Consider the following 72089-nt stretch of genomic DNA (forward strand, 5'->3'; position numbering starts at 1 on the left):
GAGGTTCAGGATTCGGTGGAAGAGGAGGATTTGTGAACGGTGGTGGCAGGAATTTTAACACTCCCCTAGGAATGAATCAGTGTGCTTTGTGCAAGGAAGAGGGACATTGGAAAAGAGACTGCACTAGAAAGGGAAATGCTCAGCAAGAAATGGCTAAAATCATGATGCTAGATGACTGAAGGGGACCGGAGGGGAACCCAGCTGAGCCTCTGGTTGTAATTAAGCTGGGAGAAAAAGAAGTTATATTTTTAGTGGATACTGGAGCAACGTTTTCAGTATTAAACACCTGTAAAGGAAAAATTGGAACAAAACCAGCAAATATTATAGGGGCCACAGGGAAAGAGGAAAGCAGACCATTCCTGAAACCCCTGGATTTAAAATTTGGGAAAAAGATAATTACCCATGAATTTTTGTATGTACCTGAATGTCCAGTACCCTTATTAGGAAGAGATTTATTGTCTAAATTAAATGCTCAGATTAGTTTTGAAGAAGGAGAAATTTTCTTAAAAATACCGGAATCAAAAACAGGTGAAATTCTGATGATTCAGGAAACAACCGAAGTACAAGAAATTCCTTCGGATGTAGATTTTGCTGTGATTCCCACAGTATGGGAAACAGATATCCCTGGCAAATCAAAACTGGCAGAGCCTGTTAAAGTAGAATTAAAAGAAGGGGCAAAACCAGTTAAATTGAAACAATATCCAATTAAACCAGAAATCAGACAAGAATTGAAGAAATTAATTGACAAGTTCTTGAAGTATAAGATTTTAGAGGAATGTGAATCTGAATACAATACTCCTATCTTACCAGTCAGAAAACCGTCCGGAGAATACCGGCTGGTACAGGATTTAAGAGCAGTGAATCAAATAGTCAAAGATATTTACCCAGTAGTAGCAAACCCGTATACATTACTGACCTCGTTAAGAGAGACCTATCAGTGGTTTACAGTGCTTGATTTAAAAGATGCTTTCTTTTGTATACCCTTGGAGAAAGAAAATAGAAAACTGTTTGCTTTTGAGTGGGAGAATCCACAGACTGGACGAAAGATGCAGTTAACATGGACAAGGCTGCCCCAAGGATTTAAAAACAGTCCAACGATCTTCGGGAATCAGTTGGCCAGAGAACTCGAGATATGGAAACAAGAAAAACCAAGGCCTGGACATCTACTGCTACAATATGTGGATGATATACTGATTGCTACAGAGGAGAAGTCAACTTGTATCCAGGTAACAATAGATCTTTTGAATTTTCTGGGACTAAATGGGTACAAAATATCTAAGAAAAAGGCCCAAATAGCTTGCCAGACTGTAATATATCTGGGCTTTGAAATTTCTAAAGGGCAGCGACAGTTGGGAAAAAGTTGAAAAGAAGCTATTTGCAATATACCTGACCCAGAAAATATTCATGAACTCAGAGCATTCTTGGGAATGGCCGGGTGGTGTCGCCTTTGGATCATGAATTACGGGCTGATTGCTAAACCTTTGTATGAAGCCCAGAAGATTTCTCCTTTTGTGTGGGGACCAGATCAACAAAAAGCTTTTATCGAATTAAAACGTGCTTTGATGTCAGCACCTGCTTTAGGACTTCCAGACTTGACTAAGGACTTTCAGTTGTTTGTCCATGAAAGGCAACACCTTGCACTGGGAGTGCTGACCCAGAAGATGGGCAGTTGGAAACGACCTGTTGGATACTTCTCCAAACAATTGAACACAGTGAGTAAAGGATGGCCAAGTTGCCTGCGAGCGGTGGCAGCAACAGTGCTGCTGATACAGGAAGCTCGCAAACTGACTTTGAGAAGGACAATAACGGTCTATGTCCCACACATGGTGATAACTGTTTTAGAACAAAAGGGGGGTCATTGGTTATCCCCAAGCCGGATGATAAAATACCAAGTGGTACTAACCGAACAGGATGATGTGATTCTAAGAACAACTAACCTGGTAAATCCTGCAGTGTTTTTAAGTTCTACACAGGAAGAAGGACAACTGGAACATGATTGTTTGGCTACTATCGAGTATGTTTATTCCAGTCGTGAAGATTTGAAAGATGTACCACTGGAGCGACCAGACTGGGAATTGTATACAGATGGCAGCAGCTTTATGGAACAAGGAGTCCGATACGCTGGATATGCGGTAACAACAGACACCACAGTTATAGAAGCCAGAGCATTGACCAGCACCACATCCGCCCAAAAAGCAGAACTTATTGCTTTGATTCGAGCCCTAGAATTAAGTGAAAGGAAAAAGTGAACATTTGGACCGACTCCAAGTATGCCTTTGGAGTAGTGCATGTCCATGGAGTTCTGTGGAAAGAAAGAGGATTATTGTCCTCTCAAGGATCAAACATTAAGCATCAGAATGAAATTTTACAATTACTGCAAGCAGTTCAGAAACCAGAACAAGTAGCAATCATGCACTGTAAAGCACACCAAATTGGAAACACAAAAGAAATTGTTGGAAATAATTTAGCTGACAGAACAGCAAAGAAAGTAGCAAAGAACCAAGTGTTCCAAATGGCATTAATTCCCTCCAAAACAGTAGCCCTTCCTAGGGAAAATCCAAAATATTCAGAGGAAGATGATAAGTTAGGCCAATTATTAAATGCTAAGAAAAACTTAGCTGGATGGTGGGTAACCCCTAGTCAACAAGTAGTAATTCCACCTATTTTGATGAGAGACATAATTCAAACAAAGCATCAAGAATGTCACTGGGGAGTAGAAGCTTTGGTAACTTCTTTACAGAAACAGGTAGTATCAGTTAAAATGTTAGGATTAGCTAAATTGATAACTGCAAAATGTGAAATATGTTTGAAAAATAATCCAGTAATCAAGAAAAGAGCCCAAATGGGTAAGTTAAAATCTGGTACAGAACCTGGAGATTATTGGCAAGTAGATTTCTCAGAATTACCTAGACAGAATGGGTACCGGTACATCCTGGTGGGGGTTGATACTTTTACAGGATGGCCTGAAGCCCTTCCCTGTCGCACCACACAAGCGAAAGAAGTAGTAAAATGGTTACTACAAGAAATAATTCCAAGATTTGGAGTTCCAATTGCAATTTCATCTGACAGAGGTCCACACTTTGTTGCTGAAGTAGTCCAAAGCGTTAACAAAGTACTGGGCATTGCCTGGGACTTACATGCATCCTGGAGGCCACAATCCAGTGGAAAGGTAGAAAGAATGAATCAGACTATAAAGAGACAAATAAGTAAAATTTGTCAAGAAACAAATTTAAAACGGCCTCAAGTATTACCTTTGGCATTACTTCGAATCAGAGTACAGCCAAAGAGTGGAACCTCTATCAGTCCTTATGAATTGTTGTATGGAAAACCTTATGAGTCCCTGGAACCAAATCCAGATATGCATGTAAAAGGAAAACAAGATGTATATAACTATTTGCTTTCTCTAGGGAAAACCTTGGCTGCAATTCGGAGTGCTGTGATTTGGAATCGACCTTTATCTTTAGACACTCCAGTGCATGATTTCCAACCAGGAGATTATGTCTACGTAAAGACGTGGACTTCTGAACCTCTGCAAGAGCGCTGGAAAGGACCTTTCCAGATACTGTTGACAACCTTCACAGCAGTCAAGACTGCAGAATCTACAGCCTGGATACATTACAACTGAGTGAAGAAAGCACCAGCACCCTGGAAAATTGTGAATCATGACCCAGAGACTTTGAAACTGACTTTGAAACATGTCTGATTTCTCATATCCGTTTTTGATTGTTCTTTGGATCTTATGCTGGAAGGTAGTACTGGTGAAACCGTGGGCTGACTTGGTGAGTAGGAACAAAAGACAATTAGAAACAGAACAAGTGATTGAAATTCCCAAACACACACCTGAGGAAAATTTGATATTAGGATTAATTAAAGGATTTGCTAGGAAAAATTGAAAAAGAAACAATCAATCCGAGAAGACATGTCGGAAGACTGGATAGGAAAAATTTTCAAAGGGCTGGGCTGGAATCTAAGCTCTGGGATCCAATCTTTGATTAAAACTCTGTTTCTGTTGCTAATTGTCTTCCTGATGATCATGCTGTTATATACTTGTTTGAAGAAACAGTTTGCTAATAGAATTGCAATCAGTCGCAGAATCATGAGAGAGTTACCTACTATTCCACCAGACTAAATTTCACCACCAAATTATGCTGAAACGAATCTTAGCTTTGAAAATGATAATGAATAAGTGCTAAGCAGTAAAGATAAAAGTGGTGAAAGTATTGAAATAGTTTTCAACACTTTCAAAGGGGGGAAATGTTACTGATACTTAGAATTTTAGTAATCAGAATTTAATCAATAGTTTGTAATTAATATAGTTTGCAATTCATTTTAATAATATAAAGCTATAAGAAATATTTCAATGAAAAGTATGCTCGTACCGAACCAGATGCTGCTATGAAAGTCTTTGTATAATCCTGTACCAAGACCAAAGGGATAAGTTAGAATCATGTAGAAATTAGATAACAAGTACAAGTTGACCTACCAATTGATTTATGATACTTACATAGAACTAGAAGAATGCATGTAGCTATCAAGGTTTGGGTTAATGAGAATGAAGAAGGCCAGCCTTAACGAGTTATGGGTACTTGCCAAGAAACCATGAGGTAATTACCAGAAACCGTGAACTTAAGCAAAATGTAATTCCGGCAGGGGGAGATCGCGACCACCGACTCATAGACCTTGAAGACAAATGTTAGTTCTTGTTAGTCCTTATCTCTCCTCTTTGTCTATTTTTCTCCCTATGGGTCACGAGTTACAACCTTGCCATCATTTATTTTGTCTCTCTTACCGGCCTTCTTTTCGGGTAGTTAGTGTTTCAAAGCAGGGATTAGTATTTGATAACTTCTAACAATTCACAGAGCTATTTCACAGAGCTATGTATTTCCCAGAGTCTTATGCCTATTCTTATGCCTATCCATAGAAATAATAGCTAATATAGTCTTATGCCTACTCCTATACCTATCCCCGTATCACCTGACCTAAATGCTTAATATCAAATGGAGGGAGCAGGTCAGTATTCAGCACTCTAATAATCTGCATGACTTCAGGAGACCCTAGCCCATATTGTGCCACTTTGGATTGCAAATCTTGGGCCACTTTCCAAGCGATAACTTCATGTGTGTCAGACTGACCTGAGTTAGGAAGAGCTTTCTGTACAGGAAAGGCTTGGATGATACCCTCTGTGGGTTCACTACCACCTTGATCTACCTGCACAGCACTTTGAGGCACTATAATAACCCGCTCAGGTCCCTTTTCATCTTTAGGCATCCCGACTTTCTCTATTAAATCCCAGTCCCCAACCTCCAGAGCCCGCCTCTTGACTGATTCCCAAAACTGCTTTGAATTTTTTGGACGCACAGTCACACTACATTCGGGAATCGTCCAAGGACGGTTGTAGGCCAGCTGTGTTACTGGTTGCCGATGTCTGACCACCGCCACAGTTTCCCGCAGTGTAGTAAGCGAGTCCGCAGTAACACTGCTTGCCTCGTCGGGCCTCACGGATGAGGAAGGCTGGCAGGGCACAGGCGCCGGGCCAGCGGGCGGTGTAGCGGCGGAGGCTGTGGACGGTTGCGGAGCCACGCACGGCAATGCAGCCTGGGGCGCTGCGGCTTGCGGCGGCATCACTGTCCGTGCAGGCGCCGCCGCCGGGGCTGCCAGCGCCGCACTCGGTGCCGCCGGCGCCGCACTCGGTGCCACTTCCGGGGCCGCCGTCGCGGGGGCTGCCGGCGCCGCACTCGGCGCCTGTCTCACCGCCTCCGTCAGCACCACTAGTTGCTGTAGTATTTCCCGCAAAAGCGCCGTACGCTGGTGTGCCGAGAAATCCGCCACCGGCGTCTGCGCCGTTTGCTCCGGGAAATGCGCGGATGCTGGCGCGGGACACAAAGGCGCCGGAGCCGAGGCCGCCGTGATACCTCCTGCCCCTCCCGGTTGCGGTAGAACCCCGGCTGCCGTGCCTGACTGCGGCAATGGCGGAGCCGTAGGAAGGACAGATCCCGCTGCAGGCACTGAAGCAGCCGGCTGTACGGGCGGCCGTAGCGCGGAGGAGGAGGGGGGGGCCGCTGGGGCGGAGGGTGGGGGACGCTCCAACGCTTTGCTTTGACCGGTTAGTTTTGCTAACTGTTCCACTGGTGAGGGGTACTCAGGTGGAACATAATCCCGCGGGGAGGGGTAGGACCTCCGCGCAGTCCCCGCGAGTCTCTCAGTGCCCGAGGGCAGCGGAGACGCGGCGGGTACGCTGCCTGTGCTGTCCGGGGTCAGTGATCCCTCAAATAACTCATCGTCCCCTTCAGAGCCTTCGCCCGCAGATTCGTCAGAGCCCGGTAATTCTTTTCTTTCTCTTCCTGCTGTCCACTTCCGCATTATACCGTATAGGGACCACCACGTACATAGCAGGTCAAGTACGCTCTTATCTCCAAGCATGATCTCATGAAATAACTTATCCCCTAACAGTTCCCAAGCTTCTGGGTTAAGGGCAGTGTCCGGATCAGCTACAAACTCATGTTCTGCTGCCCAATTTAGCAATTCACAGAGAGCTTCATCACTTATGTCAGCTCCCGCGATCGTTATCACATTTTTGAAGGCAGAAAATATCGTGCTTTCTTTCACGGAGCTTTGCCCCATCTTCTCAGTCTAGAGTTTTGTCCCCGGAGCCTCGGGGGGGAGCGCGTACCTTCTAAATTCAGTTGCGGTTGTATCACGTCGGGGTCACCAAATGTCGCTGTCGTGCCGGGGACGGAGAGAAGAACGACACAGAATTCAGATGCAGGAGAAAATGCCAACGCCAACAGCAGCAGCAGCCTTGGCAGCAGTATCAGCCGTTTATTAATTACAAATCCGTATATATATATAACATGGTTCACAAGGATGGCCAAGGCAATTGGTCGCTTGACCATCCACCTCCCAGAGTGATTGGCTAAATGCTACAACACCCATTTCAAAACAACTTTCCCAGTGTGCCATAAACAAGACTGCATAACAAGCTACAGGTGCAAGATAAAGTCTTAGTTTACAAAAACCTCAAACTGTTTCTCAGCTAGCCTGCATGGGAAAAAGAACTTTCACAGGATGCTGCAGTAGCTGGAAAATTTCTGCTTCTAGCCTTTTAGTATCCACAGGATAAATTACCCTGTGCTTCTCTCAGCTGCTGGGTAATCATAGGGATTTGCAAGATGACTTCCAAGCACTTTAATTCTTTAGGTTTTAAATGTATATTATTTCCTCCAAAGTCCAATATTCACAATAGTCAGCGTGCTAGCCTTTCTCCTGGCTTTTGCTGATATGTTTTTGTTAAACCTTGCAATTTAGGCTGTATAAAATCGTGCACTGAGATAGTGTGCTGGAGCATCCCCTGGGGGGCCCTTTTGCTTTGTGAATCACTAATGGCCAGAGGGAAACGCTGTTGCCACACATCCTCCAACCCCTCTGTCCACTTGTCCTCACCAGAGGAACAAGGATGCTCATCCCACCATTCATCCTTCTGGCAAATAACTCATACCAAAGCGGTGCCCTTCCTGGGTTGCACTGTGGATGCCTGCACTGCCATTTGCTGCCCAGGGGCTGCTGTGCAAAGCTGCACACACAGCTCTTAGTTTTTTGCGTCAGCTCTGGACACCTGCAGCAGGTTAACGCATGGACTCCGTAGATGTGATCCCAGAGACGTTTATTACAATTTGCAAGCAGCTTTTATAGATCATTTTTCCAGCCACGATGCTGTTACTGATACTTAGAATTTTTGGTAATTAATGTTTGATCAATAGTTTTAATTATAAACTAGTTAGTAGTTGATTTTAATAATATAGAAGTATAAGAAATCTTTTAATGAAAAGTATACTCGTATAGTAAACGCATGCTGCTATGAAACTGCTGCTACGGAACTCCTGTAAAGTCCTGTACCAGGACCAAAGGGATCGGTCAGAATCATCTAGTAAGAACATGTAGTAACATGTAGTACAAAGCACAAGTTGATTTGTAAATTGATTTATGATACCTATATAGAACTAGAGGAATGCATGTAGCTATCAAGGTCTAGATTAATGAAGATGGGGAAAGCCAACCATAACGGTTTCGTAATGGTCTGTGGGTACCTGCCAGAAACCGTGAACTTAAGCAAAAGGTAATTCCGGCAGGGGGAGATCGCGACCACCGAATCACAGACCACCTACCTATATTGCACCCCAGACTCATTTCTAGATGATTCTAACTTTGATTGCGTAGAATCGGAAATGGGAGGAGAATATGCTAATGATTTTTGGAAATTTATGCATGAATACCTAATGAATATGCATATGTCAGCTCTATATAAGAAGTTTGATTTCAGTGCAAGGTGCGCACGCTAGGAGGAGATATCCCCCGTGCACCCGGCGCCGCAATAAAGAAGTGTCTGCTTATCTACATCCCATTGGTGTTGATAAGTTTTTTATTCCAGATTTTCGGTAACACTTTTATGATAAGCAACAGACCCTCTAGCTAAGACATTTGCTTTTCTCCTATTTTGGCTTTGCCTATGCTACCAAATGTGACCACATTACAGTATTTAAAAATTTGATGTCTGTTGAACTTTTTATCTGACCACATATATGTTCTTAGTAACTTGTGAAATAAAAGGTAAAATCTTTTTCAGTATTTTTGTGTATTTTAACATACATTTTAAAGAGATATAATATTTATCTTATTTAGGCACTTGCTGCACATATACTTTATGCAGTATATCAGTTTAGGTATGTCAGCTCAAAGGTATTTCTCATCAATTTTTGTACTCAAGAGGAAATCCTCAATCTGTAAGTAAAAGGATCCAGACAATAACATGTGTTTTCATGAAATGTATTTATTGAATAATTTTTTTAAAATTTTTTAAATTACAAGTGGATCTTTAAATACACTTTCTATTTAATAGCACTGTATTTTCTAGTTTGTAGAAACTATACGAGGGCAACTACACTAATAGGTGATACCAGGAGGTAAATTATCTAAGCATATGTTTAGGAAGCCAGCAGTCCTGGGGCTGCTATGTTTTTCTTTACAATAAATGCCAGATTTGTGGTTTAATAGTAACCTTTCTGGCCCCTCATTTCCCCAAGCCTATTAATAGAGTCTGTGGAAATGTAGTACTACCTACTGTGAAGAAAGATACAGTTAGGGAGTATTTAACCCTACAGATGTATACAGCTCCATGGGACCAGACAGGATGCAGCTGAGGGTGCTGAAGGGAGCTGGTTGATGTCATTCCAGGGCCACTCTCTGTCATATTGGAAAGGTCACAGAAATCAGGGAGATGTTCCTGATGACTAGAAAAAGGCAAATGTCACACCCATCTTCAAGGAGGACAAGGAAGAGGATCCAGGGCACTACAGACTGGGCAGCCTGATCTCAGCCCCTGCGAAGGCTAGAGCAAATCCTCCTTGAAGCACTATCCAGGCACATGAAGGAGAAGGTGGTGATTGAGAAGAACAGCCAGTATGGGTTTACCAAGGGCAAGTCATGCCTGACCAATCTGATTACCTTCTACAAAGAGATTACTGACTGTGTGGATAAGAGGAAAGCAGAGGAGAAGCTACCAAACTGGGGCAGGGAGAGGGGAAAAGATAAAATAGTCAATATACTAGAGAGCAGGGACATCAGTAGGTTGGAGAAATAGTCTGATAGAAACCTCATTAAGTTCAGCAAAGGCAAATGCAAAGTTCTTCATCTGGGCACAGATAACTCCATGCAACGATGTAGGCTAGGGGCCAACTAGTTAGAAGGCAAATTTACAGAATAAAACCTGTGTGCCCTGGTGGACAACAAGTTGAACATGAGTCAGCAGCATGCTCTTGCAATGAAGATGACCAATCACATACCAGGCTCTATTAGAGAGTATCAGGCAGGTCCAGGAAAGTGATCCTTCTTCTGTATTCAGCATTTGAGAGACTGCATGTGGAGTACTGTGTCCCATTTTGGGCTCTCTACTACAAAAATGCCACTGACATAGTGGAGCAAGTCCAGCGGATGACTGCCAAGGTGGTCATGGGGCTGGGGCATATACCACTCTGTGGAGAAGATGTAAGAACCGTGTTTGTTCAGCCATAAGAGAAGGCTAAGAAGCAGAAACAGGTCAGATTCTGACAGGAACACGTTGCAATTTGCCCTGTTAGAAAACATGATGTGAACAGGGAAAAATTCCTCAAGGATTGTCGTGGGTTAGGCCGATCCGGCAACTAAACCCCACGCAGCTCTCCCACTCCAGTAAAATGGAGAGGAGAAAAATATAATAAAAGAGCTGAGGGTCGAGACGGGAACAGAGGAGCACCCACCAACCACGGTCCCGGGGAAAAGAGGCTGTTTTCTTAAAGCAAAACAGTTTATTAACAGCTACCTACAAAGAGAAAAGCAAACAAAAACGGTTACTTGAGAGGATAACAAGAAAACAAGGCCAGAACTTAAAATCAACACCACCACCACCCCCCCCCCCTTGCCTCTTCTTGCCGGCTCTACCTCCTCCCCCCAGCAGTGCAGGGGGCAGGGAATGGGGAAGTGCAGGTCAGTTCATTCCATGCTGTTACTGCCGCTTCTCTTAAAGGAAAAGGAGTCCTTACACCATTGTCCCTTGCTCCAGTGGATCCCCTACTCACGGGAAAGCGTGAGGTCCTACCCGCTGGGAGGCAATCCTTCCCCAACAGATTGCCCCAAGTGCGGGCTTTACCAGTCTTGGACTTTTAAGGAGTCGTAGCCACTCGCTCTGGCGTGGGTCATCATACTGACTTTAAATGCGCTCCGGCGTTGGGTCGTCATATCGACCTTAAATGCGTCTCCGTACAGACTTAGATGCGTAAATGCATAAATGCGCAAATGCACCTCGACCTGTGCCCATGATTCACAATAGTCTCAGGCTCAGGCATCTCCTTTAACAAAACACCTCCCCATCGGCGGGGGTTGTCCCACAGACTCTAGATGCGTACCGTGCTCAGGCTCTGGCATCTCTTCTCGACGTGGATCCTCCACGGGCTGCGAGTGGGTCTCTGCTTGCTCCACCGAGGACTGGCTGCAAAGGGGCCGCTTGCAAGGGGGACTCAACCGCGGCACACGTTGTTCCGTTCCATCTTCACTGACCTTAGTATCGGTGTGGCCGTTTCTCTCAGATCTCAGTCTTTTCTGGGTGAACTCGGCCCGGTGGGCACCCCAGGAGCGGGGCTCTCCCCGAGTTCCCCAAGCGGCTCCGTCGGGGCCATCCTTAACCGGGGGGGGGGCACCGGCCATGCCCCCCTCCCTTCTCCTTGCTCCCGGGCAAAGGCACACCTTTCCGGTTCCTTTGTCCCGACGTAAATAGGACAATTCGCAGAGGCGCCGATTGGCTCAAGCCCCAAGGGGGATGGGAGTCCGGTCTGTTGGGCAGCTTCTGCCACCCGGACCTCCCCCCCCACATCAAACTATGACAGGATAAAAGATTAAAAAGTGACACACTGGTACATACACGTCTGCTACACATACATTTATATGAGAAGCAGAGTTGTAGGAAACTTCTACCTCTTATGTTGGATTAAAAAAGAGTTGCGATGTCAGGCTGCCCTTAATCTTCAGTTTGCTGTCATTATTCCTAGCACTCTATTCCTTCTAGGATGATAAGGAATAGAATTAGATTAGAAATGAGAAGTAGTATTTACTTTTTAAAGTCCTTTTTGCCCTTTCCTCCCAGGTAAATATATTTAAGTTTGCTTGATACCAGATAATTCAAAAACACTGTACTGTAAATCACTCTACCTACAAAGAAAAGCTTAAAGTTATTAAGATTTTATTCTAAACAGAATTGCTTGAGATTATTTAGCAAGTGAAGGGGAAATTCAAATTGTAACTGCTCAGCAGTGGTAATTTGTGACCAAGGAATGATCTGCCATGGAGGGCAAGAAGGCCAAACTGCAGAAGGAGTTGAGCTGGCTGGAATCAGGAATGCCAGAGACAGAACAACTCCCTCTAAGGGAGTGAAGTTTCCCCTGGTGATAAGAAACAGCCACAGCATTGTCTTGTAGCCATCCTGGAATGCAAGTGCTCAGGGGCCACCTTTGGGCAGCAGAGCTGGGCTAGGGGATGGACCCAAGGCCAGGGCTGAGGCACACCATGCAACTGCTCATAGGATTGGTGCTGGTGCAAGTGTATATAAGGAATCAGCTTGTGATGCATCCTTGCAGACCCCTTATAGAACCACTTATGGTGGTAGGACTCTACCCAATTGTCATGGGTTAGGTTGAACCGCCCCCCCACACACAGCCGGTCACTCCCCCTCCCCCACCCCCAGGAATGAGGGAGAGAATTAAAGGATAAACGTGAAACCCGTGGGTTGAGAGAAGAATGATTTAATACAGATGATTTAATACACAGTGTAGGTGCTCACCACCCCCTCGTATGCGAAGCCCGTCTCGTCCCGAAGCTGCAATCCCGGACGAACGCGAGGCCCCGAAATAGAGAGGGGCAGAGAGGGAGAGAGTACTCCGAGAGTGGGAGTACTGGGAGAGAGAGAAAAAAAAAAGAAAGAAAAAAAACCAACAGAGCAACAGCGCAGCAAGTGCAAAAGAGCCAAAGCGCAAAAGAGCCAAAGCGCAAAAGCCCTTCTTCTCGGCTGACCCTCACTTTTATACTGGGCATGACGCTGCATGATATGGAATACTAATTGGCCAGTTTGGCCCTCAATCTTAAGTTCCACCACAAATCACAAGGGGAATCGTGTCCCCCTTGTCCCAGCTATGCTCCCCCCTTATCCCACCGTGCTTCTGCACTCCAGCACACTGAAAAGTCCTTGGAGTCTCACGTCCAACCACAAACATCAGCTTGCTATCAACATTCTTCTCAGAGCGAGCCTCTGAGTAAAACCAAAACACGGAGCTCTTCTAGCTGTTAAAAACTCTGTCCCAGCTAAAACTAGGACACCAATGCAGTGTTCATTAATTTTGTTCTTTATATTTAAGCACAGACGTGTTTTTAATTCACCTCAAGTGGTACAATCAAAAATTTCCACACAAAAGATATTAAGAAATAGGGGGCTATATTTCATTCCAAATGTTATATTTAATGTTCTATCTAATAGTACTCCATACTCCTGTGAAAAGTCTCCTTCTGATATGACCTGAAATATTATATTTTGTTTTTAGTGTGAAATCACAGTAATGGTCCTAGACCGGACCAATATAGCACATCCTTTAGGAAGTCCTTTATCCTTTAATATTCCTAACTGGTACTTTAAGATGATATTATTACAACTAGCTGTTGGTTCCTTAGGACGCTACCTTCATTCAACAAGAAAGAAGTTGCTGGGTTATAAACATATGTATCACTGTGGCCAAATCAGTATCTGGAAGGATTAGGCTAATCCTCAAATTGGTTTGGCCAGCCTAGTTTATTTGGAATCCTATCACATCTTTGGTCTAGCCACTGCCTTATTCTACAATTTGAGAGCTAATACATTTAATAATAAGTCTTTAATAATACTCATAGACCTTGGGCAGCCTGGTCCTCTGAGTTGGAGGACCGCGACTGCGGGAACAGTGACTTTCCATTTATTGGACACTGAAATTGTAAGGGACCAGCTGAATGTTCATAAGTCCATGGGGCCTGATGGGATTCATCCCAGAGTACTGAAGGAGCTAGCGGATGTGACAGCAGGACCTCTCTTGATCAGCAAGACCCCCACCAAAGATCTTGGGAGTCTGGGGAGGTCCTCGCTGACTGTAAGCTAGCCAATGTTACTCCAATTTACAAGAAGGGCATGAGGGAAGACCCAGGAAACTACAGACCTGTTAGTCTCACCTCAGTACCTGGAAAAATTATGGAGAAGATCATACTGAGTACTATTAAAAGACATTTAAAGGACAATGCGATCATCAGGCACAGTCAACATGAGTTCACAAAGGGAGAGTCCTGTTTAACTAATTTGATATCCTTCTATGATGTCATCCATCTAGTGGATGAAGGGAGGGCAGTGGATGTAGTTGTTCTGGATTTTAGGAAGGCTTTTGATACTGTCCCTCACAGCATCCTTCTGGGCAAGTTGCCCAACTGTGAGATGAGCAGGTACACACTGCGCTGGGTGTACCTGGCCAAATGACAGGGCTCAAAGGGTTGTAGTGAATGCGACTACATCTGGCTGGTGACCAGTCACCAGCAGTGTTCCTCAGGGCTCAATTCTAGGGCCAGCTCCGTTCAATATTTTTATCAACGATCTGGATGCAGGAGTTGAATGCACCATTAGCAAGTTTGTTGAGGATACTAAACCAGGAGGTGCTGGTGACTCTCTTGAGGGACAAGAGGCCTTGCAGAGGGATCTAGATAGATTGGAGCATTGGGCAATCATCAATGGCATGGCATTTAACAAGAACAAATGCCAGATTCTGCACCTGGGATGGAGCAATGCCAGGAACAAGTATAAATTAGGAAAGGAGTGGCTGGAGAGCAGCCCTGCAGAAAGGGATCTGGGGGTGCTCGCTGACAGCAGACTCAATGGGAGTCAGCAGTGTGCCCTGGCAGCCAAGAGGGCAAACCACATCCTGGGGTGCATCAAACACGGTATAACCAGCTGGTCAAAAGAGGTGATGATCCCTCTGTATTTAGTGGTGGTGCAGCCTCACCTTGAGTACTGTGTGCAGTTCTGGGCCCCACAATTTAAGAAGGATGTTAAGGTACTTGAATGCCTCCAGAGGAGGGCAACGAGGCTGGTGAAAGGGCTGGAAGGCATGTCCTATGAGGAGCAGCTAAGGACTCTGGGTTTATCTAGTTTGGAGAAAAGGAGGCTGAGGGGTGACCTCATTGCTCTCTACGGTTTCCTGAGGAAGGGAAGTGGAGAGGGAGGTGCTGATCTCTTCTCTCTGGTATCCAGTGAGAGGACACATGGGAATGGTTCAAAGCTGCACCAGAGGAGGTTCAGACTTGACATTAGGAAACTCTTCTTTACCAAGAGGGTGGTCAAACACTGGAACAGGCTTCCTAGAGAGGTGGTCGATGCCCCAAGTCTGTCAGTGTTTAAGAGGCATTTGGATAATGCCCTTAATAACATGCTTTAACTTTTGGTCAGCCCTGAAGTGGTCAGGCAGTTGGACTAGATGATTGTTGTAGGTTCCTTCCAACTGAACTCTTCTATTTTATAGCTAATAACTGAAGAACATTAAACCTTGCTGACTGTTCAGTCAAATGGAAGGAAGTCTAAGGAAATCAAACCTCTCACCAGATAAGAGCTTTTTCTGTTACAGTTCTAAATCATGCACAATCTCCAGCAGCCTCTGTGGTGGCTTGACCTTGGCTGGCAGCCAGGTGTCCTTCCTCTTCTGGACAGGGGAAGAAAATAAGACAAAAAACTTGTGGGCCAAGATAAAGGCAGTTTAATAAAGAAAAGCAAAGGCTGCACGCAGAAGTAAAAGAAACAAAAAGATTTATTCTCTACTTCCCATCAGCAGGTGATGTCCAGCCACTTCCTGGGAAGTAGGACCTCAGTATGCATAGCCGTTCCTTCAGAAGACAAATACCTTAATAACCAATGCCCCTCCTCCTCCTCCTTTCTTTTAGCTTTTATTGATGATCACAACATCATATGGTATGGAATATCCCTTTGGTCAGTTTGGGTCAGCTGTCCTGGCTATGTCCCCTCCCAATCTCTTGTCCATCCCCAGCCTTTGGAGGCAGGGGTGTTAGAAAGACAGCCTTCACCTGTGTGAGCACTGCTCAGCAGTAGCAAAAACATTGGTATGTTAACACCATTCTAGCTACAAAGCACAACACTATGAGGAAAGTTAACTCTGTCCCAGCCAGACTCAGTACAGCCTCTCAGAAAATAAGTACCCAAAGATGACTTGCAAGGTCATGGTTTGCTCAGGTTTTCTTTTGAGAGAGAAAAGGGAGGAGAGGAAGGGAAGGGACCCAGGAATTCATACATTTATTACCTGTATGAAATAAAGCCTAAAAAGGCTCATGCTTTACAAAGCTTTCCTCTCTTCTACCTCCCTCCATTTTTACCTTGCTTAAAAAATTATCTCTAGTTTTCTTTAGGTCTCTTGGAGTCTCAAATGATACCTCTTATGGGGGGGGAGGCAATAACAACAGTCTCTTAGAGCAGTTTCCCATGCTCTAACAGCTATTATTTAGAGGAAGAAAAGGCTACCAAAGAAGATACTGACAGTCCAATCAAAAAAACCCTCCTCTTACAACTACCAATTTTACATTCTTTGCCAAAAAAAAAAAAAAAAGCAAGCAAACCATTTCTGATACTCTATACACACAGTAAGGTGTATATTATCCTTTGAAAGTGACTAAAGAGTTTCCACCAAAAAGTTTTCATTTATATTTTGTTAGGCTTGTTTCTTTTAAAATACATTCTAAAAGCAGAAATAAAAAAATTTCAAAATTAAGGCCAATGTAAGTATACATATACAACATATTCAGAACACAAGTATCTGACTACATTGTGAAAAGGTTAGACTAGTAAACATTAAGAGCTAATGAATAAGGTTGGCTGTGGGTTCAAAACAATTAGTGATGATTAACATGCCAAAAAGTAGATTCCCTGTATGTTACAATCTTTTTTTTTTTTGTTAGTAAGTGATGTTAGAAACATTTGGAGGGGTTGATTTTGGTTTTTTAAATAAGTACATAGCTTTTAATCCCATTTATGTATACACTTTTTTTCCTCACCTGAATATTTAGAAGATAATCTTTCATTTCTCTACACTTACACACTGAATATATATTTGAGTTTTAAAGTTGGCGTTATTGGAAGTGACTGCATCTAAACAATGATTCTTTGTTTAAATATACTCAACTGCTTTACTTCGAGATGAGGCTGGTAGTGTCCTATAGCTATCTTAAAAAACAGGTAAATAATCATCCTTGAAAAAAGTGTAAGAATGAGCTGATTTGTTCTTTATTATCCATTCTCTGACAGTCTGCTACCCCAGATCACCAGTCAAGAAGATAGAGGGTTTTTCAGAAGGAAAGCAATACATGAATATTTTAAATCAAGCCAAAAAAGTTTAAAAGTTTATTTCAATATTATCACCATAAGAAACAAACTGGTAAATTCCTACCTGCTAAGACATCTCCTCCTCTCACTTTTCCACTATTGTTCCTGAGAGAAAAAAGGCGTACCACTTAACTTAAAAATTTAATTTTCAACAGTCCTTCAGGGGAAATCTTGACTTAAACATTTCCTAATATATAATCTACAAGTTTGCACACATTATTTATTCAAACAATTCTTCAATTGTTCTAGATGCCTTGCATCTGCATCCTGTAGAATTAATACAGTGGCTTTAGACTGAAAAAAGGATTAAACTCTATAGTCATCAAACAGAGATCTATTAGTCATCTTTAATGTTGACTTTGGATGTGAAATGGGATCTTTTTCAATATATTCATTTCAGACACTGAAAAATCCAATGAAATTTGTTAGAATATCTCAAAGTAGATTTTGCTGATGATAAGCTGAACCATCAGAAATTTTTATCTTTATACCCTGGACCCATTGCTGCTTGTGAGGTTTCCATTAAGAGTTACAATAAGACATCTTTCAGAATTGGCTTTTTTGCAAGGAGAACAGAAATATAGGTGAAAGGTGGAGAAACTAAATCAAGATAACATGCCTCTACTGCTCTACAAGGAAAGGATTGTATATCATTATCTGGCTGATTTGCTTTTGGATCAGTTTTTGAAAAACATACTGGTTCATTGTTAGCAGCCTGCTATCAGAAGTGCACTGGAATTTATGTCCACTCTCAACTAGGTCTATATCATTCCATCTTTCTTTGGTAGTATTTTCCAAAGAGAAATCTGCAGAACTTTAAGTCTGTATGCTGTGAAAAGTTACTTGTACTATTTTCACCTCCAGTAGATACTGTTCTTTCAGAAGTCTTTTGCTTGCTGGTAGCTTTTACAGGCTTCTTTCATTTATATAATCTTTTTCATAAGTGCCATTTAAAGATTAAACACATGAACTTCTAGACGTATGTAGAAGCCTCTCAGTAATTAAATCTATGTTTCTCTTCATGACCACTGACAACACTTCTAGCTCTCTTTAGATCTCTTCTTCCAGAAGAAAGTCATCTTTCAAAGGAAAGTAATTTAAAAAGCCATCAACATTCCACAGGAGGTGAAATTTGTTCATCTGAATGAGGCAAAGGATTTCCAAATTCTTGTTACAAAACATTTTCATCATTTGCAGTGAGTGAACCTGAGGCTGTACTAAAATTGCCACTTCTACTGCCGTATCTGCTTTCTGAAGGTGTTATATTATTTAAAGCAAATTCATTATTTTCATCAAGACTAGCTAAAAGATCTTCATTTGAAGGGCCTAGAGTTTGTCCTAATTAATCTACAGGCCTTGGAACAAATTGTTCATGATCAGTTTGTCCAACAGGATTAAAGTTCTCAGCTTCCCCAATTAATCTAGCAAGGACTTTTTCCTGAGTATACTCTGCTATAAGAACCTTCACTTCATCCAATCGACCAAGAATTTCACATTTTCTGGTTTAAGAAGGACTCCAAGACAACATGCAATATTCCCCTGTACAGTGTTTTTTTGTTCCAGGAGGAAGATTACTACGGAGAACAGGGACTGGTTGATATTCCATGCCCTGGATTTGATCTATCCCATGTTAGTTGCAGCATCAGCATTTGAGTACACTTTGCTTCCCAGGATTCTTGGAATGCTCAAGTGTTGTATTTTTTCCTCTGAGCTTCTGCAACTGTGAACATGCTGGTTGGCTAACATCAACCAGTGAATCAATCTGTATGGAGTAGAAGCCAGACAATTCTCTTTTGGGAGCATTTAAAATGCAATCAGGCAAAATGGGATATTCCAAATCTCTTAGATCTGGTAAGAAGCCATTGCTCAAATATTTGTCTGTTAATCTTAGCTTGACTTAAGTTACTACTACTATTTTTTTCCACAGATACAATTAATACAGGCTTACAGCCATATCAAAGGAACTTCAATATGCCATGTAGATGAAAGCCAAGTTTCTACTCTTGTTGCAATGTTAGATGCAGACATTTTCTTTTAAGTTAAAAGAAAAAAAATGAATTCTTTAGAAAACCCAGAAAGATGTTTTTATTCTTCTAACAATAGCTAAAGTTATAATGTCTCTCACTCGCATTGTATAGAAATTTGCTCTCAATTAAAAGTTCAGCTATTCTAAGTGTGACAATGTAGAAGCAATTACAATTAAAAACACTTTCACTGATGCTAAAAATAAATATAATTAAACAAGTAAGCTTCGACCAGCATAAACAGCCCATACAGTTCACTCGTCACAAAGTATCAGGAAAGTACTGAGACTTCTACAAGCAACCCTTCTTGGTGGCTTCATCTTTTCCTGTTGATTTAATTGGAAGTATACACCTGAAATCCCTTCGCTGTGGATGAAAATAGAACATATCATAACTAGAAGAAGAAAGGCTCTCCTCCAACTGCTTTTTGTTTGTTTTATTCCTATCAGTGCTGCTGTTCACACACAATCTACTTTAAAAATTGACCCGAGAAGTTATTCTGCCATCTCATTAGCACTGTTAAGAACACAAGTGAGAAGCCTCATTTACAATACAAACAACTTGGGATTTGTAAGTATTTGTACCACGGGGGTGATTTTTACACTTTAACACAATGAAAGCTTTGGAACTGACAACAGAAGGCTAGCCTGAAATATAAACGTTATCTAGAGACCCAGTCCAGGGTTTAGCTGCAACAGTACCAAGTTTTGGCGGTCATTGTCTTGGGAACATCAGTGGTTAATAAGCTCTAGCTTCTTGCTAGTTTTGGAAGTAGCTATGCACATTTAAGTTGTATAACTGCATTTGGAACCTGTTTATCCCCTTAAGGAGGATGACCAAGGAGCTCAACCTCCCTATAGAATTACACCAAAGAAAAATTACTGCAAGAATAGTTAAGAAACACAAGGCTTGTCTTCTGACATTATAACTTGCAGCTAAGAAAAAAAAAAAACCGTCTTAAATTTCTCCCCAAAATTCCACCATTTAGAAGAAATTGTACAGTTACTTAAGGGAAATAACCCATTTGTTTATTTGTTTATTGTTGATGACCAGGTCTAATCCCGTGGGCTCCTTGGCAAGGTAAGGACCAGCACGTCACATTTTCGATAAGTTTCTCATCTCGGCTGTGCAGTCCTTAGGCAGCCTGTCACCCGCTTGGCGCTACTACCCAGTGCCAAGATCCCCAGGGGCGGTGAGGCCAGCTGCCAGCCCGCATACCTGCGGGCACCGACGAGCTGCAGCGGACAGCGATGGACACTGAGGTGAGATGGCCCGCCCCACCACAGAGTCATATCGGGGATAGGACACATACCTCCCTACTCCTCAAACAGGCTGACTGAGCCTGAGTCCAAGCCCCTTCTCCCGCACCCTACCCTCAGCCGAGCCACCCCACACTTATGCGGGACAGGGGCGGTACCGAACGAGCGGGCAGAACTAGCAAGGCAGCCTACCTCTCATCACCCGAGTTGCGAGTGGGAAGGAAGAAGAGAGTACACCTGCCCTCTGTGCACAGCCCCCCCAAAAACCCCGCGCAACCCAACAGCCAATAGGAGGCCTACAGCCACGCGCGCCTCTAAGCATCGCAAGAACCTTGCCCCGCCCCCTCCGGTGCTAGGGGACGAGCACAAGGCGGAGTTTTCGCAGACGCCATTTTAAAAAAAAAAAAACAACAAAACAAAACAACTGAGGTTGCTCTCCTTTACCGCTTTCCGTTGTCTCCACTGGTGTTGCCGCTCTTCTCGCGGCTCCTGTCAGGCAGGTAAAACAAACAACCTAGGCACACCGCGGTGGTGCAGGGTGGATTGCGCTCCTCTCCTCTTGACACCCAGGCCTGTCTCGCTGTGGTCCACACGGAGGGCGGGGCGAACTAGAGGCCATCCCTGCCCTGACGGGCAGCTGCCTTACCCAACAGGGTCGCAGTGGGTCCCCATGGGGGGAGGAGAGGAGGTGGCTGGGCCAGTCGCCTGGCGGTGTTGGTGAGAGCTGCTTATCTTTCTCTCTCGTACGTGGTGTGTGCAGGTAAGCGTAGCCTGCGTGTGTAGCTGATGAAGGTGAGGAGTGGGTGTTGCGCGCGCGCGCTGGAGGGAATGGGCGAAGGGAAGTGGAGCTATTGATGCACCCCTCTCGACGCTGCTCTGTGATACAGTAACGTGGGAGGCCTGAGTCGCCACCAGACCCTAGGATTTTGGAGGGCTCCTGCAGGGACAGCACTCTTCCCTGCTGGCGGGGCGGTGGATTTGGGTAGGTCCGGGGACTACCCATGAGGGTAGGGTAGTAGGGGGACCGAGAGCGACTCCTCCTTGGCTAATGTGGAGTGGCTTGGCGCAACCTGCGGGCCCAAGGGGGCCCATCTGTCCTGAAGGAAGGGCGAAAAGGGTGATCTGTGTCTCTGCCGGCAGCTGTCGCGCCTTGGCGACCTTAGTGCGGGCACGGCGGCCCAAACCGGTGCGGCTCCCGGAGTAGCAATGTGGTGGAGGCCGGCTGCATTAGCGGATGTGCGCTAAGGCCGGGGGAGCGGCCACCGCCTTCCTGCGCCTACCTTGCGTAACTGCATGGGGCGAGTTTTTGGGAGTTATGGCGGGCAGAGAGGAAGAAGAGGGAGGGCGCTCTCGGCTGCGGCCCATACGGAAGCGGCTGTGCCAAACTGATTGAGGAGCGCTCTGCAGCAGGGCCTGCTTTCTTTAGGGGCGATGGCGGAGTTGTGGCGGGGCCGATGCGCTCTGTCGGCCTCGCTTGAGCTCAGGTGAGGGCCGCCGAGTACCTCCTTTGTGTCTCCCTGGGCAGAATGGGGGAAATCTTGTGACCGCGTGGTGGTGGTTTTTCGGCTCCGCCTAGCAGTGGGTAGGCGCCATTACAGCGGCCGCCATTTCTGCTGGTCCCCGCCACCGCTGAGGTGGGTCTCGGGCTGCGGGGGTTATATAACGCCGCCTCCTTTCCCCCCCCCCACCTTGGCCGCCCAGGTGAGTGGGCTGCCTGTGCCCGAGCAGACCGTGGCGCGGCTTGCGGATGGGCTGTGGAAGGGGAGGCGTCCGGGCGGGAAGGGCCGTTCGTCCCGGAGGGAGCTGGATAGGGATGCGCCGGCATCTCCCAGTTCTCTACTCATGTCCGTGGCCGCTTTATTCTTTCGATGTTTTTAAAAACATTGCGTTAGTTAATTTAATCCCGCAAACTCGATTTACACAACAGAGCACAGTAACTAATTGAGAGCACCTTGTCCTGAACGCTACGTGGCACTTCGTCCCTCTGCAGCTCTAAAATTTTTGGGAGGGTCGTAAATAGAATAGGGTCTGGAATAGAATAGAAGAGAGTCTCTGGAAGGGCTAGCCATTTGAACCTGGTGAAATTTCTCTTCCCGTCCCGTTCCCCCCCCCCCCCCCCCGCTTCGGCAACGTCTGTTTGAGACTTGGCTACTCTTTAAGCGGCGCTTTTCCATTAGCTCAAGTTAGGGGCCTGGAAATACTAGCATGTGCTGGGAAGGCGGTTTCTCAGCGGCGGCTGTAAAAGGATGCATGCCTACCGGCAGTTCTTGTTGTTAGCCTGCACAAACAGGGTAGTTGTTACAAATTAACAAATGATTGAAAGGATGTTTTAGAAAGTTAAACGTACCTCACTTTTTCTTCGTGGATATGTGTCAACCACTTGTTCAGGCTATGGAAGTTGAGCAATAAAATCTAAGGGGGGGGAAATAGTATTCTTTGGCTGTTATCTGTACAAATGAATTTTTTTAAGAGAATAAGGTACAAAATTGTTCTGCCTGGACTTCTAATGCGTTTTACAAGTATTCTCACGTGGACTTAACAAAAATAGATCTTGAAAGAGATACCTGTTTCACAAAGTCAAAAAAGTTCAGCTGCTTTTGAGATTCTTCATGCATGTATGCAGAGGTTATACATAACTACAGTGTGGTATTTTTAACAGAATTTTTCTAGTGTGGCTTGTGTGTAATTTCTTTTGTTCGTCTGTTATATTGAATGGAAGGCATGATAGAATGCCTGATAGTAAGTTGATAGAGAACTTATTATAACCACCAGCATTAATTTTATAACTTTTTAGTCTAAATTGTTTAGAAATAAACAATAAGCAGATTGATACATAGTGTCTCTTAAAAAGGAAATTCAAGGTATGTATTATATAACATGCTAAAAATAGGAACCAGATAATCGTTCACTTTAAATATCTGAAAAACATTATCAGTAAATATGATAGCTTAAAACTAGCAAACGCTTGAAAACTGAACAAGTCCAGAATCATTCAGACTGTAATTGTTTATCTATGAGTTTACGGACTTCATTATTATTTCTCCTCTTAGTGATGTGTTTGGCCTTGTTATGTTTTCTCATTTATAAAGAAAAGCTTTGCAGCAAAAACTCAGGTCAAACCCCTGGTTTTAGTTGTAGCGAGAATCAGACCTGTAAGTGAACAGAGCCTGATCTATGCTGTTTTCATAGGCTTCTGAAGCAGTAGACCATTGGGTTTTGATCCTGCCCAGAACACTTGAGTTTTGCTCTGCAAGTGTATATAAAACCGGTAAGTTATAAAAGCGAGCATCTCTTTGTTTTTCCCTTTAGTACAATGTACAGTTTGCTCCTCCCCTCTCCCATCAAAAAAAAAAAAAGTACTAGCTTTTTTTATTTTGCAACAGGTTTTATCTGCATACCTAAGAATAAAAAGTAATGGAGACTGAACAACAGGAGGAGACCTTTACCAACACAGAGACAAATGGTAAATTTTTTAAAGGGCTATTTTATTTTATTTGTGGGAGAAAGAAACACTGAGACTTAAAAAGGGTCTAACTATTTTGGAATGCTTTAACTGTATCAAATGTTTGTATTGGCAGCATTTTTGCATTTAATATTTTAATTTTTTAAGTGTCCTGTATGGTTTTTGTATCATGAATGTGTAATTTTTCTTTGGGAGTATTTTGGACATGACATAAGTAACTAAAAGTTATAACTAAGGATTTGAAAATATTTGATAGCTAAATACTCAATACTTATCTGGACAATGTGATCATATAAAAATACTGTCAGGCATATCACTATTTTATTTATTGCAGTTGTTACTTTGAAGGAATGTATGTATATATGAAATATCTCTAAATATTAGCTAAAAGAAATACTTTTTGGATGTAATTAGTGAAGAAGAGTTAAGGTATCAGCATTGAGTTGGTTCATGCCAGTTTTTCAAAGCTATTTGAAATACTGCTTTCCTATTGTTCCACCAGTGTTTCAATATTGGACAAACTATTTTTGATCTTTTGGGCTTTAAGGTTTTCCCAATTGTAAAAGAAATACTACGTAGGTGATGCAGCACTGCTTTAAACAACATGTTGTAAATTTTTCACTAAGTTTGCAAAATTCTCATTTCAGCTCATAGATTTGGAATGAGTCTTCAATAATTAATTGATATGTAGGCTGATGAAGTAAAAACCTTTTTCTGTGCTATAGGTACTCAGGGTAGGTGTCAGAAAGTTAGTGTTGGGCTAATAGGAAGGAATGCTTCATTAGGAATATAGTGCATAAGCTTGATGTACAATTTTATTGTGACTTAGAAAGTTAAATATATGTTTGTGTTTTCTTCCCTATGGACCTGTCTACAGGCAAACGTCCTGCAGAAGATATGGAAGAGGAACAGGCCTTCAAAAGATCTCGGAATACAGATGAGATGGTTGAATTGCGCATCTTGCTTCAAAGCAAAGTATGCTTTTTCAGTATTGCTATGTTCCTGCTTATACCATTGCTTAAGACAGTGGTGACAAAGTGTATGTTGTGGTGTATGTTTAGAAAGAACTTGTGCTTTATTTAATATAAAATAACTTATTAGGAATACTTGTAAGTATGCATGAATGATAGAAGAAGTGTATTGCAATGATATTATCTTCAATAATTTTTTTCAAGGATGAGTCCCTAATGATCTATGGGACTTTTCTGATTTAAAAAAAATCTACTGTCGTGGTTTAGGTTGATCCGGCAACTAAACTCCACACAGCCGCTCTCTCACTCCTTCCCCAGTGAAGTGGAGAGGAGAAAAATATAATAAAAGGACTGAGGGTCGAGACAAGAACAGAGAAGGAGCACCCACCAACCATGGTCCTGGGCAAAACAGACGGCTTTCTTAAAGCAAAACAATTTATTAAAAGTTACTTAGAAAGATAGAGACAAAGAAAACCAGTTACTTGAGAGGATAAAAAAGAAACAAAGCCAGATCTTAAAAACAACACCTTCCCCCCCTTTCCTTTTCTTCCCGGCTCTACCTTTTCCCCCAGCGGTGCAGGGGAACAGGGAATGGGGGAGTGCAGGTCAGTTCATCCCATGTTGTTACTGCAACACCTTTCTTAAAGGAGGAGTCGTCCTTACACCCTTTTTCCCTTGCTCCAGTGGATCCCCTACCCACAAGGAAAAATTCACGGACTTCTCCAGAGTGAGTCCTACCCGCAGGATGCAATCCTTGCCCATTGGATTGCTCCAGTGCGGGCTTTTACCACAGTCTTGGATTCCTAGGGAGTTGTTGCCGCTTGCTCCGGTGTGGGTCGTCCCACGGACTCTGGATGCGTCTCTATCTTTGTCGTGCGTCCCATGCTCCACAACCGTCCTCAGGGTCAGGCATCTCTTCTCTGATGTGGGCTTCTCCACGGGCTGCGAGTGTGTCTCTGCTCCACTGAGTCCATCCTGGCTGCAGGGGGGGGGGGGGGGGCCACCTGCTGTCTCGCCACCGGTTGCAGGGGAAACTCAGCTCCAGCACACCTCCTCCCATTCCACCTTCACTGACCTGGTGTCGGTGTGGCCGTTTCTCTCAGATCTCAGTCCTCTCTGGGTGAACTCAGCCCAGCGGGCACCCCAGGAGCGAGGTGCTCCCCGAGTTCCCCAGGTGGCTCCATCACTGCCATCCTCAGTGGGTGGTGCCGGCCCGGTGCGGGCAGCCCCCCAGCTGGGGAGGGGGGGTAGCACCCTCCTCCCTTTTCTCCTCACCCCCAGGCAAAGCACCTTTTCCAGTTCCTTTGTCCCAACTTAAATACGGCAATTTGCAGAGGCTCTGATTGGCTCAACCCTGAGGGGGATGGGGGTCCGATCTGGTGGCCAAAATCGGGTCTGACCCGGTTCCAAAACCAGGGAAGTCACAGGGAGCAAATCCCCTCTCCTGCCACCAGAACCCCTTTACATCAACCCATCACATATACTAATTGAAAAAACAATAGAAATTATAAGCCACTTTTCTTATGTTTGAGTGGAACATAATTGTTTCCAGGGGAACTACTCTGCATTAGTCTTTACAAAATAAGCAGTTTAGAGAATGATCATCTTATGATTGTAAACTAAATATGAGAGGCAAGATGAGGATTTCTTCAGGATTTTAGCAATTTTCACAGATTTAGTAAATCTGTATGTATCAACAGGAGGAAATATGGGAGTAATGTTTCAGGGATTGCAATCGCTTCATTGACTAGTATAAATTGTCACAGTAAAATTGCTATTTATGAATCTCCTTTAATGTTTCTAGTCATTACAGATGTTTGTGCTGTCTGAAGTAACTCGGTCTTTTGTGTTGGGGCAGGGAAATGTTACCTTTAACTCTGCATGGTGTTTCCGATGAATAATTGAGTTACATGGAGTGCTGCAAAATGTTTGTGGTGCTGTTAGCATCATGTATGAACTGCATAATAAAAGCAATAATTTTGCATGTAGTTCTTGAAAAAGCCTAGTAAAAATGTAGTTTTACAATTGCCCCTCTTGAATATCTGAGTTCATTCCTGTTGATTTTTAGCAACTGGAGATCAGCAATTGTTTTTATTTGTTTTATATTCTTCAGACTACCTACCTCAGTGGTCAGTTGAGTTACATAGGTGTTGTGGTTTTACCTCTGCCAGCAACTAAGCACCACACAGCTGCTTGCTCACTCCTTCCCCCTGCAGTGGGATGGGAGGAGAATTGAAGAAAAAAAAAAAAAAGTAAAGCTTGTGGGTTGAAATACAGTTTAATAGGACAGCAAAATAAGAGAAAATAACGCACAGTGTAATTGCTCACCACCTGCTGACCAATACCCAGCCTGTCCCTGAGCAGCAATCCTACTACCCCAGCCAACTTCCCCCAGTTTATATACTGAGCATAATGTCATATGATATAGAATATTGCTTTGGCCAGTTTGGGTCAGCTGTCCTGGCTATGTTCCCTCCCAGCTTCTTGTGCACCTCCTTGATGGCAGAGCATGGGAAGCTGAAAAGTCCTTAACTTACTATAAGCACTACTTAGCAACAACTAAAACATCAGTGTGTTATCAACATTATTCTCATGCTAAATCCAAAACACAGCACTATACTGGCTACTAGGAAGAAAATTCACTCTATCCCAACTGAAACCAGGACAATAGGTTTAAACCAAAAGTAGCATTTGAAATTATCAAATGTTCGGAGTGTGGAAGTGAAATTTGCAAGCATATTAAAAAAAAAATCAAGTAAATTAGGAAAATCCTTGACCTACATAACATGCATGATCCCGTAAGGTATTTTTTCAGTCATACTCTTAACTATGAGATGTTTTTAACACAGGCAGAATTGCCTAGAAACTTAAATTTGGAATTGAAATACTATTGAGTATTTTTATCTCTTTCCAAAGTTCAGTGGTAAGAGCTGGCTTGACCTTTTTTTTCCCCATGGTAAAACCATGTCAGTTTATGTTTTGATATAATTTGAACCTTTCAAAACCAGAACAAGCCTCACCCCATCCCTGAATGCATCCCACGAAGTAATGTAGCAATAGATATGTTAGTCTTCAGTTTAAAAATGTAGTCTGTGCTGTATTAGCATAACTTCTGAAAACTATTTTCCAGAATGCTGGAGCAGTGATTGGAAAAGGTGGCAAAAATATTAAGGCACTTCGTACAGATGTGAGTATATATGAGTTTGAATTAATTTAACACCAATTCTTTCAGAGCACTACATTGAAAACTTGATTGCATACATTTCTAGAAATTGAAAAATTCAAATCTAGATAACAATAATCTAATTATAAGCCATTTATAATGATTGTTAGAGGAGATAACTTTAGTTTTTCAGTTTGTGTTGTAATTAAAACCCAGCTTGAGTTACATGGGAGGAGAGGTTTATATTAAACCTCTGCTTCAAACAGAGTTCCTCCAAATTATGCACTTCAAATGAGTTAACATCTTTAGTTAGAAATATTGGCAAAGCTTAAAACCCTTAACTGTACCATTTCCCATACGTATGAATCAATTATAGTACTGTTGCAGGTGGCTGACTTAACTCAGTGATAGAGGAATTCTTTAACTTTCTTTAAAAAAAAAAAACCATAATGGTCCATCTGTTCTTTAACAGCTTGGACATAAAGCACAAAAACATTCATGTTAAGGCTGCATGATTTAAATATGGGTATAGTACAGTAAAGAAACATTCTGTTACTTGGAAGCATTTTTAAATGGTCATGACTTATTTACCTATTCATATTTTATAGTGGGTTGACTCTTATGATTAGACAAGTTCAGCGTAAATGTTATGTATTTATAAATAAAACTTGACAATGCTTCTTAAATTCCGTTTGTTTACACTCCTGTACTTAGCATCAGCTACAATTTCAGCAATTTTTTCAAGCAAGACCGTTCAACACAATATTTGCTAATATATCATTACAGAATCAGTTCCATCTAAGTTCACAAACTATAGCAATTAGAATCGAGGAGTAAGCTGAAATGGTCAGGAATCATACATACGCTTGCTAACTTTGGCAGCTAGTGTTTTTGTTTGTTTTAAGTAAATAACTATCTGGACTTATGTGATATATTTTAATTGGTCTGGAATACTAACTTTCCCAACTTGCCCAAGGTTTCAGTAATATGGATCTCAGCAGTTTTTGTGTCTACATTCTTGAGCCAGCCTGCTACTGAAACATCATTATGTTAAAAGTAAAAAGTAGTTTAGTCAGATAAAGTAACTCTATAAGATCCATGCTGTTAAGCCACAGTCGATGTAGCAATCCATTATTGTGTTAGTCTTCAGAACAACTTAAGCTTGTTTCATTAACTGAGAGTAATGAGTATAGCTTGTATTAAATTAAAATTTATTGCTTTTCCCCCTTTTCCCTCTCCTTGTTTTTTTGGCCATATATCTCCGTTACCCATGTACCGGATCGACTTGCCCCTGCGTTGCCCACCATGACGTTGGCCCATCCGCCCCTGAACGCCCATGTGAAAACCCTGGTTGGCTATGCCCAAAAATGTGCTCGTTGCCAAACGGGTACCATACTTGACAACTTCCGATTGAATACCCATGCCCAATGCCAACATCCACGAACGCCAATGACCAATGCAGTACAATGCAAGTGTTTCAGTCCCAGACAGCAGTGGCCCCGAGCGGTATGTCCCAACAGTTTATGCCTCACTGCCTGATTAGAGAGAGAGAAATGTATTTTATTACCTGCCTTTTATATAATTAAATAGTATCCCCTTATAGACCGTGTATTGTTTTTTAAAGTTTTATGTCTTATTTTCCCCATTAAGTCTTTTTGGCACTGAACTTTTACGTGAGTTGGCCACGCAAACAATCCACTAATTTTATTTCAATGGAAGGAGCACAACTTCAAGTGTTGCGTATTCACTGCATTATAAATCAGATTGTTTCAAGAGTCTCTTGCTCTCTTTGTGGCCCACCTTGCTCTCCTCAACATTGTCTGTTCATAATTATTTCTGATGAAATACTAACTCTAGTTCACTTTCCTTCACTTCTCATTTGTTTTAAGTTTTTGTTTGTTTGTGGATTTTTTGTTTGTTTGGGGTTTTTCCTTGTATTTATATTCCTTTTTTGCAGAGGCTATTAGTAATCTACTTTCTAACTGGTCTCTCAACCTTACTCCAGATATAATGTTGACCACTTGCATATCCTCACTTTTTCTACAAGAAGGTGTGCCAGTTTTACCAATGTAATGGTGAGGGTATACTAAATTAGTGGTGGCGGGGAACATGAACATTCACTTCTACTTTCAGTTCTTAGTTGATTTCTTGCCTGCTTAATCTGAGCCCTTCCAAAAAGCTCTCACTTGCTCTCTCTCTCTGCAAGACCTGCCTAGTCTTAAATTCATCATGCATATATATTAGACATAAACAAAGATGCATGTTTCATAAATCCAGTTAACAGGTTACTTTAAATGGGGAATATTAATTGTAAATTCTTCTGTGTAGTCAATCTTGTTAGAATTTTGTGTATGATTCTGAATACTAAACTTGTACTGCTTTTCCACCTTCTCTGTATTTTCTGACACTATGGCCTCTAACAGCATCTTGAGTATAAGTGCAGATACAGAGACAATTGGAGAAATCTTGAAGAAGATTATCCCTACTTTAGAAGAGGTATGTCTCTTAGCTTTGTTTCTTCTTCAGAGGTATAAATTTAGATTTTAAAACAAGATAATTCTAGATGATTGTGTGCTATTTTTAATATGTTAAATTAGAAAATAAAACCCAGCCTTTTTTTAAAGGAGGCTTAGAGCTCTCAAACTATGTGTTGGCATTTTTTTTTGGTAGAGGACAGAGATAATCTCTTCCTAGAAAATTAATATTTGGAACAGCCTCCTCCCTTTCAAAACGCCTGTCTCCTGACTTGTTTAGTCCCCAATTCGAAGTAGCTGTACTGTAATTTCCATCCTGCTTTGGCTTTGTAAGCAAGTGTGTTGCACTGTTTGATATCTTAAAATTTTTTACAACAATAATAAAAGAAATAAGGAAAACTAATTTGACATCATCATGTTGAGGCAAAGTACTTAAATAGGTGTGATTCTATCGTAGCAAATACAGCATTACAGTTCAGCAGCAAATTAAGTCATACCATGGTATTTGGAGAAAAAAAACCCCAAACCCCTCAAAATTAGTGTTCTGATTTTTCAATTATTTTTTCCCCTGACTAATATTTTATTCTTTCCTTGTATGCATCTTACTTACAGTATCAACACTACAAAGGTAGCGACTTTGACTGTGAATTAAGACTTCTAATTCACCAAAGTCTAGCAGGAGGAATTATTGGTGTCAAGGGTGCTAAAATCAAAGAACTCAGAGAGGTACTGTTTCCTATTCTTTTCAGATTCTACTTTTATTCTATAAACAATTTAGTTTTTCATGTTTATAAACAGTGAGTGTAAGCATCATGTGCAATAATTCATTCAGAACATATTTCATACATGATTTCTGTGTTCTGAGATCAATCTGAGTTACTTATTACAACTTTCTTGCAAAAAGTCAGAAATAAAGTGGCTGTTGGTGATAGAGCCTAGGACTTATAAAGCTTTTAAGCATATTAGCAGTAGAGTAATCTTTATAAATAAAGGATATTTTTTAAAATTAAAATGCCATTCATCACTCCTTCTGGAATGAACTGCTGAATAGACTGTATTCGTGGTGTTGGACATGGAAAACGGTTTGGTGTGGACACATCTCCATAAACTCTAACGGTGATAACTTAATAGATGTTCGAATATTGCTATGAAAAGGTGGTATGGGGTGGGTTTTGTTTTTTGTTGGAGGGGGTGGTGGTTGGGGGGTTTTATTTGTTTTTTTTTTTTAAGTTCTGCTTCCTTGAAGACCACTGTTTCCTTTGTGAAAGATCATTCCTTGTGAAGAAATGAGGTTTTGTTCTAAAAAACTAGTGGTCTCTGAATTGTCAAAGGCAATTCCAGGTCAGTTTAGTCATAAACTACTATTCGTGTGGACTGAGGAAGGCAAGATGACTAGACATAATCCTGGCAACATTGCTGTCTTGCATCCAAAGCATGTTTTTATGATGTATGAAGGTTTATATAACCTGTAAGCTTATAATGGATATGTGATCCTTTGCTAATGTTTGATTAAATGACCGTGTAGTTGAGCCATAATTGGAAGATTTTAAAAATTGAACTTCTTCCCTCTTCACTAGGATTTCATACAAACTGATGTCATTGTAGATCTTAAAAATATAATATCCTAAGATTAAATTTGTTGTAAGAACTCAGAAGCAAGCATTCACTTAAAATGACTGAAAGTTTAATGATCTGGTTTGATTTGTTTCTTTAAAAATATTTAATTGTGTGTCTTACCCATTTGTTTTCAATAAGTTTATAAAATTGTTTAAAATACTTCTATTTAAAGATTTTGGATTTTTTCTTCTCTTCAACAGAACACTCAGACCACCATTAAGCTCTTCCAAGAGTGTTGTCCTCATTCCACTGATAGAGTGGTGCTTATTGGTGGAAAACCTGATAGAGTTGTGGAATGTATCAAGATTATCTTGGATCTTATCTCTGAGGTAATGTGTCTTAAACTTGTTATTCTTTCATTGGTATTCATGAAAGTTGGGATGATTTGGATGGAAAATTATATCTTTCCATTTCTATCTTGAATTCAGTGCCTCTTACTTCTCCAGTAGCAAAATAAGTGTTGGACTGTTAGCACCCTTTGAAATTATTCCTGTTTTCTAGAATTGAGGTATACCTTATGGGAGATGAAATCAATTTTTGGTACCAATCATAAAATGGTTTGGGTTGGAAGGGACCTCAAAGATCATCTAGTTCCAACTCCCCTGCCATAGACAGGGACACCTTCCACTAGATAAGGTTGCTCAAAGCCTTGTCCAACCTGGCCTTGAACACTTCCAGGGATGGAGCATCCACAACTTCTCTGGGCAACCTGTTCCAGTGCCTCACCACCCTTATGGTGAAGAATTTACTCCTAATCTAAATCTACCCTCTTTCAGTTTAAAGTCAGTGCCCCATGTCCTATCACTACATGCCCTTGTAAAAAGTCCCTCTCCAGCTTTCTTGTAGCCCGTTCAGGTACTGGAAGACTGCTAGAAGGTCTCCTTGGAACCTTTTCTTCTCCAGGCTGAACAACCCTAACTCTCTCAGCCAGTCTTCATAGGAGAGGCATTCCAGCCCTCAAATCATCTTTGTGGCCCTCCTCTGGACCCTCTCCAACAAACAGGTCCATGTTCTTCTTATGTGAGGTCCCCAGAGCTGAGCACAGTACTCCAGATGGAGTCTCATGAGAGCAGAGTAGAGGGGCAGAATCCCTTCCCTTGACCTGCTCGCCACGCTTTTTTGCATGCAGCTCAGGATATGGTTGGCTTTCTGGGCTGCAAGTGCTCATTGCCAGCTCATGTTGAGCTTCTTCTCAACCAATACTCCCAAGTCCTTCTCCTTAGGGCTACTCTCAATCCATTCTGCTCCCAGTCTGTACTTGTGCTTGGGATTACCTGACCGACCCACGTGCAGGACCTTGTTGAACTTGATGAGATTCTCACAGGCCCACCTCTCCAGCCTGTCAAGGTCCCTCTGAATGGCATCCCTTCCCTCCAGAATGTCGACCACACCACACAGCTTGATGTTGTCAGCAAACTTGCTGAGGATGCACTCAGTCCCACTGTCCACGGACTGTTAGTCATGCTTTATATATTAGTAAAATTTTAAATTGGAGCAGAAGTGAGACAAATGTACATGCCACCCATCAGTAACAGCAGTTTCTCTATCATAGTTAAGTTATCAGGAAGCATATCACCATCCTTGCCTTTCTTATCAGCATTGTGAAATCAAGAACGTATTCAGAATGTATAAATTCATGTTTATACATTTAATATAGTAATGTAATGAAATATAATTGTAACAATCAGTGCTAACCAGGATGAGGGATGGTGGTCTTCTTGTTTTTTTGTGTGTGTCTTAGTCTCCAATTAAAGGACGGGCCCAGCCTTATGATCCCAATTTCTATGATGAAACATATGACTATGGTGGCTTCACAATGATGTTTGATGATAGAAGGGGACGTCCAGTAGGCTTTCCAATGCGTGGAAGAGGAGGCTTTGATCGAATGCCTCCTGGTCGTGGTGGACGACCTATGCCTCCATCAAGAAGAGATTATGATGATATGAGCCCTCGCAGAGGACCTCCACCACCTCCGCCAGGTCGTGGTGGCAGAGGTGGCAGCAGAGCTCGTAATCTTCCTCTTCCTCCTCCACCACCTCCTCGTGGCGGGTAAGCTGTCGCATGGTGTACAAAACTCAAGTTGAGTAAGATTTACTGAATTGTGCTCATGTTTTCAGGACTTGTTTCACACTCCATGTTGGTAGTGATTATTCAGGGTTGAGTGTGCATCGCACCAGAGAATTTAAAAAAGTATTTGAATTTAATTATTTCTGCAATGTAGTGATCTATCAGCACTATAGTCAGTAGTTCTGTAACTTTATTTTACGTCATTCAGAACTTGGCTAAAGCATTCAGAAATTCATAGTTGTGTGCAAATCATGAAAATTTGAATTAGAATATATAAACTAGTTTATAACACGATTCATATGCTGCTGCTTTTTCTCATTTTAGAGATCTTATGTCTTATGACCGAAGGGGTAGACCTGGAGATCGTTATGATGGAATGGTAGGAGTTAAAATTAATATTGTTTTGTTTAGTAAATACATTTAGCACTTTGAATATATGAGGAAACCATTTTTGAATACATGCATTTAAGTGTGGGGCATGTGTGCTCCTGATAAACTTTGATATCACCAAAATGTTTTGGCCATACAAATGGTCCCCCTAAGACAACGACGACTGTTTAGGGTGTAAAGGGTATTTGGGATGTGATCTGCTGTGTGGTTTTGGTTTGTGGGAGTTGATTGGTTGATTTTCCCTACCTGCCATCATCAATGGAATAGAAAGTTGGTAGAGCACAGTCCCTGCAGGTTTTATTACATGGACCTTCTTTTAGACTTTTTCTTTTTAACCAGGATGACAGAAATAGGAATTGGGAGGCTTTTCAGATCAAGAAAGCATGTCAGAACAATGTTTTCCAACAAATGTTAGCAGAATTTAAGAGAACATGAATAATATCTGTAAAGAGCTGGTCTGGCAGATGATTGCTTTTTCAAATCAATTCTTGTCATTATGCCAATTTCTATGTCTGAAAAAAAAATCTACTATAATTCCAAATGTTTTGGAGCCAGAGCCACTGATAAGTTTAATTTTAAATGAAATGAGATACATTCAACCGTGTTGAGGGGTGGAGAGAATTAAAAAAGGCTTAAAGATACTCTTCCATATTGTACTCTGAAATGTGACTTCCTGGTAGTCATTTACTGTTGTATCCTCTTTCCTGGGAAGAGAAATCATAGGCATCTTGGCAGATAAATCTCTGTGATAACAATCTTTTTTTCTCCTCTGGTTCTGTTTAGCACATTCCTTAAGATGACAGATTAGATGAGTTTTTGGGTTTTTTTCTTTTCTTTTGAATGGATGGAAGAGAAAGAAGTGGAGAGGAGCTATGAAATGGGCTACCTAAATGAGATTTATACATGACCTCCTGGGAGGAAGAGGCAATTCCTTCCAGTATTACATACTGGAAGTACATATTACAAGAATGTAAAAATTGGGACACCAGAAGCCTAGCAGAAATATTGAAAGGAAAGACTTGCACTCAAAATTACCAAAAACAAACAAAAAAACCCACCCCCAAAAAAACCCAACACCAAAACCACCAAGTTGTCTATGCTACTTTGGATCTTAAGAAACTAGAAGAATCATGAACTGTACCTCTAATATCCCTTATTTGTGTTCTTATGTTTTCAAAGCTCAGTTTCTGTGTTTTCATATTTGCAGCTGGTAAAACCAGTGTCAGGGCATATAAACAGAGCAGCCTGCCCTTCCTTGGGTATCTGGTTGAGCACAATCTTCAGCTTGGGCAATAGCGTATTCTAGTTCTGTTCCATTTTGTTTAGAATAGAAAATTTATTTGAACTCTATTTAGTCTGACTTTGATCAGGTTGACCTTTGCTTTCTTGACATGAGTTTCTACAAATAAGTGGGAGTCATCTCTGCTCATTTTCCATGTTCTGAAAAACAATTTTATTTCCTCTTCACAGTGGAGCTTCTCATGGCTTTGGCTGCTTTATGCCTGAGTTTCATAGCCTGCCTACAATGAGGGCTACTTTCTGACACAGATTGTATTTAATTTCTAGTTTTAGCTAGCCATAATCCCAGTGTCCTTAATTGTATAAGTAGATGAGAAGTCTTTCCATGGATTGGGAGACTGAAGTTGGAAGTGTCATGCCAGAAATATAAGGTCTTCTTGAGCTACTATGTATTTCATATAGAAACTATATTCTAGCAAAACATTTAAACTAGAGTAAACCAACATCGTTGTGGTTTGTGAAGTAATGCATGGGAAAGGCTACTTTCAGAGAGCAGGAATGCCATTTTACATAAATACATTAAAAGGCAAGAATAGATTCTCTTTTCAGACCAACATCTTGGAGATGTTGAATCTACAGAAACCCTCATTTTCTGCCAGTTCTCTTCTCCACTAAAGTCAGAAAAATTCAATAGTTCAAAACTTGTAAGATGGTGAACCAAGACTGGATGGTGAAACTTGAATTTTCTGAGATGCAACAATACCTACTTTACTACTCAAAAAGGAAATTCTGGAGGCACAGGAGCGAGCTGTCCCTGTGTGCCGGAAATCAAGCCGCCGGGGTAGAAAACCAGCTTGGATGACAAAGGAGATTTGGGAACACCTCAAAAGAAAAAGGGATGTCTATAAGTCTTGGAAGAATGGGCAGGCATCCAGGAATCAATACAGGGAGGAAGTTAGGGCATGTAGGGAGATAATCAGGGGGGCAAAAGCCCAATTGGAACTTAGACTAGCCTGCTCCGTAAGGGACAACAAAAAGTCTTTCTATAAATATATTAAGATATATATATTAATAACAAAAGGAGGGCTAAAGATCACCTCCAGCCCCTACTGGACACAGGGGGTACGTTAGTCACTAGGGATGAGGACAAGGCTGAGGTCCTTAATGCCTTCTTTGCCTCAGTCTTTAATAATAAGGTTAGTAGTTCCCAGGTGAGCTGGCCTTTGGTGTCTGAGAGCAGGGAGGGAGAGCAAATCGAAGCTCCTGTGATCCAAGAGGAATGGGTCAAGGATCTGCTACTTCGGCTGGATGCCCACAAGTCTATGGGGCCTGACGGTATCCACCCGAGAGTCCTGAGAGAGCTGGCGGATGTCATTGCCAAACCCCTGTCCATTATCTTTGGGCAGTCTTGGCTCACTGGGGAAGTTCCGCTGGACTGGAGGCTGGCGGATGTTACCCCCATTTACAAAAAAGGGCGGAAGGAGGATCCGGGGAACTACAGGCCTGTCAGTTTGACCTCGGTGACGGGCAAAGTCATGGAACAGGTTATCTTGAGTGCTATTAATGAGCACATACAGGTTAACCAGGTGATCAGGCCCAGTCAACATGGGTTTATGAAAGGCAGGTCTTGCCAATCAAACCTGATCACCTTCTATGACAGGGTGACCTGCCTGGTTGACGAGGGAAGGGCTGTGGATGTAGTTTTCCTTGACCTCAGTAAAGCCTTTGATACAGTTTCTCATAGTGTTCTGGTTGAGAAACTGATAACTGCTGGCCTGGATAGGCACACCCTCCTTTGGGTTAAAAACTGGCTGGATGGCCGGGCCCAAAGAGTGGTGGTAAATGGGGCTAAATCCGGCTGGAGGCCGGTCACCAGTGGGGTTCCCCAGGGCTCAGTGCTGGGTCTGGTTCTGTTTAACATCTTTATCAATGACCTGGATGAGGGGATTGAATGTACCCTCAGTAAATTTGTGGACGACACCAAGCTGGGAGGCTGTGTCGATCTGCTCGAGGGTAGGGAGGTCCTTCAGAGGGATTTGAACAGACTGGATCGTTGGGCTGAGGCCAATGGCATGAGCTTTAATAAGGCCAAGTGCAGAGTCCTTCACTTGGGGTATAAAAACCCCAAGCATCGCTATAGGCTCGGGGAAGAGTGGCTGGAGAGCTGCCTGGCGGAGAAGGACCTGGGGGTGTTGGTTGACTACCGGCTTGATATGAGCCAGCAGTGTGCCCAGGTGGCCAAAAAGGCCAATGGGATACTGGCGTGTATCAAGAATAGTGTAACCAGCAGGAATAGGGAAGTGATCCTGCCCCTGTACTCGGCACTGGTGAGGCCGCACCTGGAATATTGTGTCCAGTTTTGGGCCCCTCGCTTTAAGAGAGATATTGAGCTCCTGGAGCGAGTCCAAAGAAGGGCGACTAAACTGGTCAAGGGGCTGGAAAATAAAACTTATGAGGAGCGGCTGAGGGAGTTGGGGCTGTTTAGCCTGGAGAAGAGGAGGCTGAGGGGAGACCTGATTACAGCCTACAAATACTTGAGAAAAGATGGTGGGGAGGTAGGGGAAGGGCTCTTTACATTAGTGATGGGTGATAGAACAAGAGGAAATGGGTATAAGCTTAGTCAGGGGAGATTCAGGTTGGATGTTAGGAAGTATTTCTTCTCTGAAAGGGTTGTCAGCCACTGGAATAGGCTGCCCAGGGAGGTGGTTGAGTCCCCATCCCTGGATGTGTTTAAGAATAGGGTGGATGAACTACTTAGGGATATGGTTTAATGGGGATTAGGGATGGTTGGACTCGATGATCTCTAAGGTCTTTTCCAACCTAGAAATCTATGAATCTATGAATACTGACAGCCTTGTAAATTCTAAGATGTGAGGAAAAAAATAATTTGGATTTTTTTATATACATATATATGTATGTTCTCTATTCTGAGGCATTTTACTGAAAGACATACACACATTGTTTCTCTTATTACAGAGATATATGTTTTAGGCTGTAACTACTTCAAATCAAATGCCTATGGACCATAACAGCTATTTTGATAGCTGAGAAAATGTGAATGCATTTCCGCTATTTCTTTTTTAACATCCCCATCCCTATGGGTGCTTTAGATATACAAATGCACTAAAACATACCGAGGGAAAAAAATAAGGTGGAGAAGTGCATATAAAGCCATTTAATTCCCCCCCCCTTTTTTTTTTGTAATGGTCAATTCCTAATGCTTTCAAAGTATTTTTAAATTGGAGTTGAGAACTAAATCAGAATGTCTGTTTAAAAGTAGAGTGTATGTTCAGATGTCTAATCTGATTTTGCTCATTCAAATGATTCCTAATTCTTGATGTTTCTTAACATTATATATCTATATGTATGTGTGTGTATACATGTCTGTATAAGCACTTCAGTAAAGATACATACACGGAAAAATATTAAAAGTACTTCATGCTTAAGAAATTTGACATTAAGGAGCATGTAAAAAAAATCAGTGAAGGAAGGATGTTTGACACATTTTATTTATCTATATAAAAACTAAAAGAAATTTAACTAAAATATTCATGTTGTGTTGCACATTTTAACCTAGCAAAGGCCTTTGCCTTAATAGTAATTTAAAGTGGATTCTGCAAATTATATTTTTATAATTTTTTGTTTATTTCCCCACCACCATGTTTGTTGTAGAATTCTGAATGAAAGAAATGCTATATATCACATTAAAAAAAAAAAAGTAATTGGATTTCCAATATAATTAGGCATTAGTAGATTGTTAGTTTAGCTATTGGCTGTATGAGGTATATAGGAATGAATTAATAAATTATGAGAAACCGTATCCTTCCTGCTTGACCTGCTGTTGACTCATGGCTCATTGATATATCAATGACATTTACTTGTTTTATTAAATGCCTTTTCTGAATTTCTTTATGCATGAGAAAAATAGAAGGTTTTGGTATCTGAGAGTAACATATTTTAGTATATAGTACAGTTTTAGTCCTCAAAGGTGTTTAAAAAAAAACCAACCAAACTGTTTGAGCTTTGCTCTCCCCTTAGCTGTCTGATGCTCTTTGTAAGAGGAAAATCTGTTTACATCACAGAAACAAGGAAGAAAGAAGTGTGACCAGTTACAGTTCCCTTCCAGTGGAAGTAAAAGGGAGTGAATCTTGTAACTGGTCTATATCATGTACTTTTGAGTCTTTGTAGTAGGTTTAGTGCAGAAAAATATTTCTCTATATTTGTATGTATGCATTTGTTTGCCAAGTTACCTATAAGCCTCCATGACATGGACTTAATTTGGATTAATTTCCTCTTTTCCTCCTATTATGTTGTACCTGAAAGATGATGCAGTGTCATGTGGATGCCTGTGATGACATGCAGCCACCAGAGTTGGTGAGTGTGCTCATGCTTTTATTTGACTGGTTTAATAGTTGATTTTTGAGAAAATTGTTTGAGTTGGTTAAGTGATATCTGGAATTTCTTGAGACTTGAATGTTGTCAGTGACAGCTTGCGCCTATTGAAAAATCTCTAAAGCCATCCTTCTAACTCAGATTATTGGCAGTTTATGTCCTGAACAGTGAATCCTATACAGGCAGTTAATATTCCACAATGGAAGTATGCAGCGCAACCAAAAGAGAGAAGCTTTTCTGTTGTATTGCCTCTTTTGTACCCTATTTTAGTGTTCCAAGTTGTAACTTTCACTGTAACTCTTGCTTTTCAACACCCTGTAGGTGCATCTATTTAGGAATATTTTATATTAATTTCATGTTGTGTTTTCTCCTGTTTCAAACAAGGAATGTTAAAAATAATTCTCTATTTATAGTTGTGGATAAACTATTAAGTGTTACCTATCCATATATTTGAAAGCATTCCATTTGATTTGTGTTTATCAAACTTTGTACTCTTAGGGGGATTAGGAAGGAAAGTTCAAAGGGTGTCAGTAAGTGTTTATGCTGTCTAGAAGATGGCAAAGTGCCGCCAAATATTAAATGTTAGTTCCTAGCATACACAGTTAAAGTTACTCATCTGCTGTCAAATTCATTTTCTGTCTTATAGTCTGGGGAGGAGAAGCAGCAGAAAGGGTCAAGAAAAGGATTGTTCATTAAAACAAGCGTTGTGGTTTAGCTGGGCTGACAACTAAACATCACACAGCCGCTCCCTCACCCTCCCCCACCCCCAGGGGATGGGGAAGAGAATTAAAGGGGAAAAGGGAAAGAGACCCGTGGGTTGAGATAAGAACAATTTAATACTACTACTAATAATATATGAATATATGCATATGTATAATGATAATAATATATACAAACAAGTTATGCACAGTGTAATTGCTCATCACCTCGTGACTAAGATCCGTCCCATCCCGGACTAACAATCCCGAAACAGATAAGTCCTGACATCGCAATCCCGGATGAGCGAGGCACGAAAAAAAGAGAGAGAGAGAGCACTCTGAGAGTGAGAGCTCCTGGAAGAGCAAAGGCCCTTCTTTCCTGTTAACCCTCATCTATATACTGGGCATGACGCTGCATGATATGGAATACTAATTGGCCAATTTGGCCCTAAGTCTAAGTTCAAATCATAAGGGCAGTTGTGGACCCTTTGTCCCAGCTGTGCTCCCCCCCTATCCTGTTGTGCTCCTGCACACTGGCAAAACATGGGAAGCTGAAAAGTCCTTGAGACCTCAGTGCCAACTATAAACCTCAGTGCGCTATCAACATTCTTCTCATAACAAATCTCAGACTAAAACCAAAACACGGAGCTCTTCTAGCTGCTAAAAAGAACTAACTCTGTCCCAGCCAAAACCAGGACAACAAGTTAGCCTGAAAAAGGGATTCCCTGTGCAAAATATCAGCAGAAATACGTGGAAGAATACGTGTGTGGAATATGCAGCTCTGATCAGCCTCTGAATTCAGTTCTAAGCAGTGTCATTCATTCTTTTGTATTTTGCAATCCACTACAGGCTCTATTATGTTGTATTATGATCTGTATTGCTAAGCAACATGATTACACAACACAAGTTGCTTAGAAACAGATGATCAGCTGAACAATTTTTTTTCTGAATGGCTTCCATTTTTATGTGACTCCAAAAAGCTAGCAGGTAAATAGTTTTTTGGAAAAAGTTGTTGCATTACAACTTTTACAAACAAGTAATTCACACAGTTGAATTCTAGAGAAGTGTGCACATCTGTTCTCTGCTTCTACAGGAAGATGTTAAAATGGGTGTTTGTGCATTTAGAAGGCATTAGATCATATTAAGTACTTGATATCAAGTACCAGTCTACAAATCCTGAAAATAAAAGCAGTCAGGAGTGCTGCATTGCAGTGATTTGGATTTGGTATATGGTAGTTTTAGCAGAACAGCAGTAATTAGTGTCATGATTGTCCCTTCTAAGATACAAAGGATTATAGCATAGTCTGAATGGCGAGACCAATTATAAAGTTATTAGAGTTGATTTGGTTTTTCTTCAAGATATAGAGTAGGAAAGTTGACAGTTACCAGGTAAATGTCTTGTCCCAAACTGAGACTTTAATTTCTCCTGAGATGTATAGATAGTAGTAATAAGGCTGAACTCTGATCTTTTGATATGAATATTAGTTTAGGCCAGGGGTCTGTAGTAGATCAGCATCAAGAGCTGTTTATCAGCTGAATTGATAAGGTTGCTTGGTAAACTGGTATGACTGGATCTTGATGACTTATTCTTAAAAGTTTTAACAGAGCAAGCTAAGAGGTTCTCATGAGATATTCACCCCCTCTTTGTTCCTGGTCTACCCTCTTCCTCAATTTGCCTTTAATGACACTTAGATTAAGGTTATGGGTTAGGATTTTTGCATAAAATAGACTCAAAGTTAACAGTATGATACTTGAGATGAAAACATGTTAATGAATCATGTCTATTTGCTATTTAAGGATTTTCTTTCTCTTTTTCTTGTAGTTTGAGGGTGGCTCTGGATATGGTAAGTTTTTATAGAGAACTTTAACATGCACTTCATTTAGTCAGTAAGAGGCTTGATGCATACGTTTAAATCAGACTATTCTTACACAGGGGGCCGTGGTTCATATGGAGATCTTGGTGGACCCATCATCACAACACAAGTAACGATTCCCAAAGATGTAAGTGAAGCTGACTTGCTTTCTGCTTGTGTTCAAATAAATAAATAAATAGTCACAGCCTTTTCTCAGACTATGTAAGTAAATCAAGATTATTTGGGATGCTTGACAAGTACTTTTAATATAAAGCAAGTGTTTCTAAATCACAAAAGGTTTATTCTTAAGGATATTTGGTTTGTCTTCACTTTAGAGATACACTGAGCTATTTTTTTTGATTGTTAATATTCAATAATAGAGATGGTCTACATAACTTGTTTTTACAAACAAGTATCTGGTTCTTCCAACTTTATCCCACCTGTGTTTCTATTATAAATGTTACAGAGGATGTTTTGAGACTGTAAAAGAGTAAGCTTCCATTGCAACTCTTAAAACTAAATTGATGGAAGCTACTTGAACAGTACTGTGTTTTTGCAGAGAAAGTTATATGAAGAAATGAATGCTTTATTTTCTCCCCTAGTTGGCAGGATCTATTATTGGAAAGGGAGGCCAGAGAATCAAACAAATACGTCATGAGTCAGGAGCTTCAATCAAAATTGATGAACCACTAGAAGGCTCAGAAGATCGAATAATAACTATTACGGGAACACAGGACCAGATACAAAATGCTCAATATTTACTGCAGAACAGGCAAGTTAATGCTGTCCTTACTGTCAATTTTTATCTGACTTTCCTACTACTACATTCTAAAGCTCTTCTTCTCTGCAGTATAGTTTTTAGAAAGCAGGATTTAAGTAACTATTGAACCTAACTTCTCCAGTGGTAGTTCTGCTTTGATTCTCTCTTTTCTCTGTTCTGATTAAAATGAAGATTCCCTCAAAACTAATCTTGATGGAAGACACCTTAACCAAGCAGTCCTCTCATTTCTCTGGTGAAAATTGCTGCAAAAAACCTACTTGTAATAAATTACATAGAACCTGTAGAAAATATAGAAGATTTCAGTGGATGTTGGTCTAGTTCTGTGTGGAAGACTAGTGATTTTGTTGTTTTTGGATAACTTAACTGACAACAAATCACAGTCTGCCATATGGCACAGACCATGCCTCTACAGGACAAGTTGAAATCAATTGGTGCTGTTATGCAGCATTTCACACCTTGCTGGCATTACTTTCTCTTCTGCCAAACATTAACAGTTTCGGACTTAGTTTGCTTAGTTTTGCTTTAATAACATGTTGGCTATCATAGCATTTATTAATGTTTAACTTGAATGTTTGACTTTAGATTACTAATATTTAAATGTGCTTAATTATATGCCTATAATTATTAGCCATTAATATTTTAAAATTATTTACTTTTAAATGTATTGGGAATTTGTAGTTTAATCTTTAAGAATGCCATTGTGAATATTAATGCAAGATGTATGGTCAATCATTCTAATACATGCTTTTTTCTTTTTCTTTTATAGTGTGAAGCAGTATGCAGATGTTGAAGGATTCTAATGCAAGATTATTTTTTCTTTTTTATAGTGTGAAGCAGTATTCTGGAAAGTTTTTCTAAGACTAGTGAAGAACTGAAGGAGTCCTGCACCTTTTTTTTTTTTTTTTTTTTAATATCTGCTTCTGTTTAAAAAGCCAACATTCCTCTGCTTCATAGGTGTTCTGCATTTGAGGTGTAGTGGAATCTGCTGTTCACCAGATGTAATGTTTTAGATCGTTACAAATATTTTGGGGAGGGAAAGGCTGCACAAGACTAACAGTGAAATTTTCAAACAACAGCAGAGAGTGGTTTTTATTTTTGTTCATTGTTGGTGGTAAATCGTAATGTTTTTTCTGTAACTATTGTGAACACCCTGCTTTTATTTACACTGTGGGTTTTTTTTTTGTTTGTTTTTTTTTTTAAGAGGGGAGAAGACTGATCGTCCACGTGTCCCTGGCATATTTTGAGAGCAGTGTGCAGAATGTAATGCTCTTTTTTAAAATATATTTTATGATTTTTAAATAAATTTAGTGAACCTATTATTGGTGGTCTTTTTTTTATATATATATACACATAAGGTAATATCTAAAATGGATACACCCTTTTCCTCCCCTCCAAGAAAATGCGTAAATAAAAGTTGCGGTTAAGCTTGCTCTTCTGCTTCTTTGGTATAGATGGAGTTATGTGGTTTTGGCAAATTAAAGAAACAGCATGAAAACAATGGCTCATCTTTGCTATTTGGGAAAAAAAAGTACAAAAATATTCATGCAAACATTGTGTGAAATTTGACCTCTTTTTGCAGGTTTTTGGCCCTCTTTGCAGTGCATATATATATATTGGTGACAATATATTAATAAAATATTTTAAAAGTTTGTGATACCACTGAGTTAACAGTGGATTAAATATACCTGGTTCTAGACAGCTTGCTTATTGCAAATAACAATGTTAAAAATAGCAGTTGGTGTATCATTAATGAATGAATTGTAGTTTTCAGAGCTTTCATTTGTGTCAGAAACTTTTATGAATTGACAAATTGACAGTATCTAACTTGATTTTCATTGTATGCAGAACTTGTTTGATTTCCCCGTTTGTTGAATTTCATAGGAAATATTTGCGAGAAAATAAAAAAGATAAAGTACCTCTGGATATTTCATGTAATACCTTAGCATTTGTATTTATAGCTTACAAGTTTTAATTTCATTTCCTAAATAAAAACAATTTTAAAAATGCAAGAGAACTTTGTAAATCTGAATGTGATTGATCCAAATTAAGTGGATCTTTCACTTTGGGGAAGGAGTGTCTAGAACATTTTACTTTTCTCATCTTTTTGAACCATATGGGGTAATTCCTGTCATGATAAGAAGCTACACTTACAATGTAATGGGAAAGGGCAAGGAGGTAAGAGGTGACCTCCTTAGCAGAGCTATAATCAATCCTTAGAAAACACTCAAAACCTGCTTTTGTCTAGGGCAATGAGTATGGCAATTTTCCTGTGAATAAACATACATGTAGAATTGGCACTTCCTTGGGAAAGGCTGAACATAAGTTATATGGAGAATTCCGCAACCTAGAAAAAGGTGTCAGACAAAATGCAAATGAGTTAAGAGAAGAGAAAAACATGGATGCAGGATTTTTTTTTCTATACGTTTCTACATTGTGTATATGCAGGTGGTTTGCAGAGTTGTGTTTTTAAAATATTTTAGGGAGGAGGAAAGTGCACAAGTGTCAATATACTATAAGAATGGTTTTATTTTTTCTTTTTAATGATCTACATCTTTTAAGAAGCTAACCTAGTCTTACAAAAAAGTTGAGCACTGCTCTAGCTTTAGTAGGATTTTCTTTAAGGTTTCCTTAAAACCAACCGTGTATGATTTGAGATAAACCTAAGGGATTCCTGCTGTAAAAGGAGCTGTGGGTTTGGGTCTTATGTCTTTGCCTTTGTCCCCACCCCTCTTTCCCCTACTGACCTAGTGCTGAAAACCTGCCTGTCTCCTGAGGAGTACTGTGCTGGGGTTTTCTGCTAGGGGAGGGATGTAGGGGAATACTGATAGCACAATAGTCCTTACACTTGTACTTCAAAAATAGTTTAGTAATACAGATTGTACAAACTGAAACCATTTATTTTTTATGGAGACCTTGTTTTAAAGGCTATGTACAAAAATTGCTGGATTTGAAATGTAACCCTTAAGGCATGGGTTCTGTAGCAGCATTCACTGTTTGGTGCATGTTTTTGTGCGCTATATCTGAAATTAAGTTAAAATGTCTAGAAATAATTTTTTTTTTTATCACATGGTGCATGAGTTACCAACCATTGCACAGCCAGAAAAGGCAAATGCATGTGTTTTAAGTAGGTTTGTACAACCCCATTAAGTCAAAACCAATGTTACATTATATTGTATAAGCAATCTACAGTTTATTTTAAGGGAATGATATTACTATAAAGCTGTGAGATGGTTCATGGAGCTCGCAAGCAGGCACTACTAGCACGACAGCCTACCCCAGCTGCTCCCTGCGCTCCTGCCCAGTGAGTGGCAGGCGATGCGGTTTCCCCTGCACCATGCTAGAAGGGTGGGGTGGTATGGTGTTGAGGGGCTAGTGGTTTTGGGTTGTGTGAGGGGTTGTCACATCCTTGGTAGCTGCTTTCCTATGCTGGTAAGGGAGGAGTAGTTTCGGTCGTGCTGCTTCTTGCTGCCTCTGAAGGCCCAGCTGCGGAAGCGAAGGCTGTGCTGGGGCCGGCCTGGCGTGAGGTGGTCAGGGGGCCAGGCAGCAGGGGAGGCATGCTGCAAGGCTGCTTCTCATCAGTGACCTCGCGGGATGAGGAAGAGACACGAAGAAAAAGGCAGCCTTGAAAATGGCTTCTAATGAAATCGCCTTCTTGAAAATGTTTTCTACCCTCAGATACAAGGCCGAGCATGGTGCGGTTTGCATTCCACACTGTCCTGGTTTCAGCTGGGACAGAGTTAGTTCTTTTTAGCAGCCAGAAGAGCTCTGTGTTTTGATTTTAGTCTGGGACTCGTTATGACAAGAACACTGACAGCGCACTGATGTTTATAGTTGGCACTGAGGCCTCAAGGACCTTTCAGCTGCCGTGTTCTTGCCAGTGTGCAGGAGCACAACAGGATAGAGGGGAGCATGGCCAGGACAAAGGGTCCACAACTGCCCTTATGATTTGAACTTAGACTTAGTATTGAGGGCCAAATTGGCCAATTAGTATTCCATATCATGCAGCGTCATGTCCAGCATATAGATGAGGGTTAACTGGAAAGAAGGACCTTTGCTCTTCCAGGAGCTCTCACTTTCAGACTCTCGGAGTGCTCTCTCTCTCTCTCTTTTCAGGCCTCTCGCTTGTCTGAGATTGTAATGTAGGGACTTATATAAGAAAAAATTTTTCACTCTGGGGGTGGTGAGGCACTGGAACAGGTTGCCCAGAGAAGTTGTGGATGCCCCATCCCTGGAAGTGTTAAAGGCCAGGTTGGATGAGGCTTTGGGCAACCTGGTGTAGTGGAGAGTTTCCCTGCCCATGGCAGGGGTGTTGGAACTAGATGGTCTTTGAGGTCCCTTCTAACCCTAACCATTCTATGATTCTATGATCTGTTTCGGGATCGTTAGCCCAGGATGGGACTGGTCTTGGTCACCAGGTGGTGAGCAATTACACTGTGCATCACTTGTTTGTATATGTTATTATCATTATACATATGTATATATTCATATATTAGTAGTAGTTGTATTAAATTGTTCTTATCTCAACCCATGGGTCTCTTTCCCTTTTCTCCTTTAATTCTCTTCCCCATCTCCCTGGGAATGGGGGAGGGTGAGCGAGCAGCTGTGTGGCATTTAGACACAGAGTCTGCCAAGTTCATAGCAGACAGCAGCTAGATGTCTTATTTGTGACTCTGATTATTTCTTTCTATTAATAAGACTTTCAGAAATGTCTGTAGTCACCTGTTCATGACTCCTATTATTTCACATATATTCTTTAAATAAATTTCATATTTTCATGGTAAATGAGAAAACCATGCTTAAACCAAGAATCCTCTGGGTTGATCTAGTAGTACTAAAGCAGTTCCACTAAATCTGAAAAAACATGCTTCTGAAAACAGTATTCTAGTACTCACTATTGTCATTTCATAAGAAAAAAATCTGTTTGTAGGTTTAGATGGAAGTTTTTATTAAATTACTCTATATTTGTGTGTAAACTAACAGAAAGTTTGTATGAAGATACTTTTTGTAAATGCACGATGATTAGGAGCTAAGGTAAAGCATAGGTCTATACTAATGACTATATTTGCCTGATACGCTATGTAAACACCATGCTGAAATATGAGGACTAAGCAGATGAGAAAAAATTACATGCGATCATGGTACCTTTCTTCCTTTTTATATGTTGGAAATTATCTATAGAAGGGAACACTGTACAAATACAAATTTAGTTTTAAGCAACAATTTGAGCGTGATCATCATTTAATACTTGTTTTTTCTTAAGAGTTAACAGACTTTTAGATCTTAGTCGTAGTATCACAGAATTATCATAGAATGGTTAGGGCTGGAAGGGACCTTCAAAGGTCATCTAGTCCAACCCCCCTGCAAGGAACAGGGATATCTCCAACTAGATCAGGTTGCTCAGGGCCTCGTCCAACCTGGCCTTGAACGTCTCCAGGGATGGAGCATCCACCACCTCTCTGGGCAACCTGTTCCAGTGTTCTACCACTCTCATGGTAAAAAATTTTTTCCTAATATCCAACCTGAATCTACCTCCCTCTATTTTAAAACCATTACCCCTTGTCCTATCACAACAGGCCCTCCTGAACAGCCTCTCCCCATCTTTCTTGTAGGCCCCCTTGAGGTACTGGAAGACCCCTATAAGGTCACCCCGGAGCCTCCTCTTCTCCAGGCTGAACAGCCCCAACTCTTTCAGCCTGTCCTCATAGGAAAGGTGCTCCAGCCCTCTTATCATCTTCGTGGCCCTCCTCTGGACCCTCTCCAACTGGTCCATGTCCTTCTTATGTTGGGGGCTCCAGAACTGGACGCAGTACTCCAAGTGAGGTCTCACGAGGGCAGAGTAGAGGGGAAGAATCACCTCTCTCGACCTGCTGGCCACGCTCCTCTTGATACAGCTCAGGATGCGGTTGGCCTTCTGGGCCGCAAGAGCACATTGCCGGCTCATATTGAGCTTCTCGTCCACCAGTACTCCCAAGTCCTTCTCCTCGGGGCTGCTCTCGATCCATTCACCACCCAGTCTGTATTTGTGCCTGGGATTGCCATGACCCAGATGTAGGACCTTGCATTTGGCCTGGTTGAACTTCATGAGGTTGGTATGGGCCCACCTCTCCAGCCTGTCGAGGTCCCTCTGGATGGCATGCCTCCCTTCCAGCGTGTCGACAGCACCACGCAGCTTGGTGTCATCGGCGAACTTGCTGAGGGTGCACTCCATGCCACTGTCCACGTCACCTACAAAGATGTTGAAGAGGGCCGGGCCCAACACGGACCCCTGAGGGACGCCACTCGTGACCGGTCTCCACTTGGACATCGAGCCGTTGACCACTACTCTCTGAGTGCGGCCATTGAGCTAATTCCTTATCCACCGAGTGGTCCATCCATCAAACCCATGCCTCTCTAGTTTAGAGAGAAGAATGTCGTGCGGGACAGTGTCAAAAGCTTTGCACAAGTCCAGGTAGATGACATCCGTTGGTCGACCCTTGTCCACCGATGCTGTCACCCCATCGTAAAAGGCCACCAAGTTGGTCAGGCACGATCTGCCTTTGGTGAAGCCATGTTGGCTGTCACCCACCACCTCCTTGCCCTCCATGTGCCTTAGCATGGTTCCCAGGAGAATCTGCTCCATGACCTTGCCAGGCACAGAGGTGAGGCTGACCGGCCTGTAGTTGCCCGGGTCCTCCTTGTTCCCCTTTTTAAAGATGGGGGTTATGTTCCCTCTCTTCCAGTCATCGGGGACCTCGCCAGACTGCCACGACTTCTCAAATACAATGGCCAGTGGCTTGGCAACTTCATCCGCCAGTTCCTTCAGGACCCGCGGATGGATCTCATCAGGTCCCATGGACTTGTGCACCTTCAAGTTCCTCAGATGTTCTCGAACCTGCTCTTCAAGTACAGTGGGCGGTGGTTCATCCTCACAGTCCCTGCTAGTTCTTTCCACAGCTTGGGTGGTAAGACAAGAGGCTTTATCAGTGAAAACTGAGGCAAAAAAGTCATTGAGTAACTCAGCCTTCTCTATGTCCCGGGTAACCAGAGCACCAGTATCCTTCTGGAGGGGGCCTACGTTCTCCTTGGACTTCCTTTTGTCCCCTACATATCTATAGAAGCTTTTCTTACTGCTTTTTATATTCCTTGCCAAATTCAATTCGTGAATGCTCTCATCTGTAGTAGATCACTCCATTAGATCTTTAGATATGTTATGATAGCCGAGACATCTTAATTTTACTTTTTTGAAGGAGTACCTATTACCAGAGCATTGTATTATGTCACCATGACACTTGACCAAGTTAGACATGTATTTTGCTCTGACACAGAAGTCCTTATGCCTTTGATCGAAGAGAGCAATTGCGTGCTGAATTAAAATGGAATAGTTCTGTTGGAGAGGTTTGGAGGCTCTTTCCTAGAAACTACTATACTTAGTAGTGGAAAATTTTCCTTCTTACAGAGACGAAGCAATATTTGAGGTAAGTTAGTTCTAACATTCATTTTTTTATGATAAGAACTTATTCCTTATTGATTGTGGCTTTAAAGGATAGCTGTTGTCTATGAAAAATCTTTTGAAAGGATAGTTAGTTCAGAATTGATCTAAAATTTGTGAATTGTTGGGGTTTTTTAATCCAAAAAACGGTAGGTGAACAGCAATGTTTATGTGGATGTTAATGTATACAAAAATCATAGAATCATAGAACGCTTAGGGTTGGAAGGGACCTCAAAGACCATCTAGTTCCAACGCCCCTGCTACGGGCAGGGACACCTTCCACTAGATCAGGTTGCTCAAATCTTTGTCCAACCTGGCCTTGAACACTTCCAGGAATGGAGCATCCACAACTTCTCTGGGCAACCTGTTCCAGTGCTTCACCACCCTCACAGTGAAGAATTTTTCCTTAGAACTAATGTAAATCTCCCCTCTTTCAGTTTAAAGCCATTGCCCCGTGTCTTATCACTACATGCCCTTGTAAAAGGTCCCTCTCCAGCTTTCCTGTAGGCCCCCTTCAGGTACTGGAAGGCTGCTATAAGATCACCCCAGAGCCTTCTCTTCTCCAGGCTGAACAGCCCCAACTCTCTCAGCCCATCTTCATAGGAGAGGTGTTCCAGCCCTCAGATCATCTTCATGGCCCTCCTCTGGACCCTCTCCAGCAGGTCCATGTTCTTCTTATGTGAGATCCCCAGAGTTGAGCACAGTACTCCAGATGGAGTCTCACGAGAGAAGAATAGAGGGGCAGAATCCCCTCCCTTGACCTGCTGGCCACGCTTCTTTGGATGCAGCCCAGGATATGATTGGCTTTCTGGGCCACAAGCGCACATTGCTGGCTCATGTTGAGCTTCTCCTCAACCAACACTCCCAAGTCCTTCTCCTCAGGGCTGCTCTCAATCCATTCTGCTCCCAGCCTGTATTTTGCTTGGGATTGCCCCGATCCAGGTGCAGGGCCTTGCACTTGGCCTTGTTGAACTTCATGAGGAATGAAATAAGAAGAAAAATTACCATTATCTTAACATTTTGCTTCAAATCAACAGAGATGGTCTAGATAATGAAAAGAAAATTAGACTTTGAAACTGTTGTTTTCAATTATGTAAATTGGTATTAGTAGTAAAAATAGGGAAGAAGGGGTTTTAAAATAATACTTTTGGACCAAAGTATGCTCTTTTTTTGGTCCACTAAAATGGGATAAATGAGGATTTCATTTCTCTCTGAAAACAAAATCACACACTTTACTTACAATAAAAGAATCTTACTTGTCTTAAGTTCTTGAAATCCAGAGTTGTTAGTATTCATAAGTAAGTCCTGAACTAGCCAGGAATGTATTTCTTATAAGATGATGCTTTTTTTTCCAGAGGAAAGCCATTTTTTCATATGCTGTCTCTGTCTTCATCACTCTTGTAATTAATTGTCAGGATTATCCTTGTATCCGTTCAAAGGAGATGATGTTCTGTAAATATCATGTTTTCGGTAGCCATTGTTGTTGTCAGCTAATAAAATTGGCTAGCAGGCAGAGCTCAGCCTCTTCCAGCTATTGCCTATTAGAGCCTTCACATCCAATGTTTTTGTCTCATCTTGGACCTGCTCTGACAAGCTTTTACCCCTGTATTATGATACTGTCCAAGGTCTCAATTGGATCAGGACTCCGTTGTACTCCTTATAAATATACATAACGTTTGTGATAAATTCTGCCTGAAAAGTCTGTTTGTTTTTTTTTTTTTTAATTTATTTAATCTTTATCTTTCCTCCCTTACACCTCTTTTTCTTCCTTTATCTTTAGAATTTTTGCAGCTAATAAAGGAAATGAGACTGGTAGAATTATGACAATGTACAACTACTGTGAATCCACACTATAATTAATGTTGATTCAATAAATTGTGCATGAATGACTACATGAATGACCATAATTAACCCTAAATATCATACTTTTCTCAGGTTTGACAGTGTACTGAAGCATTTTTTAAATAGTTTGCTTGAAAGAAAAAAGCTTCTGGGAAGTAAATAGAGTCTATTTGGTATTTTCTTCGTTGTTTTTGCCTATACAGACAAACTCTTCATTAAGCATCAGTGACATATGTAGCTACTCCTGTGTTCAGTTCCATCTATGGTAGTATTCAACCGTTATATCATTATGTCCAAAAGACTTTATTCTAACGATAATACAACCTATACTAATAGTCTGTGCAGTCTTTTCAAGATAGCTCCCTGGAAAACACCATTCACTGGAGCTTTGAGCCTATTTCATTTGTCACTTAAAACTACTCTTTAGTAGGTGGCATCATTTTATTTTCCTTTGTCTCCTACTGTGATGTAAGATATTATGTTTACATTAAAAGTCAGAAGTTCTTTCTAATCTTTGAAGTTACTAGTTTAATTCTTTGGGATTTTTTATATATGAAATATTTTTATGACATTTTTTGTTATCAAAAAGGACTTTTTCCAAGTAAAGTGATAAATATAATATTTTTCTTATATTTATAGTGACTGTATTCATTTATGTAATGTCTTACATGGGATGATGCTGAGTGCTTTATGAAGCAAGGCTCCCTAAAAGCAGCAGCAGACTGCAGAATGAAAAGCCGGTCCAAAAATTATCCTAGACCATAAGCATTGACATAGTAGTAATGCAACACATCCTTGGAGCTGCAGCCTAGTGAGCAACAACTGGTGACCCTGATGTGATACGTCTGAGAGACCCTGAGGACCATGACTCCCTTGCTGGAGCCAGAGTAGCCGGAGCCAGGGCCAGAGCGAGAGTCCTTCGGTAAAGAAGGTAAAGTTGCAAGCCCAAAGGAGGGAAGTGTGCTGGAGTCGGAATGAATGGACTGGGTCTCTGCTCACCGTAAAGCCTTCACCTTCCTTTAAAAACAAAAACTGGTTTAGACCCTGCCTACAAAAGGTGGGCTGTTTCCTCCTGGCTGTGGAAGATGCAACACATCCTTGGAGCCGCAGTCTAGACTGGTGAGCAACAACTGGTGACCCCGATGTTGTTACCGAAAATCCGGAATAAGAAACTTATCAACACCAATGGGATGTAGATAAGCAGACACTTCTTTATTGCGGCGCCGGGTGCACAGGGGATATCTCCTCCTAGCGTGCGCCCCTTGCACCGAAATTAAACTTCTTATATAGAGCTTACACATGCATAAACAAATTATTTCCTGAAAATCATTAGCATATTCTTCCCCTATTTCCGATTCTGCACAATAAAAGTTAGAATCATCTGGAAGTGAGTCTGGGGTGTAATATGGGTAGATGGTCTATGAGTTGGTGGTCATGATCTCCCCCTGCCGGAATTACCTTTTGCTTAAGTTCACGGTTTCTGGTAGTTACCTCATGGTTTCTTGGCAGGTACCCATAACTCGTTAAGGCTGACCTTCTTCATTCTCATTAACCCAAACCTTGATAGCTACATGCATTCTTCTAGTTCTATGTAAGTATCATAAATCAATTGGTAGGTCAACTTGTACCTGTTATCTAATTTCTACATGATTCTAACTTATCCCTTTGGTCTTGGTACAGGATTATACAAGGAATTTCATAGCAGCATCTGGTTACTGTACGAGCATACTTTTCATTAAAATATTTCTTACAGCTTTATATTATTAAAATCAATTGCAAACTATATTAATTACAAACTATTGATTAAATACTGTCTGTATCCTTCAGGGGAACATCTTTCAAATCTGGCAGGTAACAAGGTTGCTAGATTGAAAGTAGAAGATGTTTTTAGTGTTACATCATCTTGTTCAACTAACACAGTGTGATTCTGAACCATTCTACTTGGGAATAGTCAATGATGTCCTTTTTATTCCAGTACTGCATGTGGAATGAATACAGTGATCTTCTGCCCCATAGTTAATTTTTGAGCTTAAAAAGTTTGGTCAAATTTGGCAGTCTTAAGGCAGGAGCTTTCATTAAAGTCTTTCGATATCATCAGAGCCCTTCCAGCACTCTAGTGTCCGCTCCAGGGCTTCTCCTGACCCTTTTATGGCCTCATACAAAGATTTGGCCATCAGTCCAAAATTGGTATCCACAATCTGCACCATCCGGCCATTCCCCAAAATCTCCTTAATTCTCTCTTTGACTCGGGGGGGTGGGGGGGGTGGGGCAGAAGTACCACATATTGCCTCCTTTCATTCAGTTCACAGCTTTTCTCCTTGGGAAACAGTCTTTTGTATTACCTGTGCCTTTTTCTTAGACACCCAGTACCCTGCCAGTCTCAGAAAATTAATAAACTGGTAGTTGCTTCTTTACACTGTGGTTCTAAATCTGTTCCCAGAAGCATATCATCTCATCCACATATTTTAAAAGAGTGATAGCAGAATTCTTACCTTGCCAATGTTCTAGTTCTTTAGCCAATACATTATTGAACAGCAGTACAACCCTGATTGGGATGATATGCAATTAATGTTAAACTGCTTAACTGTAACAGAGAAACAATTAGTCATAAAAACTGCCGGGGATCTTGCAAAAGACCACTATGAGGCACAAGGGGTAGATGTTAAAGAATATTTCCCCTTGCAAGATCCAAAGTGGGATCTAAATCAATCGGCTGCTGTGGGCAGGTTAAGGGCATATCGGGAGTGGATTTTGAAAGGAATGGAGAGAGCTATTCCCAAAACGATAAATTGGGCAATGCTATATGCAGTCAAACAAGACCCCTCTGAATCATCATCAGAGTTTCTAGACAGACTGAGAGATGTAATGCGCCGAAATACACTGATGGACCCCGAATCAGAGGTGGGGATACAGCAATTGGTATCCCTGTTTCTAGGGCAGGCACAAGGAGATATAAGGCACAAATTACAAAAGATACGTTCCCCAGATAGCAGGAATTTAGAAATATTATTAGAAGAGACATGGAGGGTGTTCATTAATAGAGAAAACAGCTACAGGTGCAACCAAGGGAGACTGATAGCAGTGGATAGAGAGGACGGGGAGTGGAAACCCAAGCCCGCATATGGACCGTCCCCTCTCGGCAGAAATCAATGTGCTATATGTAGAAAGACCGGTCACTGGAAAAAGGAGTGTCCAGAACGACAGCGCCAAGGGAACGCCAGGTGGCGCAATAGCCAAGGAAAGTGATCGCACATGTAAAAGAAGATTGACAAGCGGATCCACTGGTTGTAATGAAGTTAGGGGAGGAACAAAAGAAAATGGAATTTTTAGTGGATACGTACGGGGGCAACATATTCGGTTTTAAATCAGGCCTTGACGCCTTTAGGAAATGATTACATTGTAGTAAAAGGAGCAACTGGCCAGAGTGAAAAGGCTTACTTTAAAATATAAACTGGGTAAGCAAGTGGGCATTCATGAATTCTTGTATATGCCAAACTCCCCAAAAGCCCTTTTGGGAAGAGATCTATTAGAACAATTGGGAGCCACGATAAAATTTAAAAAAAGGTGAAATTACTCTGGAAGTAAATGATCATCAGTATGTACAAATAATGAGCTTGTTTTTAGTTAATGTTCCCACAGAAGGAAAAATCGACACGAAAATCACCGACCAGGTATATCCAGGAGTTTGGGCAACTGATGTTCTGAGACGTGACAAAAATGCCCAGCCGGTGGTAATAAATTTGAAAACTGGACACAGAGCGGTAAGAATTAAACAATGCCCACTAAAAAGAAAGATAGGGACTTGACTTGGTTTACAGTTTTAGATTTAAAAGATGTCTTCTTTTGCCTCCCTCTCCATGAAGCCAGTCAGAAAATTTTGCTTTTGAATGGGAAAATCCCAAGAGTGGTCGAAAGACCCAGCTCACCTGGACGGTATTGCCACAAGGTTTTAAGAACAGCCCTACGATCTTTGGGAACCAACTAGCAAAAGACCTGGAGTCATGGGAACCACCACAAGAAGAAGGAAAAGTATTACAATATGTAGACGACCTCCTTATTGCGACCAAGACCAGAGAATCCTGCGTCATCTGGACTGTAAGTTTACTAAATTTTCATGGGCTCCAGGGGTACCGGGTTTCTCAGAGAAAGGCACAAGTAACATTGCAACAAGTTACATATCTTGGGTATGAAATCAGTGCCGGTCAGCGTTTCCTGGGACAAGCCTGGAAAGAAGCCATATGCCAGACCCCCTGACCACAGGCTGTGAAAGAGCTATGAACTTTCTTAGGAATGATGGGGTGGTGTCGGCTCTGGATATACAACTATGGCTTGCTTGTTAAACCGCTGTATTCTTTAGTAACATCCAGCCAAAAATACCTTCAGTGGGATATGGAGTCGAACCGAGCATTCCACCAGCTGAAAAAGGCCCTGATGTCAGCACCAGCACTGGGACTCCCTGATGTGAGTAAACCATTTTTCTTATTTTCCCATGAGAAGCAGGGGATAGCATTAGGGATACTGACACAGGACCTGGGACCATACAGATGAGCTGTGGTGTACTTCTCCAAACAACTGGATGCCACCACAAAAGGATAGCCTAATTACCTGAGAGCGGTGGCAGCAGTCATCCTGAATATCCAAGAGGCCTGGAAGTTTACCTTAGGCCAGAAAATGACTGTTTTCGTGTCCCACACAGTGTCTGCGGTCCTTGAAGCAAAAGGGGGACATTGGCTCTCCCCGCAGAGGTTCCTGAGGTATCAAGCCATCATGGTTGAACAGGATGATGTTGAAATTATAACTACTAACACTGTTAACCCAGCTTCATTTCTCAGTGGGAACACTGGAGAACCAGTGAATCATGACTGTCTCGAAACAATTGAGGCTATGCACTCCAGCCGCGCTGACCTCAAGGATGCCCCCATGGAGGGGGTAGAACACTGGTTCACAGACGGAAGTAGTTATGTTATGAGTGGAAAGCGACATTCGGGATACGCCGTCACCACTTCGGAAAAGGTAATAGAATCGGGACCATTACCAGCTGACACCTCAGCACAGAAAGTCGAACTCATAGCCCTAACTCGAGCTCTAGAAAGAGCTCAAGGAAAAGCTGTGAATATTTGGACTGATTCTAAATATGCCTTTGGAGTTGTACACGCCCACAGAGCGTTATGGAAAGAGAGGGGACTGCTAAATTCCCAAGGAAAAGCTATCAAGCATGCAGAAGAGATTTTAAAACTTTTAAATGCAGTACAACTTCCTGAAAGAGTGGCAATTATGCACATCAGGGCACACCAGAAGGTGAGCACAGAATTGGAAAGAGGAAATGAACTGGCGGATAGAGAGGCAAAACAGGCTGCCAGAAAAGAGATAAAGGTAGAAGGGGCACTAATCCCCAACAGGTGCACATTTTTAGAAGGTAAGCCAGAATATACAAAGGAGGACTGTAAACTCATTACAGATCTAGAAGGATCATATAATGAGGATGGGTGGGCCATGACACCACACAGAAAACTTATAGTTCCTTCTTATATGGTTTGGCCATTAGTCCGAGAAGAACACAAGAAAGGCCATTGGGGGGCGGAAGCATTATACAAATATCTTATCAAACGTATAGTGGCTCGAAATCCGTATACCACTGTTAGAAAAGTAACTCAGCAATGTGATCTCTGCCTCCAGACTAATCCAAAGACCATTGCACAGCCAGAAATGGGCCAAATTAGGAAAGGGAATGGTCCGGGACAACATTGGCAAATTGATTTCTCGGAACTTCCTAGAAAAGGGGGGTATTGATATTTGCTTGTACTAACCGATACCTTTTCAGGCTGGCCAGAAGCCTTTCCGTGTAGAACAGCTAAAGCTCGAGAAGTAAACAAAGCATTACTCCAAGAAATAATACCCAGGTTTGGAGTCCCAGCAGTAATATCCTCAGACAGAGGACCACACTTTATCTCTAAGGTAGTGCAACAAATTAGTCACCATCTAGGAATAGATTGGCAATTACATACTCCATATCGGCCACAATCGAGCGGTCAAGTAGAGAAAATGAATCATTTGATTAAACAACAAATCATCAAATTGGGACAGGAAACTAATTTGGCTTGGCCCCAGTCTCTGCCTCTGGCAATTTTACGAATACGAACTAGACCCAGAGCAAAAGAAGGGCTGAGCCCATTTGAGATTTTATACGGGCGGCCTTATGGAGTACAAAAGGGGGTGTCTTCACAAATTGGTGAAGAAATTATGACTTCCTATATGGTGGCATTAAGCAAACAACTCAGAAAAATTGAAAAACATGTATTTGGAACTCGAAGCAGAGGTCTAGATGGACCTATACATAATATACAACATGGAGATTTTGTATATGTAAAGCCTCTTGCAGAAAGAACTTTGAAACCACAGTGGGAAGGACCATTCCAAGTACTCCTCACCTCCTGCACAGCAATCAAGATCAAGGAGCAGAATGCCTGGATTTGATACTGTCCCACACGACATCCTTATCTCTAAACTGGAAAGACGTGGTTTTGATGGATGGACCACTCGGTGGATAAGGAATTGGCTGGATGGTCGCTCTCAAAGAGTTGTGGTCAACGGTTCAATGTCCACATGGAGGCCAGTGACGAGTGGTGTTCCTCAGGAGTCGGTACTGGGACCAGTGCTATTTAACATCTTTGTTGGAGACATGGACAGTGAGATTGAGTGCACCCTCAGCAAGTTTGCAGATGACACCAAGTTGTGTGGTGTTGTGGACACGCTGGAGGGAAGGGATGCCATCCAGAGGGACCTTGACAGGCTGGAGAGATGGGCCTGTGAGAACCTCATGAAATTCAACAGGGCCAAGTGCAAGGTCCTGCACGTGGGTCGGGGCAATCCCATGCACAAGTATAGGCTGGGCAGAGAATGGATTGAGAGCAGCCCTAAGGAAAAGGACTTGGGAGTGCTGGTGGATGAGAAGCTCAACATGAGCCGGCAATGTGCGCTGGCAGCCCAGAAAGCCAACCGTATCCTGGGCTGTATCAAAAGGAGTGTGGCCAGCAGGTCGAGGGAAGTGATTCTGCCCCTCTACTCAGCTCTTGTGAGACCTCACCTGGAATACTGTGTTCAGCTCTGGAGTCCCCAACACAAGAAGGACATGGAGCTACTGGAACGAGTCCTGAGGAGGGCCACGAAGATGATCCGAGGGCTGGAGCACCTCTCCTATGAAGACAGGCTGAGAGAGTTGGGGCTGTTCAGCCTGGAGAAGAGAAGGCTCCGGGGTGATCTTATAGCAGCTTTCCAGTACCTAATTGGGGCCTACCGGAAAGCTGGAGAGAGACTTTTGACAAGGGTGTGTAGTGATAGGACAAGGGGCAATGGATTTAAACTGAAAGAGGGCAGATTTAGATTAGATATAAGAAAGAAATTCTTTACATTGAGGGTGGTGAGGTACTGGAACAGGTTGCCCAGAGAAGTTGTGGATGCCCCATCCCTGGAGGTGTTCAAGGCCAGGTTGGATGAGGCTTTGGGCAACTTGGCATAGTGGAGGATTTCCCTGCCCATGACAGGGGGGTTCGAACTAGATGATCTTTGAGGTCCCTTCCAACCCTAACCATTCTATGATTCTATGATTCTATGATTCATCACACCAGAGTAAAGAAAACCTATAGATCTCCATGGAAGGTCACGCAAGTCCAACCAGGAAAATTGCTTTTCTCACAGTCATAATTATAATTCAGGGGTGGGAAAGCACTTATAGCCAAAATGATACTGAGTGGCCTTGGTCTCAAGCCTATATTAGGTATACTGGATCCATGGGGAAATACTCTGCTCGTGAAGGTTTAAATCTATCTACTGTGGTTATGTATGGAAATCAAGAATATTTAAAACAAGAATGTTGTAAGGATACAAAAGGAATTTACCAACTTCAAGGAAATGTAGGGAAAAAAGAAAAAAAAAATCTAAGTTGGATGCCGAATGATTAATGGAACCACCCATAAAAAGGCATCCCAAATTACTATCTCAATTACTCCCACAAATAAAAGCGCAGAGATCTGTTCTTCTAAAGAATTAGATTGTCAGCATAATTTCACACTAGTACAAACCACTGAAGTGGTTTGTCTCTGGGCCGATAGTACTATGGGACTCTCATTCAAATTTAAAATAAATGCCGTAGCTGGGCCCATTACAACAATGCCCACTGTGATAGTTACACATCGTAAAAAGATAGGTCCATCACACGACCTACACCAGCACCTAAGCTCGAACCCAAAATTTATGAAATTGGTCTGTATGTAATAAGAAACACAGGACAGCAGCAAGTGTTATTCAACCCAGAATGGTCTCTCAAAAGGGTTGAGTTATCAATGCAAATTAACATTTCAGAAATCCACCTGTTGTGTTCTCCTTTCTTACGAACCTCTTGTGAAGGATGGACTACTTGGCTAAGAAAGAGGAAGGGTATTTCTCAAAGACGGAAACCAAGAGATCTGACGGGGCTGTTAGGAACAGGGTTGGGAGTTCTGAATACCATAGACTCAGAAGTAATAATGAACAAGCTGACTGCTGTCACTACAGATCTGTCAAAACTGCAACAGCCCTTACAATCCTCGTTATTGACTTTAGGAGCTCACCAGTGGTTAGCATCACAAATCTTACCAGACTGGGAACAAACAAACATAAGAGATCACAATATAATTGTAGACGTGATTGACGGGCTACAAGCCAATGTCTCGCTAGCCCTGAGTTGTGTTCAGGCCCAACTATGGATGCAATCAGATACTATAGTATCGCCTCTATTATAAGAGAAGGAGAAGAAGGGATATTTCCCACTGAAATCCGAAAGGTAGTCTGGGATGGTGCCACAGGTAAAGAAAGAGAGCTTCAATCCTGGTGGAATATGGTAAATTTTACTTATAACCCCACCACGCACACAGTTACAGCCTTTGTACTAACCATTCGTAATGCTCTAATAACTGTGATCCATCCCATCATAGCTTTAGGGATATACCATGACAGAACCCTGCTTTATCCTTTCGAACATAGAACATGGGCCCAAAGGGTAAGAGACAGATGGCAAACAGTAGATCTAGAATCCTGCATTGTGCGAGAACAACAAGGATTTCTATGTGAAGGTAATAGCATACGAGCACAAGATATCTGTCTTGATACTGATCAAAAGGTGTGTCATTTTGAAATTCGCCCTGATGTTGGCTCAAAGACAATCATAATATATGCAGGGAAAGGTTGTGCATGTCTACGAACAAAATGTAGCTCCATATTTGTAGAAGGGACGGAAGTAGGCACTAAAAATCATTCAAACTTCTGCATCTGTAATTTCACTCGGATCACGGGATGTGACTTCCATTATTCTGCTCCCGTCACATCCCATCAAATTCTAAAGTCAGACTATACATTAATCTATGAGTTATTACCCACACCTATAGAAACAAATTTAACTCTGACAAAGAAATTGCTGCAACATCCTGGTTTAATGCAAATACTGGAAAAAATTAGAAATAGCAGACAGAAAACTCTGGTGACAGTTCATTATGATGCAAACGAGATAAAGAAAATTGTAAAAAGAGTAGAAAAGGATGGAGAACATAAATGGTGGGAAGCACTTTTTGGATGGTCACCTTCTGCTACAGGATTTTTCAATCATCTAATACATCCTGTTATAATACTGTTAATAGCTACAGCTGCTTTGATATTGTCACTAACACTGCTGTACATATGGGTTTGGCGCATGTTTAAAAGGGTATCTTCAATGCACGAAGCGTTATATCAATCGGGAAACTTACGCAAGTAAAAGAATTTGCTTGATTTAATAGAAAAGGGGGGACTGATACGAGGATAGGTATAGGAGTAGGCATAAGACTACATAAGACTATATTAGCTGTTATTTCTATGGATAGGTATAAGAATAGACATAAGACTACGTAAGGCTCTGTGAAATACATAGCTCTGTGAAATAGCTCTGTGAATTGTTAGAAGTTATCAAATACTAATCCCTGCTTTGAAATACTAACTACCCGAAAAGAAGGCTGGTAAGAGAGACAAAATAAATGCCAGCAAGGTTGTAACTCGTGACCCGTAGGGAGAAAGAAAAGACAAAGAGGAGAGATAAGGACTAACGAGAACTAACATTTGTCTTCAAACAATAACAAGTAGGAGACAACCAGATGTCCACTCAAGGCCAGGCCAGGCTGGGAACCGGTTTGGCTCTGCAAGCTCAGCCAAAACAGGAATACTAGGGAAGAAGTGAAAAATACACAGTGAGGAAGACCTATGGTCTTCATCCTGAAGACCCCTGCCCACGACCACCAGGAGGTATGTTGAGGAGAAGCCTGAGGTGGATCCTGAGGCGGGGGCTATGGAAATGATCTCCTGGGAGAGACTGCCCTTTTGGGGAGGGGGTTATAGAATCATAGAATCATAGAATGGTTAGAGTTGGAAGGGACCTCAAAGATCATCTAGTTCCAGCCCCCCTGCCATGGGCAGGGAAATCCTCCACTACACCAGGTTGCCCAAAGCCTCATCCAACCTGGCCTTGAACACCTCCAGGGATGGGGCATCCACAACTTCTCTGGGCAACCTGTTCCAGTACCTCACCACCCTCAATGTAAAGAATTTCTTTCTTATATCTAACTTAAATCTGCCCTCTTTCAGTTTAAATCTGTTGCCCCTTGTCCTATCACTACACGCCCTTGTAAAAAGTCCCTCTCCAGCTTTCCTGTAGTCCCCCTTTAGGTACTGGAAAGCTGCTATAAGATCACCCCGGAGCCTTCTCTTCTCCAGGCTGAACAGCCCCAACTCTCTCAGCCTGTCTTCATAGGAGAGGTGCTCCAGCCCTCGGATCATCTCCGTGGCCCTCCTCTGGACTCGTTCCAGTAGCTCCATGTCCTTCTTGTGTTGGGGACTCCAGAGCTGAACACAGTATTCCAGGTGGGGTCTCACGAGAGCAGAGTAGAGGGGCAGAATCACTTCCCTCGACCTGCTGGCCATGCTCCTTTTGATACAGCCCAGGATACGATTGGCTTTCTGGGCTGCCAGCGCACATTGCCGGCTCATGTTGAGCTTCTCATCCACCAGCACTCCCAAGTCCTTTTCCTTAGGGCTGCTCTCAATCCATTCTCTGCCCAGCCTGTACTTGTGCATGGGATTGCCCTGACCCATGTGCAGGACCTTGCACTTGGCCTTGTTGAACTTCATGAGGTTCTCACAGGCCCACCTCTCCAGACTGTCAAGGTCCCTCTGGATGGCATCCCTTCCCTCCAGCGTGTCCACAACACCACACAACTTGGTGTCATCTGCAAACTTGCTGAGGGTGCACTCAATCCCACTGTCCATGTCTTCAACAAAGATGTTAAATAGCACTAGTCCCAGTACCGACCCCTGAGGAACACCACTCGTCACTGGCCTCCATGTGGACATTGAACCGTTGACCACAACTCTTTGAGAGCGACCATCCAGCCAATTCCTTATCCACCGAGTGGTCCATCCATCAAAACCATGTCTTTCCAGTTTAGAGACAAGGATGTCGTGTGGGACAGTATCAAATGCTTTGGATAAGTCCAGGTAGATGATGTCAGTTGCTCTTCCCCTTATGAGTATGTCTGTATAAATACAAAAAAAACCTGCTACGGCGGGTGTGCACGTTTGTGGTGGAGCGATCCCCTGTGCACCCAGCGCTGCAATAAACGTACCTACTTTACAGCTTTCCAAGTTGTGGAGTCTAGTTCCACATGTCAGTGTCATTTGCAAACTTGCTGAGGGTGCACTTGATCCCACTGTCCATGTCACCAACAATGATGTTAAATAGCACTGGTCCGAGTACTGACCCCTGAGGATCTCCACTCGTCACTGGCCTCCACCTGGACATTGAACCGTTGACCACAACTCTTTGAGTGCAACCATCCAGCCAATTCCTTATCCACCGAGTGGTCCATCCGTCAAATCCATGTCTCTCCTGTTTAGAGACAAGGATGTTATGTGGGACAGTATCAAGTGCTTTGGATAAGTCCAGGTAGACCATGTCAGTTGCTCTTCCCCTATCCATCAATGCTGTAACCTCATCATAGAAGGTCACCAAATTAGTCAGGCAGGATTTGCCCTTAGTGAAGCCATGTTGGCTGTCAACAATCACTGCCTTATTTTCCATGTGCCTTAGCATAGTTTCCAGGAGGATCTGCTCCATGATCTTGCTGGGCACAGAGGTGAGACTAACTGGCCTGTAGTTCCCTGGGTGTTCTTTTTTCCCTTTTTAAAGATGGGGGCTATATTTCCCCTTTTCCAGTCAGTGGGAACTTCACCAGACTGCCACGACTTCTGAAATATGATGGATAGCGGCTTATCAACTTCATACACCAGTTCCCTCAGGACCTGCGGATGTACCTCATCAGGTCCCATGGACTTGTCCACCTTCAGGTTCTTTAGATGGTCTCGAACCTGATCTTCTCCTACAGTGGGCGGTTCTTCATTCTCCCAGTCCCTGGCTTTGCCTTCTGCGACTTGGGCTGTGCAGCTGGAGGTCTTGCCAATGAAGACTGAGGCAAAGAAGTCGTTGAGTACCTCAGCCTTCTCCATATCCCAGGTAGCCAGGTCTTCCGTTTCCTTCCGGAGAGGGCCTATGTTTTCCCTAGATAATTTATTCTCACTCTTGAGCTGACAGAACCAGGCTGGGATGGGTGTAAGCTGAATTGTAGGGTTTAGTCTGAGCCCCCATCTTCAGTCAAAACCATAAGGGGATCATGAAGAACTGGCCATAACATGGTTCTGGAGGGTACTTGCAGGTCTCTTGTACATTGATTGTAGGACATGTTTTTTAAAAAAAAACAGCAGTAGTATATGATTGACTCATATTTGTGCTTTGCAGCCATTCCTTCCTATCTGCCTGGTATGCCAAAGCAAAACTTCGCAGCTCAACATCTCTAAAATCAAAACCTTAATTCAAATATTATAGTTTGAATCAACTTGTGAATTTCTGGTTTTGGCAGTTGTCCTGGTTTCAACTGGGACAGAGTTAGTTCATCTTTTTAGCAGCTAGAAGAGCTCTGTTTTGATTTTAGTCTGAGACTTGCTCTGAGAAGAATGTTGATAGTGCACTGATGTTTATAGTTGGCACTGAGGCCTCAAGGACTTTTCAGCTTGCCATGTTCTTGTCAGTGTGCAGGAGCACAACAGGCTGGTGGGAAGCATAGCTGGAACAAAGTGTCCACGACTCTCCTTATGATTTGAACTTAGACTTAGGATTGAGGGCCAAACTGGTCAATGAAGTATTCCGTATCATGCAATGTCATGCCCATTTTAAAAATGAGGGTCAGCCGGAAAGAAGGGCTTTTGCTCTTCTGGGGCTCTCACTCTCGAACTCTTGGAGTGGTATCTCTCTCTCTCACTCTATTTTTTCAGGCCTTTTGCTCATCCAGGATTGCGGTGTTGGGACTTATCTGTTTCAGGTTTGTTAGTCCAGGATGGGATGGACCTTGGTCAAGGGGTGGTGAGCAATTACACTGTGCATCACTTGTTTGTATATATTATTATCATTGTACATATATATATATTCATATATTAGTAGTAGTAGCATTAAATTTTTCTTATCTCAACCCACGGTTCTCTTTCCCTTTTCCCCTTTAATTCTCTTTCCCATCCCCTGGAGATGGGGGAGGGTGAGCGAGTGGCTGTGTGGAGTTTAGTTGCTGGCTGACCTAAACCACAACAGCAGAGTAAGCAAAATGGAGGCAAGTGTGTTTCTTTATCTAGTTCAGAAAAATAGATGTTATTTATTTACTTAGCATATAGATGGTTTGTAGTAAAAGGTAACAGCTGAATATTCTTAGCTAGAGATGTGAAAGTATAACTCGAGGCAGACTATCTGGCTGTCAAAATTGTGTTTCTGAAGAGGAAGAAAATTTTAGTGATTTTTAAGATGTTTTATTTTCTTAGATTAAAATAATCAAAAGATTTTGCATTCAAACCCTCAGTTTTATCCTTTCTGGATGCTGTGAGAATCTGATATTCTCACTGACATCTTTTAGCTGTGTTAAACTTCACTTAATGCAGAGCCTGACCATGAGCATGGTTCAGGGAGCAGAGTAAATGAGGCTGAAGGTGCAGTTTTGACCCATCTGAGAGCTGTGCTGACTAGCTGAGGAATGACAGGTTGTATGGTGGGGTGGGATAGCACCACTGAGACCCTCGAGCTGGGGAGCTACTGTGGCATGCAGCTCATGCAGATGCTCACCATGTGAGACTGTTTCCTCCCTCGGGGCACTCCCTTGCCCAGCGTGGATGGCCTTCTTCAGCACCTGCACAGTTGAACGCAATAGTAAAAACAGCGGGAGACCCAAATGACTAAGGGACAAACCTAAAAAAAAGACGTCTGTTTCCTCAACGAGAATTATTTTGAATGAGTTAATACCAAAGGAGTTAAAGAACCATTGTATATTTTGAATTTGGGCTGTCAAAGCAAATATTTTGACAGTCAGTCGGAAGTGAATATTAAGTGGCATGCTATGAAGAACATACAGTTCTGTCATGGAAAAAACTTGTCAAGAGATAGGGAACTGAGAGGAGAAAGAAATAGCTAGTTTTCAGCCTCGCAAGAGCCTAGCTTGAGCTTCTGTTGAGCAAAAATGGGAGAAAAGAGGTGAGCAGAGTGCTAGAGGGAAGCTTCATGAAGCACAGAGTTATTTAGGACAGTTTGTAGATGGAAAGACTTGGATGTATGACACAAAGATGCTGTTGGAGCCGTGTGAGAATTGATTAGGTTCATTTGGAAACTCGAGGTGGTGTGTGTTGGAAGGAAAAGGTTGACTACACAAGTGTGACTGAACTATAACTTATCTCCAGTACTTTATCTGCAACCTTTCCCTGCTAAGTCTCAAAAAGAAGTGCCCCTGCTCCTCCTCTGGTCTATGCGCCATCCTACTTTCTTTGTTTCTGTCCATCTGCTTACAAGAAGGATTTGTAGGTGAGTGGTGTTCCCATTGGAGGGCATCACTAGTGCAAGAATAAATATATCCAGAAACTCTCCCATGAATAATGGTACGTTGCTCTGGAGATACATTTTGTACCAGAACAAAGTACTCGTTACCTGTGAAAAGCTGATTTGTGAACATTTCATTGGAAAGCTAAATATGTTCTATTGAACTGTAGTTATTGGTGACATTTATTAACTTTTAGGTGCTGTGAAGTTTCACTATGTTGCAAAATGGGGAAGTATATGTTCCAGTGAAGTTCTGATATTTGACACTACCTCCATATCATCTTTGGACCAAGCTATTTTGCTATGCAGTGACTTTTCTGGAGATACTGTGTTTTAAAACATTACTACGATTTATTCTTGCACTTGTATTTCAGATAAAAAAGAACTCCATGGTGTGGTCTTTTCTTTCTGATTCTACTATGCATCCTATGTTTGTTATCAGTGCCATGTTATTATGACTGCCAGTGTTCACCCGGAATTTCTACCTGCTTAAGTAAATATGAATTTTGTTCTCTTCTGTGTTCAATAAACAATATTTTATCATATTCAGCACATATAGAGTAAGCTGCAACATCTGTGATGGATGTTCAACTCTTATGGCCCTTGCACCTTGATTAATATCCTGGAATTACAAAGACAAGGAGATTACATGGGTGTGGTGCTTGCACAGAAATACAGATTCTAGAGCTTTTTGGAACTCCTCTTAAAAAATAAAGACATTTTCTATTAAATTCTCTTTAATTGTTCTGATGACATCAAGAGAATGTAGGCTCATAGTGGATTTATTTAAAGTGAAAATACTGAGAGAATTAACTTTTTAATGGCAGACTGACACTTCAGCTCTCTGTTACTACAAAGAGCGTATTCAAGTCATCAGTATGTCAGGTTGCTTGAAAACTTCATGCTTTTCCCAGATTTTCCCCCCCAAAAAATGGAAAATGAGCTGAACTATTTTCTCAGTATGACTAAAAGCACAACTTAAGATGTTTTGCCTTTTCTTAAAGAAATGCTGTAACATCGAACTCAGGGTCTACATTTAGCCTGTATCCGTGGCTAAACAATAACCAGCTGTTCTATTACCTGATGACCCCTCCCCACCCGAGAAGGAGAATCGGGAAAAGGAGGGAAGACTCGTGGGTTGAGATAAGAACTATTTAATAATTGAAATAAAATAAAAAAATCATAATGATAACAATAATAATATCTACAGACAAGTGATGTACAGTGCAATTGCTCACCACCCTTTGACCAACATCCAGCCCATTCCCAGCTAGCAATCCCAGAGCAGGAAAATCCCAAAACCACAATCCCGGAAGAGAAAGAGTAGGCCTCAGGAGCAGAATGACAAACGAGACCCTCCAGGGACAGTGACCGTTGAGAGAGAGAGAGTGCGCAAGAGAGACTGTCCCCAACAAATTTCCCAATCTATAGCGAGCATGATGTTACATGGTATGGAATATCCATTTGCCAATTTAGATGTCAATCAGCCTGGCCACACTCCCCTGAGGTTCTTGGACATCTGGGTCATTAGCAAAAACAAGTTGAAAAGACCTTGATCACTATGGATACCTGCATACCATGGCTGGCTACAAACTAAAACAAAGTGTCTTATCAACTTTGTTCTCACTGAATCGAGTACTGCAGTCTTCTTAAAAATGCAGCTTTCTTCTCTGAACAGAAAATTGGTTCTATGATTCTATCCCAGTGAAACCAGGACGCTAAGCGAGACAACATTCACTTGTTGGCACAGCAGCTTAAGTCCATGTATCTATCAGTACCAGAGGAAGAAGAGTAATGTGAATAAAATCTTGTGGATGATTCACTATGACTAGTATAGGAGAGAGAAGAAATTGCTGGATGAAATTCTGAATGTGTTGAAGGTGTGGGTGTGTTTTTTGTTTTGCATTCAGTGGGAGTAGGATTCAACCACTGGGCTCAAAACTCCTAAGAAATACCAACTCCATGAACAAAAAAAATTGAGACAAGAACAGGGATGTCTTTTTCTGTCATCTGCTGATCCCTTTGTGTTTGGCAGCAGTGCAGCAGTGAGATCCAGTTCTACTTCTCGACTCTTTTGCCTCCAGTTGAACGTTGGTATCTTTTTTTTTGTGAGGAAAACTTGGAAGTGCTACATTCTCATCACTGAAGGGGTAATGTGAGGGCATTTACTGCTATACCTTTGCATTCAAGCGACATGGTTTCAGTTCAAGTGCAGAGGCCTGTGCAATGACCTGTTTGCTATTTTAAGGCTGATATTTGAATATGAGTTAGAAGTACAGTGATCTCTGATTGCCTCTTGTACTAAGATAAGTGTAACTCTGGAAATGTCATTGGCTACTGTTCAAAGGCAATATAAAGGCTCAGGGAAAGCCCTGGGGAATATTTTGCTGAAGTCTCAGCTTGCAGAGGGCTGTGGAAGGGGAGGATTGAGGGCAGTGAGGAAGCTCATGGCTGACTGGCAGCCTCTCTCACCAGGGCTCTTGGCTGCTTGGCAGTGACCAGAACGTTTTTTCACAGATTCCTATTTACAGTGGCATAGGTCACCCAGAGGTTGCTGGTGTCAGCATCATTCCAAGATGAGGTGTGACATAACTGCGGGCAGATCACGTTACTGAAACGCTGGCATAAAGCTGGATACAGAACCCACGGAAGCACTGGTTCTGCAAAACCCAGTGTCGTGGGTTAGGCCAATCCAGCAACCAAACCCTACACAGTCGCTCACTCACCCTCCCCCCCCGACCAGGGATGAGGGAGAGAATTAAAGGAGAAAGGGGAAACCCGTGGGTTGAGATAAGAACAATTTAATACAGATGAGTAATAGACAGTGTAGATGCTCACCACCCCCTCTTATCCGAAGCCCGTCTCGTCCCAAAGCTGCAGTCCCGGACAAACGCGAGGCCCCAAAATAGAGAGCGAGTGAGATAGTATTCTGAGAGTGGGAGTACTGGGAGAGAGAGAAAAAAAAAAAGGCAATAGAGCGAAAGCGCAGAAGCACAAAAGAGCAAAAGCAGCGAAAGAGCAAAAGCGCAAAAAGCCCTTCTTTCCGGCTGTCCCTCACTTTTATACTGGGCATGATGCTGCATGATATGGAATACTAATTGGCCAGTTCGGCCCTCAATCTTAAGTTCCACCACAAATCACAAGGGGAATCGTGGCCCCCTTGTCCCGGCTATGCTCCCCCCTTATCCCGCCGTGCTTCTGCACTCTGGCCAGAACACGGCACACTGAAAAGTCCTTGGAGTTTCACTTCCAACCACAAACATCAGCTTGCTATCAACATTCTTCTCAGAGTGAGCCTCCGAGTAAAACCCAAACACGGAGCTCTTCTAGCTGCTAAAAAGAAGAGCTAACTGTCCCAGCTAAAACCAGGACAGTATCCACCCCTTATTCCATACCATGCACGTCATGTTCAAAACTTATATATATACTATTCCCTTAGTCCATGGGTCATCCCTCCAAAACGTGTCTTCATCTGTTGTAGCAGTCTCTCAGGGCAGGAAAGATGATGTGGAATTCGCTCAGTTGGTAGAGCGGATGACATGTAGCCTTTGTTGCGTGTGACGTCTGGAGCTCGTAGTTGGTGTATTCGGCAACAGCCCATGTCCGCCATCTGCAGGTTGAAGATGTTGATCTCGAGGAAGTTGCTGGGTGTCTGGAATCAGTTCTGTCGAAGTTCATTCTTCATTAATCTGGATGATTCTTAATATAATGGCATTAGTACAATGTGACAACCATAGCAGTGATGGTATGCAATGACAGGGTTATTCAGCAATTAATATCATACAATTCAATTCATTTTATTGTCTATTTTCACCCAACATCAAATCCCCTTGAGGTACACATCGGACTTCCTCGTCCTTCTGCATCACCCACCAAGTGCACCCAGGTCCTTGAGCAAAAGCAATCCCATGAATGGGTTTACCTTTACCCGAGGCAGGAATAACCCAAACTGTCTTCCCCAGCATATTCCTCATGTGCACTACAGGGACTTTATCTCCTTCTACAGTACTTAAAAGTTCTGATTGAGCAGGACCTGCTTGATTGGCAGATCCCCTAGTGTTGACTAACAGGGTGGCTTTTGCTAAATGGGTATCCCAATGTTTTAAAGTTCCACCACCCATTGCTTTCAGTGTGGTTTTTAGCAATCCGTTATATCATTCAATCTTCCCAGAAGCTGGTGCATGATAGGGGATGTGATATACCCCCTCGATGCCATGCTCTTTGGCCCAGGTGTCTATAAGATTGTTACGGAAATGAGTCCCGTTGTCTGACTCAATTCTCTCTGGGGTGCCATGTCACCACAAGACTTTCTTTTCAAGGCCCAAGATAGTGTTTCAGGCAGTGGCATGGGGCACAGCATAGGTTTCCAGCCATCCAGTGGTTGCTTCCACCATTGTGAGCACGTAACGCTTGCCACTACAAGTTTGTGGAAGTGTGATATAGTAAATTTGTCAAGCATC

At 42.1% G+C, this 72089-nt stretch overlaps 1 protein-coding gene and 1 pseudogene across 10 annotated transcripts; one reads left to right on the forward strand and one right to left on the reverse strand.

The window, feature by feature from the left end:
* Nucleotides 1–17185: 17185 nt before the first annotated feature.
* LOC147526268 (recQ-mediated genome instability protein 1-like) lies at nucleotides 17186–19045 on the reverse strand (annotated as a pseudogene).
* A 1599-nt stretch (nucleotides 19046–20644) lies between these two features.
* Nucleotides 20645–45331, forward strand: LOC147526269 (heterogeneous nuclear ribonucleoprotein K). Of its 10 annotated transcripts, none has more exons than XM_086630170.1 (16): nucleotides 20645–20752; nucleotides 23442–23520; nucleotides 23636–23714; nucleotides 24580–24690; nucleotides 27817–27873; nucleotides 29312–29355; nucleotides 30273–30345; nucleotides 30936–31049; nucleotides 32141–32269; nucleotides 33682–33989; nucleotides 34332–34386; nucleotides 39960–40010; nucleotides 42549–42570; nucleotides 42645–42727; nucleotides 43182–43351; nucleotides 44127–44230. In XM_086630170.1, exons 3-16 carry the CDS (start codon nucleotides 23667–23669, stop codon nucleotides 44158–44160), a joined length of 1299 nt encoding a protein of 432 aa, XP_086486296.1. In that variant the 5' UTR covers nucleotides 20645–20752; nucleotides 23442–23520; nucleotides 23636–23666; the 3' UTR covers nucleotides 44161–44230. The 10 variants fall into 10 exon arrangements, with proteins under 10 accessions (XP_086486296.1, XP_086486303.1, XP_086486301.1 ...); XM_086630177.1 differs by lacking the exon at nucleotides 20645–20752 and adding an exon at nucleotides 20879–21012 and having other exon boundaries at nucleotides 23636–23715; nucleotides 24593–24690; nucleotides 44188–45331; XM_086630175.1 differs by lacking the exon at nucleotides 20645–20752 and adding an exon at nucleotides 20879–21012 and having other exon boundaries at nucleotides 44188–45331.
* The last annotated feature ends 26758 nt before the right edge of the window (nucleotides 45332–72089 follow it).

Source organism: Tauraco erythrolophus, chromosome W, assembly GCF_009769465.1.
Source record: "Tauraco erythrolophus isolate bTauEry1 chromosome W, bTauEry1.pri, whole genome shotgun sequence".
Classification (NCBI taxonomy): domain Eukaryota; kingdom Metazoa; phylum Chordata; class Aves; order Musophagiformes; family Musophagidae; genus Tauraco; species Tauraco erythrolophus.

Bases quoted from the DNA above. Each gene is read 5' to 3' on its own strand.
- LOC147526269 (XM_086630170.1), top strand. From the start codon at position 23,667: ATGGAGACTGAACAACAGGAGGAGACCTTTACCAACACAGAGACAAAT. The intron at 23,715-24,579 runs GGTAAATTTTTT...TTCTTCCCTATG, and splicing joins TTACCAACACAGAGACAAAT to GACCTGTCTACAGGCAAACG. The intron at 42,728-43,181 runs GTAAGTGAAGCT...TTTCTCCCCTAG, and splicing joins AAGTAACGATTCCCAAAGAT to TTGGCAGGATCTATTATTGG.